The 70361-nt window shown below is 38.0% G+C and overlaps 9 protein-coding genes and 1 long non-coding RNA gene across 15 annotated transcripts; 3 read left to right on the top strand and 7 right to left on the bottom strand.

Annotated features, from left to right (window-relative positions):
* Window positions 1-1972: 1972 nt before the first annotated feature.
* Window positions 1973-3235, top strand: LOC133733172 (abscisic acid receptor PYL12-like). Its single transcript, XM_062160796.1, has one exon. The coding sequence runs from the start codon at window positions 2297-2299 to the stop codon at window positions 2789-2791; it is 495 nt and encodes a 164-aa protein (XP_062016780.1). The 5' UTR covers window positions 1973-2296; the 3' UTR covers window positions 2792-3235.
* A 1160-nt stretch (window positions 3236-4395) lies between these two features.
* On the bottom strand, window positions 4396-5239 carry LOC133733171 (abscisic acid receptor PYL12-like). The gene has a single exon (XM_062160794.1). The coding sequence runs from the start codon at window positions 5142-5144 to the stop codon at window positions 4626-4628; it is 519 nt and encodes a 172-aa protein (XP_062016778.1). The 5' UTR covers window positions 5145-5239; the 3' UTR covers window positions 4396-4625.
* Window positions 5240-8401: 3162 nt separating this feature from the next.
* LOC133729458 (low-temperature-induced cysteine proteinase-like) lies at window positions 8402-11385 on the top strand. The gene is made up of 5 exons (XM_062156994.1): window positions 8402-8961; window positions 9688-9920; window positions 10009-10146; window positions 10247-10762; window positions 10897-11385. Exons 1-5 carry the CDS (start codon window positions 8457-8459, stop codon window positions 11035-11037), a joined length of 1533 nt encoding a protein of 510 aa, XP_062012978.1. The 5' UTR covers window positions 8402-8456; the 3' UTR covers window positions 11038-11385.
* Window positions 11386-25900: 14515 nt separating this feature from the next.
* On the bottom strand, window positions 25901-29877 carry LOC133731325 (LRR receptor-like serine/threonine-protein kinase FLS2). Its single transcript, XM_062158725.1, has 8 exons — window positions 29865-29877; window positions 29600-29671; window positions 29091-29450; window positions 28934-29005; window positions 28762-28833; window positions 26853-28417; window positions 26428-26644; window positions 25901-26310 (listed from the first exon to the last, which is right to left on the bottom strand). Exons 1-8 carry the CDS (start codon window positions 29875-29877, stop codon window positions 25901-25903), a joined length of 2781 nt encoding a protein of 926 aa, XP_062014709.1.
* LOC133729453 (3'-5' exonuclease-like) lies at window positions 29802-31025 on the bottom strand. The gene has a single exon (XM_062156991.1). It carries the CDS (start codon window positions 31006-31008, stop codon window positions 30028-30030), a length of 981 nt encoding a protein of 326 aa, XP_062012975.1. The 5' UTR covers window positions 31009-31025; the 3' UTR covers window positions 29802-30027.
* On the bottom strand, window positions 31022-31510 carry LOC133731324 (LRR receptor-like serine/threonine-protein kinase EFR). Its single transcript, XM_062158724.1, has one exon. The coding sequence runs from the start codon at window positions 31508-31510 to the stop codon at window positions 31022-31024; it is 489 nt and encodes a 162-aa protein (XP_062014708.1).
* Window positions 31511-43331: 11821 nt separating this feature from the next.
* Window positions 43332-44348, bottom strand: LOC133731323 (uncharacterized). Its single transcript, XM_062158722.1, has one exon. It carries the CDS (start codon window positions 44346-44348, stop codon window positions 43332-43334), a length of 1017 nt encoding a protein of 338 aa, XP_062014706.1.
* Window positions 44349-49325: 4977 nt separating this feature from the next.
* Window positions 49326-53370, top strand: LOC133729446 (uncharacterized). Of its 2 annotated transcripts, none has more exons than XM_062156976.1 (4): window positions 49326-49707; window positions 50766-51948; window positions 52042-52965; window positions 53059-53370. In XM_062156976.1, exons 2-4 carry the CDS (start codon window positions 50803-50805, stop codon window positions 53095-53097), a joined length of 2109 nt encoding a protein of 702 aa, XP_062012960.1. In that variant the 5' UTR covers window positions 49326-49707; window positions 50766-50802; the 3' UTR covers window positions 53098-53370. The 2 variants fall into 2 exon arrangements, with proteins under 2 accessions (XP_062012960.1, XP_062012961.1); XM_062156977.1 differs by having other exon boundaries at window positions 50721-51948.
* Window positions 53371-59484: 6114 nt separating this feature from the next.
* On the bottom strand, window positions 59485-67448 carry LOC133729452 (probable transcription factor KAN4). 4 transcript variants are annotated; one of them, XM_062156989.1, is made up of 9 exons: window positions 67225-67447; window positions 66940-66995; window positions 65868-66323; window positions 65701-65777; window positions 65555-65591; window positions 64205-64231; window positions 60432-60480; window positions 60007-60340; window positions 59485-59916 (listed from the first exon to the last, which is right to left on the bottom strand). In XM_062156989.1, exons 3-9 carry the CDS (start codon window positions 66247-66249, stop codon window positions 59668-59670), a joined length of 1155 nt encoding a protein of 384 aa, XP_062012973.1. In that variant the 5' UTR covers window positions 66250-66323; window positions 66940-66995; window positions 67225-67447; the 3' UTR covers window positions 59485-59667. The 4 variants fall into 4 exon arrangements, with proteins under 4 accessions (XP_062012973.1, XP_062012972.1, XP_062012974.1 ...); XM_062156988.1 differs by having other exon boundaries at window positions 66940-66992; XM_062156990.1 differs by having other exon boundaries at window positions 64205-64228; window positions 66940-67448.
* On the bottom strand, window positions 61294-64196 carry LOC133729457 (uncharacterized). Of its 2 annotated transcripts, none has more exons than XR_009856376.1 (6): window positions 63675-64196; window positions 63498-63590; window positions 62882-62979; window positions 61811-62305; window positions 61531-61658; window positions 61294-61422 (listed from the first exon to the last, which is right to left on the bottom strand). It is a non-coding gene; the product is annotated as an uncharacterized LOC133729457 (long non-coding RNA). The 2 variants fall into 2 exon arrangements; XR_009856375.1 differs by having other exon boundaries at window positions 62882-62972.
* Window positions 67449-70361: the final 2913 nt, after the last annotated feature.

The following is a 70361-nucleotide window of genomic DNA, read 5'->3' as shown; positions in this document are numbered from 1 at the left end:
TCATATGCAATTTTCGGGTCGTAGGGTTTGATTACCCCTTCCCCAATAGCTTTTATCGAAAATTCACTTGATTAGACGAAAACGAAGGTGCAAAATTGCTCCGCATGGTCACTGACTCACTGCCCATGCCCATATTACATATCCATGTAAAATTTCGGAAATATAAACGCATATTTAGCAAATAGATGTGCTGCTTGATTACATCTGCCGGGAGAAAACACACAATTCATTACATGGAAACTCTTCTATTTGATTTTTGTTTCTTGGGTTACAAGGAGCCCAAGATAAGAACAAACTAAAGAAACCTAGCCAAGAGGGCAAGCACTAATAGGCGGTGATCTTCCAGCATTAACAAATGTCATTTCACACTGCAAGCACAGACAGCCCCGAGTGGCAGCGGATTGGGGGCTGAACCACCGTTCACCGGAGTGGAAGCAAAAGAGGGAAATTGATGCCGTCAACCCTCTACTTGCTCGGATGTAGCGGCTTTTTTTTTTCGTTTTTTTTTTCTATGCTGATAAAAAACTGCAGCAGTAGAGCAAAAGAAGGCTGATGATTTGAATCCATGTCATTGTTGGATCAAAGAAAAAGGTTTGCTTTTCATTACTTGTTGTGATTTGGATCGTGAACCTCGAGATGCTGCTTCTTTTGTGCTTTACTAGGCATGACATGCAGAGAGAATCGTGCAATAGTTCATACGAGGTGAGGATTAGAATTTCGACTAAGCGAAATTAGAATTTGATGAAAGATGATGAACATTCCCATCAAGTTACTAATAAAGATGAATCAGAAACTCATTTTCTACAAAGTTGGCCTTCTTTTTTCAAACCTTCAAAATTTAGTAATTATACCTTGCACTTCTTTTAGTTGTTTAGTCCTCTCCTTTGTGTAATGCAGAGGGGATAACGTCTGAGATTTTGTTGGAAAATTAGTGTTCAATATGATCAGCTAATGTTGTTTCTCATTACTACAAATTGGGCCTTAAGGGCACCAATAATAGACACTATTTGACAATGGTTTGTTTCAGAAATAGTTTGACACCATTCAACACAAATGGTGATAACAATTGGGCTTGACACCAATGGTCAGTGGCCCATCCCTCACACCTAAATACATAATGAAAATGCTGATGTTTCTATTTTCTAACACCTGCGAGCATTTCTTTCTTGAAAGAATGGGGTCAATCAATGTCATCAAAAAAAAAAAAAAAAGGTCAATCATAGCATGAAAAAGCATGGGTCAATCAAGAGAAATACTTAGGTAGGGCACTCGCACCACGTCACATATACGACCACTCAATCAGAAACTGACACGTGTGAATTTTTTTTCCATGCCAGCATTAATGGATGGAATAGGAAAAGGCTCAAAAATTGAAAATAAAATCAATCATCCAGCCGAGAATTTTAGCTAAATTAGAATTTCTAGGTTGTTTAATGACTTTAATCTGGGAAGAGCAAACACAGTCTCTTTTCTCCTACCCAATTCATCGTCCTCCCTTTCCTTCCATTTCCAAATTCACCAAAATCAAACCTTCTCGACCCTTTTCTTTCAGTATGATAGCGCAATCTTGGAGCAAAATCAAGAAAGCTGATGAAATGGTGTTCGAACAACAAGTGTGTTTTCCATTAATTGCTGGGTTTAGGAGATTATTGTTGAATCTAGGAAGCATTGAACCTCAATGTTAGAGAAACAAAAGAAAGGTTTTGATTGAGTAAATTTAGAAGCCAAGGTGCTTTGTGTTTTAGAATGAGAGAATTGAGAGAGATTGATGAGATAATTGTGTGTTCCACTATTGATAATAGGAGCCCTATATATAGGGATTACAAAGTACATATTCTAATGATACAAGGAAAACTATTCCGAATATGACTAGAAATTCTAGAACCTTCTCTCCTATTACAATCATAAAACTAATCGTGTATCAAACTAGTTTGCTTATAATTCACGGTCCATGGCGATGGTAACATTTGAATGCATTTATTGTAAGAGTTGAGAACTTTTATTTCTTTTTTATGATATTAATGCATACAATAAGATGCTTATACTATACAGTAACAGAACTCGCAGATAAGGTTTATTTTGGCCACTAGGGAAAACCCAAGTCCCAAGCACCCCTAGCCAATCGCATTTTGTCTTTGATCAATAACAGCTGTAAAGCCTCAAAGTCTTGTTTTTTGCCTCACCAAAGTGAATTTTATGCCAATCTACAACCCCTTTATATAACCATCGTCTCCAACTATACAACAAAGAAAAGTCACACTGGTTGCATGTCACCTAAGCCTGGTACATAACCCAAATGGACAGTTACCATATCCATGCCCTCTTGCCAAATCAGTGTGGCTCAAGCCTGGTCCAGATCATAGATGCACCACTTCCTCTGGTTTGGTCAATCCTTCGCCAATTTGATAACCCTAAGGCCTACAAGTGCTTCGTAAAGAGCTGCATAATGCGCACTGGGGACGGAGGCATAGGAAGCATTCGTGAAGTGATACTTCGCTCTGGTTTACCTGGTAAAACCAGCATGGAGAGGCTTGACAAGCTTGATGAGGAGAAGCATATCATAAATATTAGCATTGTTGGTGGCGAACACAAGCTTGTCAACTACAGTTCTACTACGACGGTGCATGTAGAGGAAGAAGAGAAAGGTATGAAGACTGTTGTGATTGAATCTTACGTGGTGGATATTCCTGCTGGGAATAGTAAAGAGGATGCTTGCTTGTTTGCTAATACTATCATAGGCTGCAACCTTAGGTCACTGGCTAAACTTGCAGAAAGGATGGCTGGTAATTGATCAATTAATTAGCTTTTTCATCAAGAGTTTTATTAGAGATCGAGTTCAAAGGTTTCTAAGTCTGTTTAATTAATTTGTTTGTTGTTCCTGCTATGCTGTTGTTCTTGACTTCTTGTCGTGGTCATTATGTGATAACTATCATACCTGCTGTATGATAAGAACTTCATAAATTTCTTTTATCCAGTATTTAGTCAAATGGAAAAGAAAAGAAAGCAAAGCAGTAAAGTTGTTCCCTTAGCACTTTTGTATTTGGTTTTCTTGTTGATGGCCATGGCCCAAAAACACAGCTCTCAAATAAGTGGGAAAGGAAGCATACAATTCCGTCACCTTTTTTGGTCTTTTGTGTTAATTTGAGGTGTTCTTGCGGAGCTTTGTTGTCTTGTGTCTCTCTTGTTCTAGTTCCAGGCTGCCAGTTTAGTTAGTGAGATCTTGCATTTTTCTTTACTTTTCCAGGCGGAGGACAGGGTTTACTCTTGTTTCCTTTCACTGATCTTGTAATCCTTTGTACTTCTCCTATCTCGATCATGATAATAAAATCTATCCCATCTTTGGGTTTTCATGCATAAGGAAGAAAAAGAAGAAGCATATATATATATAACATGCAAGCAATGTCCAACAACTACCAAAGAATGCAATTGTAGTTGAGAGTTTTTTAGTTTTTCCATCGTATTCAACTGAGAGGTAAACCCAAATATCTGTTGATAAAAATAAATATGCAAATGATAGACCAAGATGAAGTTGCATATATATATTGGTCAATTTTGTCTAATGCTTTTGGAATTTATCTGATTTCCTTAGAATGACAACACAGGGGAACAATATAACAGCAAGAAAGCAAAGAAGCATAGAAAGTTAGAAACACAAGCTTTCATGCCCCAGACAAAAAATTTGCATGACAGTGATAAACTTAGGTCTATGGCAGAGAGAAAGTCATAAACTTTACATTACAGTGATAAACTTGGGGGGTCTGTTTGGATAGTGTAGTGATGTACCAACTAGATTTCTACGCAGCTTGCATATTCTATAATATGATATGTATTATAAGTTTCAGCACTGGAATTTACCGAGAGTTACAATTCAAGAAGGAGAAAGACAACTGACAGAAATTATTATGTAATTAAAAAACTTGAACACTCCCTGTAATAATTTTGCTGGTCCACGTATTTGATACCAAGTTATACTAACAAAGATGAATTAGAAACTCTTATTCTACTTTGTTCTGGTTTGAGTTAGTAAGAAGGTACATTGAGGCGTAAAACTTTGACCTCAAGCTCCAAATCGTAGAAATTATACCTTGCATTTCTTTTATTTATTATATATTCATAGTATATATTTTGATTGTTTAGTCATCTCCTTTGTCTAATTTTGGTGGCCATAGTACGATTATCTGAGATATGGTTGGAAATTACTGTATAATATGCGCTAATGTTGTGCCTGTTTTTCTTTTTCAGTATGATAGGGCTATCTTGGAGCAAATGAAGGAGGCTGATGAAATGCTGTTAGAACAGCAGGTCTTTTTTTCCATTTAAGTCTAGGAGATTTGCTTAAATCAAACATATACATCTGTCTTACCAAAACCTCTTGATGAACTGAGTTCTCTGAAAGATAAATTAACAAACTTGGATTACAAATGAAGGATTGTCAATAGCATTAGAATCCGAAATGGACTACATGAAGTTTATTAGCATACACTACTGGAATATCACACATTTATTGGCAAGAAGTCAACAAACAGCAGCATAAGATCAAACAACATGAACAATCACAAAGCGGATTGAGTAGGTAAGAATCCTCTGAAATCTCAATAAATCCTTAGGCCTAGAAAGGTAGTAAATTAGTTACCAGCCATCTTTTCTGTGACTTTAGCCAATGATCTCAGGTTACATCCAACAATAGTATCAGCAAACAAACAAGTATCCTCCTTGCTACTTCCGGCCGGAACATCCACCACATACGACTGAGTCACCACCGTCTTTTCCGATCCACCCTTTTCTTCTTCCTCGTCCTCTTTATGCAGTGTGGTGATGGAACTATAGTTTGCAAGCTTGTGGTCACCACCAACAATGCTGAAATTCATGACATGCTTGTCGTCGTCGAGCTTGTCAAGCCTCTCCATGCTGCTACTCCCCGGCAAGCCGGAGCTGACTATAACCTCACGTATGCTCCCGGCGGTGCCGCCGTCGCCGGCGCGCATGGTGCAGCTCTTGATGAACTGCTTGTGGGCTTGAGGGTTGTCGAATTGGCGGATTATGGACCAAACTAAGGGGAGTGGTGCGTCTATGGTTTGGCTATGGCTTGAGCCACACTGGTTTGGCAAGAGGGCTTGGTTATGGTGACTATCTTGCTTATCCATCAGGAAAGTTTGATGGACGAAGATGGTCGAGCAAGGGGTTCCAGGTGATTGGCTTAACTAGGCAAAAAAAAAAAATATTGAAAAAAATTTGAGGCTTGGATAGATATTTAAATGGAAAAAGAGATTGGTTTGTTTCTTATTATATTCTTAAATATCTTTGGACTCGATGATTTTGATTCGATCCGGTGCCTGGGCGGCAAGGCTATTGTTTGTGATTGGACAATTCAGCTCTTTTCCTGACTTTCATGGACCAGCCTTACATGACCTGTCTTTATCAGTGAAATGCAAAAATAGAGGAAAATTGAAGGATCAATTATAATAATTCTCCTAAAAAAAGAATCACTATTATAATTTATGGTAATGCAAGTCTGACTAGGAATATAATATATATATACACACATAGACGTTCTATGCTAAGGAGGTCATTAACTTAGCATACGAAATGGACTTTCATATTTTGACAACTTTTCAATTGCTTATTCACATCTTAACCGTTCAGTTTTTAAGTATATATAAGTAGATCACTTATGCAAATTTTCAGCCAAATTGATGATCGTTAAGGCATCCAAAACTGCAATTTACACGAATGGTTCAGGTTGGACAGATTCGGTTCGTTCGTGTAAATTGCAGTTTTGGATGCCTTAACGATCGTCAATTTGACTGAAAATTTACAGAGATGATATACTCATATATACCTAAAAACTGAACGGTTAAGATGTGAATATGTGATCGAAAAGTTATCAAAATATGAAAATCCGTTTCTTAAGCCATTATTCATGCAGTTTCAATAGCATCAGAAAAAGGATGGACTTCTCTCTGGATTGAGTGTGATTCAGCGGTAGCAATTCACTTTCTTGCCAAGAAAAATTACTCAGTCCCTTGGCGTCTAAGTGTTGATTGAGTCAATTGTTGTATCATTCTCTCCTCTATGCAGATTCAGTTTTCACATATTTATCGAGAAGGGAATCAAGTGGCTGATTGCTTAGCTAACTATGGGGTGGATCATGAGGGGCATTATTGGTGGGACTCTTGCCCTCCTTGTGCATCAGCTGCCTTTGTTCACAATCTGCAAGGGTTACCGAATTTCCGTATTAGCTAATTCTGAAGTGCTTGATAGATTTCATGCAACGGTGGTTTCTGCTGCATGATTGCTCTATTCATTAGTTTGTAACTATTTTAGCTCAGTGCTCACTTTGAGTACTTTATTTCATTTTGTTTTCAGAGAGGTTTTGGTTCTTGTCCCCCTCTCTCTTCTTGTGTTTTCTTTTCCTTTTTTAATAAAATAAAATAGAGGGATGGGCGGTGGGTTCCCGGTTGCGATGACCCCTTTCTTTCGAGATTGTGGGTGGGTGCCAGTCACCCCAAATCGGCTGTCGCAGAGGAACTAATATCGCCTAATCCTCTATTTAATTAAAAAAAAAAAAATAAAGACCTCCTTAGCATAGAAAGTCTGTGTGTGTATATATATATTATATTCCTAGTCAGACTTGCATTACCATAAATTATAATAGTGATTCTTTTTTTAGGAGAATTAAGGACCTTCTTTAGCATAGCAAGATTTTATATATATATATATATATATATATATTAATATATTGAGAATAAGTGTGGAAGAGTGAAATTATCTTTTCGGGATTACAAAGAACAGTATGGTTCTATTATCTTGTTCAACATTCACTTGGTAGTTGACTAAAGACTAAATTAATCAAAAGTTATATAAAAAGTTTATAATTACTCATTATAATTGTGGTTGAACATAAGTTTTACAATAAAATTCTCATTTCTTAAAATTTATAATATTTTTTTTAAGTCTTGAACGCATGGTATGAGTTTCGATCTCCATTTCAAGATTGTACACAATTATCTTCTAGTTTTTTCACCAGTGTGTCCCTTTTGCTGATCCAACCTAACTTTTCTTTGCAAGTTGGTTAGCAGCCTAGGACTAGTAGATTGTAGAACTTCCAACTATCCTTATCCCCTTCCACAACTTCTACTCACCCCCCTGCAGATTCTTTGTTTTTGGTCGGTTAACCTCTTTATAGGTTTTAAATATAGAAATGAACTTTTCAACCAAGATTATTCAATTATTAGCTACACAACCCCAGAAATGGCGGTGCCCTTCTATCAATGCACTGCATTATATTTTATTCAAAAAAAAAAAAAAAATCTCCATATATGGCTGATGTATAGTGTTTGATTATATCTACATATAGATAGCATCCATTGATAAACTTTAATGCACTGCAGTAGATTGTATTAGAAAAAAAAAAACTCCATAAATGGGTGATGTATAGTGTTGATTATATCTACATATAGATGGTGGACTCTGTTATGCAGGCTGGCTCCATATCCATTGATAAACTAAAATGCGCACATGGACCACACATGACGCACCTCAATTTTGTGAGGTAAAGAACTCAAAAACAAATTGATATGATTGATGCTCAGTCTGAGAGTTGCAGCAGTAGGATGATCGTATGGTAGGAGACTTTACTTGCATTGTTTGTTCATGGCTGACCACACGTTATACACTACCAAAAAAAAAAAAAAAAAAAACAAAAAACACTAGGGGACAAGGAAGCCCTTATCATATTTATCCTCTTGAAAGATGCAAAATGTGCTCTAAATATCTGAACTCCGGCTCCACGGGTTATGAGCGGGTCTCCATGAGGTGGGTCGTTAACAAGTTTTTAACTTTTTTTCGTAGGAGTAACAAAAGAGTGCCGTGAAAACGGGTTTTAAGAAGATGGGTCGTTAATGGGTTTCCGAACTTATGCCACAGGCCTGGCAGATGGATGCGTTGCACTCGTTACGACTCGTTAAGCTAACAGGTTAAACGAGGTAGTTCGGTGTACGCTGCTTGCAGGCCCATTATTGTTTGTTTATGGGCCCATTATCGGTGTACGAGGTGAGACAAGTCCAACTTCTTTTCCCTCTCAATTTGAAGCTTGATTGAGGAGGGTTGAATGGTAGCTCACCTGCTTCTTCCAGTCTTTGACAGCCAAGTCAAAGGGTCTGAACTGCAGACGGGTACCAACACTCACCACTAGAACCACCAACAAATACTGGTACTTAACAAACAAAAAATAGCAGGCACATTTACATCGAGTTGCTTTCTAGTCCCTTTGTGGATCGAGCTCAAACAACAAGAGAGGACTAAAAGAACCAACAATGATTTTAATACCAAATTTGACTGGTAGGCTGGGCTAATTGCAAGCTGGATAGTTAGTTGTTTCACCTTATATACATTACAATGCCAGATGGATCAAATCAATCCCAACCATAGCCAGTGGAAACCCAGTTTAGGAAGTCATGGGTTGCCACAAAATTGAACTGGCTCTTGCTTTTCTCATCTGTGCTTCACTAGCTTGCTTCTCTTATGGTCTCCCTAGTGAGTACTCCATAGTGGGAGGTGAAACAGTGAACTTCCCAGCTGAGGAGAGAGTGGTGGAGCTCTTCCGGCTGTGGAGGGAGAAGCACAGAAAGGTGTATAACCATGTTGAGGAGCATGAGAGGAGGTTTGAGAATTTCAAGAGGAATCTCAGGTTTGTGTTGGAGAAACATGCACAGAAAAAGGCTGCAGCTAATAAGCATGATACTCAGAGAGTTGGGTTGAACAAGTTTGCTGATTTGAGCAATGAGGAGTTCAGGGCGATTTATATGCCGAAAAAGGTCCGAATGCCGATCAGCAAAAGGGACAGACTGGTGAGGAAAATGCAGCAGCAAAAGAAAGCAGAGCTGCCTAGGGATGCTCCTGCAAGTTTGGATTGGAGGAAGGCGGGAATTGTCACTCCTGTTAAGGACCAAGGCAGTTGTGGTATGTTTCAATCACTTATTTCAGTAGCTAGTAAATACATTTCAATTCAGTTATTTGCTAAGTTCAAGTACATAGTGAGAGACCAGAATTTATAATTTCCCGTTTAGATTGATTTGAAAGGTTTGACGACAGATGCATATGCATATTTAGATAGTTTAAGTTCAGCTGCATGTTAAGTGCTCTAAGAATAGGCCTTGTCACATAAACTTTATAATGAACAGTGAAGGTTAACAACAGAGGAATAGGAATTCTCAATCTTTCCTAAAAAGGGAGACCTTCTTCAACCAGTAGAATGAATTGGGTACTTAGAGAAAGCCAAAATTTTGATTTCTGTTCATTCTTCATTGACTTTTTTTTTTTTTTTTTTTTTTGTGGGAAGGTTTCATTGACCTTTTGGTATCTCTCACTTTCTACAATCAATTCATGATCTCAGATTCAGAATGATAAAAGATGCTTTAGATATTGTATGAGTTAGTTGAAGAAAAGAAAAATGTTAGGTAGTTATACAAGGTCATTGACAAAAGAGAATATAGCTTTCAGACCTGAAGATATTAATTATAATCTGACTGAATATGTCTTGCTGTAGTGCCGTTTCTACTGTTCTATTGAATAAATAAGTTTGTTAGGCAAGTGATGGTGTATAATGTTTTACCTCTTCTTTCAATTTTCGGAAAAACCGACAGTTGGTAGTTGTCAAATTTGCTAACTTTTTTGATCTTTTCACAGGAAGTTGTTGGGCATTTTCTTCCACTGGAGCCATCGAAGGAATAAATGCACTGGACACCGGAGACCTCATTAGTCTTTCGGAGCAAGAACTTGTGGATTGTGACACTACCGACGAAGGCTGCAGTGGAGGCTACATGGACTACGCTTTCGAATGGGTTATTAGCAATGGTGGCATTGACACAGAATCTGATTATCCTTACACAGGTGTTGATGGTACCTGCAATGTCACCAAGGTTAGCTTATTGCTTACATATTGTAGTTGTCCGAGACAATGCTTCATTTATTTTCCTCTGTTCTTATTTGGGAGTTTCCTTGTATCAGGAGGAAACCAAAGTTGTCACCATCGATGGCTATACAGATGTGGAAGAGACAGAGACCGGTGTTTTCAATGCTGTGCTTCAGCAACCCATTAGCGTTGGTATGGATGGCTCTTCTTGGGATTTTCAATTATACTCAGGAGTAAGTCTAATTGCTGTTCATTTCACTTCATTTGTTGGCCTTGATATCTGATATGTTACCAAGGACATTGTCTAAATGAAACGTAATGTGATTTAATCAGGGAATTTTTGACGGTGAGTGCTCCGACGATCCAAATGACATTGATCATGCCGTTCTAATAGTAGGATATGGTTCTGAAAACGGTGAAGATTACTGGATTGTAAAGAATTCATGGGGAACTAGTTGGGGGATAGAAGGATACTTTTACCTCAGAAGGAACACCGATTTGCCATATGGGGTTTGTGCAGTCAATGCCATGGCTTCATATCCTACCAAAGAGTCAGTTGCACCCTCTCCTTATCCATCCCCAACTCCTCCACCACCACCTCCTACACCTGTCTCTCCACCACCGCCACCAGTGACACCGCCACCACCACCCTCTCCTTCACCAAGCCAATGCGGAGACTTCTCCTATTGTCCAGCTGATGAGACATGTTGTTGCCTCTATGAATTCTTTGACTACTGCTTGATTTATGGTTGCTGTGCTTATGAGAATGCGGTTTGCTGCACTGGAACTGAATACTGCTGTCCAAGTGACTATCCCATTTGTGATGTCGAGGAAGGCCTGTGTCTTAAGGTATGGAAACACTACCAGTCTTTTGTTTCAGTCCCTCCTTGTTTGTGATACATGAAAACTAATAGTTTGCAGTTGATTATTAGAATCAGCCTCTGGCTAATTTAATAACTTGTCTCTCTCCTTTTGTTATAAAGAATGGCAGAGACTACTTGGGAGTAGCTGCAAAGAAGAGAAAGATTGCCAAGCACAAGTTCCCATGGACTAAAGTAGAGCAAACCGAGAAGACATACCACCCTCTACAGTGGAAGATGAACCGGTTTGCTGCAATGCGCTGAGACTGGGCACCGTATTTGTTTTTCAGTGAGGTTTGAAGGTTGTTGCTACTCTTCCCTATTTAAATTAATGTCAAGCAGTCATTTGTTGATACTGCTTTAGACAGTGATCTCGTGAACATTGATTCATTGAACATATGCTGTAAGCAAAAACCAGAAACGGAAACATATATCAGAGGAAAGTGAATTTCTCTAAGTGGTGCAATCGACAGAATAAATTGATTAATTACAGCAAAGTTTAGTGGATTATTTTTCCAATCTTGTACCACAAAGTTGAAGATGGTTTCAACTTTATTATTGTCCTGTCTTTGTAATATATTGGATTTTAAGTAAAATCTGTTCTAGTACTCATTTCCATTCTTCTGATGACCAAAATTCACAACGGAAATTTCGCTCAAACCAAATGCTAATAAAGCTGAAAAGAACCTGACTCTAGTCTCATTTATAACACTCTAAGAACTCCTAGGCAGATTGGGAGTTCTCACCAATTAGCTGATGGAAAGGACCTGGTAGTCAATTAAACAGATTCAAACTTCCATGTTCTTCTTGAGAAAGGTCTTAAATTGTTGGCCAGAGGGAGAACAGAAATGAGTAAGAGGAAAAGGAAGTGGAAGGAAGTCATGGAGTGGGGGTTTGGGAAAGAAGTGAACACATAAATATTTCAAAATGATCTGGAAAAATGAGTTCTTTCCCAAAGCCTCAGACCCCATAATTTTCTACTATCCATCTCCTTCCCTGTCTCTTATCTCATTTGCTATGTCAATCGAGCTACTTTCCTATTGGGAATGACTTACTATATATAAGTTTTATGTGTGGGCTCCATGGCATTGCGGATTGTCTTACTAATAATTCGTTTCAGATCCAAATCACAAAAGAGCTTAAAACGATGTAATGAATCAGATCACTTTGCTTGATATAAGTAACAATTACTTGATGGTAAAAATTCTACTTGGAAAAATATTCAGCGGCCTAGACTTGAATGCATATAGGATGTAAATGAATCAGATTACTTTGCTTGATAATAATTAATGAGAGATTATTAGTTTGAGTCCATTCCTACATGCAAGAACCAAATTATGGGATTGAAAAATGCAACAAAACTGGTGCCTCGTGAGAAATGAGAAAAATCAATATGACTGTGAAACAGGGGATTGATCAAAATGACTGAAAATGTAGATATTACTGAGAGAGCAGTTTTTGTGATTGAAACTGAAAACCAGAATGGTATAGCATATATGTTATATCTTCCTTGGCATGTATTACAGTTACAGAAAAATAAATATAAAGTGAAAATTATATAGCTATATTTTATTGAAGACTGAATCAAAGGCCAAGATCATTAGCAGAAATGAAACCCATCATAAGCAGCATCCTTGAAAAACTTGTTTTTGATTTTGTTTAGAGTGGCTAGAGCCTCTTGCATATTTATCCTCCCATCTGGTGATTCGATGGAACAAGCTAGAGCTAATCTCATAATGGATGATAAACACTCCCTTTTGTTCTCAAATTCATGATTTCCTTCTTCTGTCCCAAGTAAGTTGGCATCAACGACATCAACTAATGGTGAATTTGCAACCCATTGCTTCAAACTGATGTCCCCAAACATCTCATCTGTTGGCTTCTTTTTTGTGAATGTTTCCATCAGTACAATACCAAAACTGTAAACATCTCCTCTTCTAGTAACTATTCCTTCCATTCCATACTCTGCAACATACAAATGTGTAATTTTTTTTTTCAAATATAATAAAAATTAAACGTTAATGTTCTCATAATGAAGGACAATACATGTAAAGTTGAAGATAAACTAGCATTAGTTCTTTACCTGGGGCCATATATCCAATTGTGGCTTGAGTGATGGTTCGGGTCAACGAATCTCTTCCACACAAGAGTTTTGCAATGCCAAAGTCAGCTACATGTGCACTCATATCCTTATCCAGAAGGATATTGCTGGGCTTCAAATCACAATGAACAATAGGTGTTCCATAGCCATGATGAAGGTATTCCAATGCCGATGCAACATCTATCATAATACTTAACCTCTGCAGGATGTTTAAAGAAAATTTTAGAGAATACAACCACTTCTCAAGGCTCCCATTAGGCATGTAGTGCAGTACCACGGCTTTGAAATCAATTTGATTGCAGCAACTGATGATTTTGATCAGATTTCGATGACGAATGTTGCCTAGCATTTCACACTCAATGCATGTTGAAACTCTTAAACGCCCCTTCTAGCTGTAAATTGAAAACCTTTACGGCCACATCTATCCCATCAGAAAATGTTCCTTTATATACTGAGCCAAAACCACCACTGCCAAGTAAGTTGCTTTCATTAAATGCATTTGTTGCTCTAACAAGTTCGAGGTACGAAACTCTTCTATGTAGAAGTTGAGGTAACAATGTAATCTCTTTTGCAGCTTCCACATTCTTTCTTCTGCGTAGTATCATTATCCAAATGAAGGTAACTATGAACATTGCTGACAAGATCCTTGGTATAATGTACTTCAAATGTGCTATTATTGCATGATGGGACAAGGAATTGGGACGCACCACAGAGTTCCCCACTCGACACAAATGATTGAGCAGTGAGGTTTCGGAAAGGTCCACCCGTTCGGATTTCTCCTTGGAGTTTATTGAAAGACAAATTCAAAATTTTGAGATATTTGAGCGATTCAAGTGACTTTGGAATCAATCCAGACAGATTATTTCTGGATAAATCCAAATTTTCCAAGCTGAGCGACTTACCAAGTGAATTAGGAATAAGGCCTTCAAACTTATTATTCTCCAAGGAGAGATTGACCAAGCTTTGTAGATTCCCAATGCTGCTCGGTATGCTACCAGATAAGTGGTTGTTTGATAAATCTATCTCTATGATAGCGTTCAGATTACCAACATCTTCTGAGAGAGATCCACTTAGATTATTGGATGACAAGTTCAATTCCAAGAGATCTGAAAGTCCCCATAAGGTAGATGGTATTGTTGAATTCAACAAATTGGACCCTAAAGCTAGAGTTCATAGTGCGGTGGCTAGATGACCGAAGCAAGAAGGTATAGACTATAGAGCCAGAGAGCTGGTTACCATACAACCTTAATACAAAAAGGTTTTGTAGTTGACAAAGTTCATCAGGGATGTGTCCTTGAAAGTTGTTACCGCCCAAAGACAAACGTTGGAGATTTTTCAGAGTTCCTATTGAGGTTGGGATTGATCCATTTAATTTGTTGTTATACATGGATAAGACTATCAAGCTGCTCAAGTTGCCTATATCGTCAGGAATATTACCTCTCATGTTGCAACTGTATAGATAAACATGCTGAAGTGATGTAGAGAGATTCCTAAAAGAAATAGGGAGGTTGGCATTTAATGGGTTTGTATTGAAGGCCAAGTGCTTCAAATTTTTTAGATTTGCCAAGCAAGAGAGAACATTTACTTCCGGAGTAGTAGTATCAAGAGTTAAATTATTATCATATAAGGAAAGCCACTCAAGGTTTGTTAAGGCACACAGCGTGTTAGGAATAAAACCCGAAAGAAAGTTCTCTTCCAATTCTAGGAACGTGAGATGAGAAGCATTGGAGATGGATCTGGGGATTACTCCGCTGAGTTCATTTCCTCCTAGGCCGAAATGTTGTAGGTTTGGAAGCCCAAGACCTATGTTTGTTGGGAGGTTTCCTGAGAGCTGATTACTAACTAGGCCTATGGTAAGTATTGTGGACTTGTTGAAGATTGTGGTTGGGATGTGACCATTCAGATTATTAAGATCGAGGTTCAATAGCACTAAATTTGAAAGGCGACCAATCTCATCTGGTATAGTACCTGCCCCAATAATATAATGTGTCAGTTACAAAAATTGATACTTTCTTTTTCAATTTATTTGGATGACATGTATAACTGTGATCTCATATAGGAATGATAAAACTAAATGTTGAATTTTGTTGGTATAAAGTAGTTAAGAAATAGAGAAAATTAGGGAAAAAAAACCTAAAAAATGAAGCTCCTATTAGGAAAAACTCATTCCTATATTTTCTTTTAATCTACACCCATTCACATAATTAAACCTTCCTCAAATATAGCTGTTGACTTTTTAGTAAAATATTCATTTCACCTCATTTACCAAAAATGAAATAGAATAATCCAACACCCTTGTCATTAACTTTCACATGCTAATTTTGGTATTTCTAGATGAACCATAGGTATAACTGTATAATTTTTCCTATCGTACAAGTGTTAAATATCATGTGAGTTTTAAGTCTTTTAACATAAGCAAATGATTTAGGTACCTATCATTTAGAAGTTCACAATTTGTACCTATCAATCAGGGAATAACTGAGGTAGAATGAACCATAGGTAAAATTGCATAATTTTGTCTATCATTCAGGTGTTAAACATCGTGTGGGTTTTAACATAAGCAAATGATTTAGGTACCTATCATTTAGGGAGTTCACATTTGTACCTAAATCATTCAGAGAATGACTTAGGCACCTATAATTCCAGCTTTTGAATGTGGAGATTACATAACCTCCAATCCAGGTATTGATTTAGATTAGGCTTTTGAATGTGGAGATTACATAACCTCCAACCCAGGAATTGATTTCAATTGTTGGAATCAAGAGTTGATTAATTCTGGGCGATGTCTTTGGGCAACCGTTTCAAGACTTGCATCTGCAGAAAGTTTGGGGATGGTGGCAGCTTTAGTAATTCTTAACAACAATGAGTTTTAATATTTATCATATTTAATATATATTTTTTATAGATAAACCTAATTAATAGGTTTGGGTGTATATTAAAACAATCTTATAGATGGGTTTAATCTAAAATGTGTGTGTAGAATCAAATTCCCCTAACAAATAAATCGTGATGAAGGGTACGTGTACCTGTCAAATTGTTATCCATAAGTTCAACCCTCTTTAATTGGGCTGCGTTCCCAATATTTTTGGGTATGAGAGGTTCACGAGAGAAATTGATTGAAAGAAAAATCAAATTGTACACCTAATCAGACAGCATACCTAAGAAATTATATATTATCCTCAAGGTAGATCTCCTTCAACATTATTAAATTTCCAATTTCTCTCGGTATACTACTTGTTCACATATAAATTAACATATAACTGGGACCAATGTTAAAGTGTAATGGTCATAATGATTGACCTGATTATAATTTCAACTAAGAGCCAATCTATACAACCCCAAATGATTTGTTGGTAGGTGGTTATTTCGTACCTGATAGCTGGTTATGGCTCAAATTAATAACTTCGAGTGCTGATAAGTTGAAGATGGACGTTGGTATGGAACCTGAAAATTTATTACCGTACACATAGGCGGAGCCACGTTGGGGCATGGTGGGTCTCGTGCCCCAGTCAGATCTTCATTATATATATTTCTGGTTTCATATTTTCGTGAGAAGCTGTTGTGATGCAGTGGTAAAAGTATTTAAGTACTAGAGCCTGGTCCTAGGTTCGACTGTTGGTACTGGCCACAATATGTAAACTTTTTTTTTATTTCTTCCTTTTAATAACATTAGTACTATTCTACCTTCTCAACACAAAAAGTAGGGGTCATCATGGGCCCGGCTAGGGTCGGGCCGGGCAGGGTAGGGTCGGCCCGGGGCTTAAATATGTTAACCCTTACCCATCCGAAAAGCTCGATCCGCTAGGGCCGAAAGGGCAGCGTCGGGCCGACCTTCCAAATAGGGCCGAAATGGGCAAAAAATGGCCTTATTTTGTTTAACAAAAAAAAATATATATATTATTTTTTTTCCTCAAAATGTGACTCAATGATTATATAGGTAATACAAGACTTATTGTTTTTTGTTAATCATATTTAATACAAGACACACACACACACACACACACACACACACACACACACACACACACACACACACACATATATATATATATATATATATATATATATATATATATATATATTAACTTATAACATTTATTAATTTAGTTAAGGTAATTATATTCAATTAACTATTTCTCTAAATCTCCCAATATTAATTGTTGTGTAACAAAGGAAAAAAATTTAAAGAAAACAAAGCCTATGTAATAGAAAATAATAAAAATAATATATAAATTTTAGGGTTGGGCCGGGCCGGGCTTGGCCCTTAAGGGCTCAATAGGGCCGGGCCGTAGGGTAGGGCCGGGCTTCATTTGCATGACCCTTACCCTACCCTATTTGAGAAAGGGTAGGGCCGGCCCGCCCTAATGCAAGGGCCGGGTTGGGCTTCGGCCGGGCGGGCTTAGGGCGGGTTTAGGGCCGAAGGGCTAAATGATGAGGCCTAGTCAAAAACATTAACACTATCCTTTCATGTAGTTGAATGTTTGATTAATAAAATATGTAATTTAAAAAAAAATATTGATCTTTCTAATTTTTTCTTTTTATTAAAATTTTAATATATTCTAAGTTTCAAATTTATTTATTTTTTTTAACTTTAGAGTGCCCCAGTAGAGACCAATCTGGCTCCGCCACTGTATGTATTTGACAACCACCATCAACCATGATTAATTGCATGCCTCCATATTTGCCATTGCACATTAATTGCATGTGAATATATGAATATTTGCATGGGCCACGTGATCTCTCTCTCTTTGCACAATCTTAGTAATCAACCAAATAAACCACCATTAATTACCAAATATATGATAATTAATAGTAAATCGATGAATATCCAGTTTTGCTTCAAAGTTGCTTGGCCTTCAAGTAGGCTTTATTTAGCCACATATTTCAAACTTGTCGAAAATAAATAGGTTGGGCCACGGATATTGGCCCGGTTTCTCTCGAGTCCCCTTTGTCGGGAAAAAATATTAATTTTGGGTTCAAACACACTAAAACACTCAAGTTCTCAATATCACCTTATGTACGTATTTGATGGAGTGAATCAGCGAAACATTCTAAATAATTTCATGTCTTGGTACAAATTCAAACTTTCAAAATACTTCTAACAGAAAACCAAAAGGTTCAGACTTCCAGATTATGAAAACTATATTAACGTACCTTATTTACAAGTGCCGTATACCCTGAATTGGTGTTAATGAATCATGCGTAATTGCCCAAATTAAAAAAGAAAAAATGAATCATGCGTACCCCATACTTGAAGATTTGGTGTGAACACCAATGTAAGATTGGCATGACAGTTTCTATCAAATATATCATACTTACTGTGGCGTCAAAACCAAACATGAAGAAAAATTCATTCAACCAGCCAGCTTGAAACACAAATAAATGAGATATTGGAAGAAACTTAAAATATTGCACATATATGAGAAAATGAATACCAATCTTCAAAGTTCTACGAGGGATCTTATACCATCTGTGCAGAGAAAATAGATCAGATTCAGCTTCCCTCCATAAAAAAAATCAATGAATGTTTCCAGCAATGCAACCAGAATTTTGCGCGAGAGTGTTTTGGACCTGCTAGGAACTATTATGAGCAGCGGATGATGAAGGTTATGCACCTGAAATCAAATTTTCTGTTGGTTGCAATTCATTGGCTTTTGTTTTCTTAACCTTGTTTTTCTGCAGCTCTTACAAAGTTCACACTCTCTATCTATGGGAGAATATCATCAGAGACTTCGATATATTTTGGTTGCTGTGTTTCTCTTGATGGTGGTGATAGTAGCAATAGCTGTACTCGACTGGAGAGAAAATCGAATTAGGTCTGCACAGTGCCTATTACCCCTGCACAGAGTTGGACCTCATCACCAAGATTAAGAAGGCAAGTATTTTAGGGGTTGATTGGCACTTAATGTAAATCTTACTCTTGCTATAATAGAAACCAAAGATCTATAACTTTCCATATACAATGTCCAATTTAAAAGTAACTTCACACACTGTAATTGATTAATCTCCATCTAACATAACACCAATCATTCATGAAGGTTTGTTCCACAAGATTACTTGGTTTGATGGACTATGACTTGTAAGTTGTTCCACTTGATGCTTGTGTGTGCGTGTTTTTCTTTCTTTCTTGATATTCAGTACGTAGCTTGTGTTTTTGGTTCATTTTCAACCAACTCCGCTGCTTTACCCTCACATGCTTCAGTAGCTTGTGTTTCTGATTCTTTCTCAACTGCTTCAATTGCTAAGTTCTCCTCTTCTTCTTTTTTCACGTGCTTCACTAGCTTGTATTTCTGGCTCATTAATTTTCGATCAGCAGCTTCAGGTGTGTTGTCTGCTTCTTTGTCAACTGCTTCAATTGCTATTTTCTCCCCTGGTCTATTCTTGGCAACTCCAATAGGTTCTATCTTCTCCAGTTCGTTCTCAACTACTGCTTCTGTACTCTGTGCCTTCTCTGCTTCTTCATTTTCAATTGCTTCAATAGCTTGCGTCTTCTCCAGCTCCTTCTCAACTACTTCAATTGCTATTTTCTCCTCATTTTTAATTGCTTCAACTGATCGTTTCCCTCGCTCTGACACATTTTCAACCGCTTCAATTGATAGTTTATCCCCCTTCAGACTTTTCTGCTTCACAAATGAATCAAAACATATTTTTCTAGTACTGATGAATGAATGAGTTAAATGCAATGAATAAAAATTTGGAGCCAAACACATTGTGAGCAATTAATTGAACCATCAAACATGTGTATATTATTACAGAATAGTGGTATTCTAATATTAATACAATGAAATTCATGTCTGTTCATGCATGGTATTGCTTCTTGAAAACTAAATTCATATACTAATTTTATGCAGGTAACAGAGCCAAGCATGTTTCGGGATTGTTGTGGTCGATAGCTTAAAGATGAGTTTGGCAATGAAGAGCATGTTTTGGAATTTCTTGATGTTCTATTGTGCATAGTGCACCTTGGTTCACTGAGGAAGATCTTGAACATATAGAAAGTTGTACAAGAAATCTGGTTTCCAAACTGCATTGCAACTTCCATATATGTCCGAAAAATGCAATTGATCTTGAAACTTTCTAGTTGAACGACTCTTGCTGTAAAGTTGTAGCACCTTGCATACTATAAACAGTTTCTGAAAGAGCTTTTTTTTTTCTTTTTTTCTTTTTGAGAATAGTTTCTGAAAGAGCTTGCACCACTTATATATCAAACATTATCACAGGAGCTTTTAGAGTACTTAAATTGCTCATACTAGACAGTTCTTGATAACAACACTAATGTGAATGATTAAAGAAAACATGCTTCTTAATTGTGCGGAGGTCTTACCAACTGCATTAGAAAGACATTATTTCTACGCAGCTTTTAAGAGATATATTTAGTTAAATATGAAATCAGTGGCATCCAAAAATCAGTCCCGTTGAACTATTTATGTTTTTATTGACAGGGCACCAAAAATCAGTCCCGTTGAACTTCTTTATCTTATGTATTGACAGGGCATTGAAAGATGACTTTGGCTTAACCGATTCTACTATTGAACTTCCAGCACTTTTTAATGTACTGAAGAATTTAATCTGAACATTCATATGTGCACTTTTTGGTTTTCTTCTACCTACAAAACAAAGTCCCGCAGGTCTGAAATTGTTCAAGGAATTTGTATGTACTTGTGAAAATCTTTTCACCAAGGTCACAGAAATATGATGCCATCTATAGATATTCTCAGCAATTTGTTCTCCACCTTCTGAGTTCAGAGGCACTGCTCCGCTTTCTGAGTGGAGAGGCAGTGCTCACCTTCTGAATCGAGAGGCATTGCTTCATCTTCTGAGCGGGCAGGCATTGGTCTGCTGAGCTAAGGAGATATCTTGCACTGGATCGCTTTCTCCCAACAGCACAAGAGAAGTAGTTGTCACCCTTGAGGTCAAGCACTGAAGAACCTTCATGCAGAGACATTTTATCACGCATTAATGTTGGCCTCCAAGCACGTACAATTCCAATATTAGCTCTCTTTACTAAAGTTGACAATGATCGTTGCTTCTTAAAGCGGGATCCCTTCGAACCACTTTTACCCGTTGAGGTCTTGGGCAAAGACGGGTTGACAGGAGTTGGTACTGATGTGGGTCGAGGAATAGTTTGCACTGGTACATCGGAAGGAAGCTCTGGTTCAAGGAATGTATAGACTATAGAGATCTTCGTCCTACAGCAATCAGTCCATGGCATTACGTCACATATCCATCATCAAACTCAAGGATTAGAATATGTTGGCATGTGTATGCATTCTATAATTCTGATATTATCTTCAAGAAGGCAATTCCGATAATAATGAACTGAGCAATGTTCAACTTAGGAGTAAACATATGCAGGAAGTCTTCCTTATATCATAGCTTTTGGAGCAAAGATACAAATAGCGTAACGAACAAACTCGCAGCCTTCAATTATGGCGTAATATGTGCTCAAAGAGTGTTAACAAGGTACCCTATAACTTTGGCAGTATGAAGATGCATATGGAAAATATTATGCAAAATTCCTTCCAATCAATATGCTCACTGTTGAAAACTTATCTCCAAGGTCCGTACATATCAGATTAGTTGAAGATGAAGACCATGACTGGCAAAGCCCAATCAGTTCTTCACGACCAAACCACCAAGTCAATACTTGGGCCGATCAGGGGCCCTAGCTAGGCATGGAGCCAACAGCCTGCTAGGCCTACAGCCTTGGGATCCACAAAATAGTTCCACTATTGCTCCGACGATCCCAATAACATTGATCATGCCGTTCTAATAGTAGGATATGGTTCTGAAAGCGGTGAAGATTACTGGATTGTAAAGAATTCATGGGGAACTAGTTGGGGAATAGAAGAATACTTTTACCTCAGAAGGAACACCGATTTGCCATATGGGGTGTGTGCAGTCAATGCCATGCTTCATATCCTACCAAAGAGTCACCTGCACCCTCTCCTTATTCATCCCCAACTCCTCCACCACCACCTCCTACACCCGTGTCTCCACCACCGCCACCGCTGACACCAGTGACACCGCCGCCACCACCCTCTCCTTCACCAAGCCAATGCAGGAGACTTCTCCTATTGTCCAGCTGATGAGACATGTTGGTGCCTCTATGAATTCTTTGACTACTGCTTGATTTATGGTTGCTGTGCATATGAGAATGCGGTTTGCTGCACTGGAACTGAATACTGCTGTCCATTTGCGATGTCGAGGAAGGCCTCTGTCTTAAGGTGTGGAAACACTACCAGTCTTTTGTTTCAGTCCCTCCTTGTTTGTGAATTGTGACACATGAAAACTAATAGTTTGCACTACAACTACAAAGTAGTTGATTATTAGAATCAGCCTCTGGCTAATTTAATAAATTGTGTCTCTCCTTTTGTTATAAGAGTCGCAGAGACTACTTGGGAGTAGCTGCAAAGAAGAGAAAGATTACCAAGCACAAGTTCCCATGGACTAAAGTAGAGCAAACCGAGAAGACATACCATCCTCTACAGTGGAAGATGAACCGGTTTGCTGCAATGCGCTGAGAGTGGACACCATATTTGTTTTTCGGTGAGGTTTGAAGGTTGTTGCTACTCTTCTATATTTAAATTAATGTCAAGCAGTCATTTGTTGATACTACTTTAGACAGTGTTCTCGTGGACATTGATTCATTGAACATATGCTGTAAGCAAAAACCAGAAACGGAAACATATATCAGAGGAACGTGAATTTCTCTAAGTGGTGCAATCGACAGAATAATTTGATTGATTACAGCAAAGTTTAGTGGATTCTTTTTCCAATCTTGTACCACAAAGTTGAAGATGGTTTCAAATTTTATTATTGTCCTGTCTTTGTAATATATTGGATTTTAAGTAAAATCTGTTCTAGTACTCATTTCCATTCTTATGACAACCAAAATTCACAACGGAAATTTAGCTCAAACAAAATGATAATAAAGATGAAAAGAACCTGGTTCAAGTGCTTATAGTTACAGAAAACTCATTTATAAGACTTTAAGAACTCCTAGGCAGATTGGGAGTTCTCACCAATTAGCTGCTGGAAAGGACCTGGTGGTCAATTAAACAGATTCAAACAATTCCATGTTCTTCTTGAGAAAGGTCTTAAATTGTTGGTCAGGGGGAGAACATAATTGAGTAAAGAGGGAATGGGAGTGGAAGGAAGTTATGGAGTGGGGGTTTGGGAAAGAAGTGAACTGGAAAAATGAGTTCTTTCCCAAAGCCTCAGACCCCATAATTTTCTACTATTCATCTCTTTCCGTGTCTCCTATCATATTTGCTATGTCAATCGAGCTACTTTCCTATTAGGAATGTAGTCATTTACCATAGGATTAAATTATGTTTAGTCTCTGTACTATGACCCTTTTTTCGTTTCAGTCCCTGACATTCTCAATTAATTTGAAAAGTCCCTAACGTCAAAATTTCCGTCTGATTGGTCCCTCCCGCGTTAAATTAGGAGTTGGCCTTAGGTGAAATGTCCAATATACCCCTCTGTTATTTCTTTTTCCTTTTTAATTTCTTTTTTTCTTTTTTCTTTTTAATTTCTTTTTTTCTTTTTCTTCTTTTTTTCTTGTTCCTTTTAAAAAAAAATTCCTTTTTTTTTTCTTTTTCTTTTTTGCTTTTTCTTCTTTTTTTTCTTGTTCCTTTTTAATTTCTTTTTTTCCTTTTTTTTTCTTTTCGTTTTGCCTATTTTCTCATTCCTCAACCCACCAATCCCATTCCGATCAAACTCCACAATCCATCTGTTTCTCTCCCCAAATTGAAACCAAACCCAGCAAAGACCTAGCGGCGGTGCAGAGATGGACATCGAGCAAAAGCAAGAGGCTAGGAGCTGATCGATCACTTCTTCACCTTCTCTGAAGCCATCTCCCTCTTTTAGGATCCGTCCTCGCCTCCATCGTCGCCGACGCCGTCTCCCAAACACAAGCAGATCTCAATCAACTCGGAAATTCACCGCTAAACCACTCCCCTCTTATTTTCACAGCCTACTTCTCTCTCTCCCACTCAAATCTCACTTTCTCTCTCCACATCAAGCCTCAATTTGGAAACTTTTCACTGAAAACTACCATTTTTTCAGACCCTGAGGTTTTTGGGTCTTGCTCAAAATGGTGATTTGGATTTTGGGTCTGGTTGAAATGATGGTTTTTGATGGCCAAGTTGACCAAAACCAGAAGTGAAGAACAATGATGGAAAAGAAAAATGGCCGCCGGCGTGGAGAACAATAATTGGGGTTTCGGGTCGATCTGGATTGGTTCGCCGACGTGGCGCTACCGATGCAGCAGGATACGATGGTCATTAAAAAGGAAAAGAAAAAAGAAAAAAGAAAAGAAAAAGGAAAAAAGAAATTAAAAAGGAAAAAGGAAAAAGAAAAAAGAAAAAAAAAGAAAAAGAGGGCCGCTGGCGTGGAGAACAAGAATTGGGGTTTCGGGTCGATCTGGATTGGTTCGCCGACGTGGCGCTACCGATGCAGCAAGATACGATGGTCATTAAAACGGAAAAAGAAAAAAGAAAAAAGAAAAAAGAAAAAAGAAAAAAGAAAAAAGAAAAAAGAAAAAAGAAAAAAAAAAAAAGAAAAAAAAAAAAAGGAAAAAAAAGAAATTAAAAAGGAAAAATGAAAAATAAAAAAGCAAAAAAGAAATTAAAAAGAAAAAAGAAAAAAAGGAAAAAAAGAAATTAAAAAGGAAAAAAAAGAAATTAAAAAGGAAAAAGAAAAAAAAAGCAGAAAAAGAAATAACAGAGGGGTATATTGAACATTTCACCTAAGGCCAACTCCTAATTTGACGCGGGAGGGACCAATCAGAAGAAAATTTTGACGTTAGGGACTTTTCAGATTAATTGAGAATGTAAGGGACTGAAACGAAAAAATGGTCATAATATAGGGACTAAACATAATTTAATCCTTTACCATATATAAAGAGATCACTTTGCTTGATATAAGTAATAATTACTTGATGGTAAATATCCTACTTGGAAAAATATTCAGCGGCCTAGACTTGAATACGTACAAGGATGTAAATGAATAAGATTACTTTGCTTGATAATAATTAATGAGAGATCATATGTTTAAGCCATTCCTACATGCAAGAACCAAATTATTGGGTTGAAAAACAAGGGCGTAGCCACTCACAGGGCTACTTGGGTTATAGACCAAGGGAGAATTTCGCCCAAAATGCGTCAAGTATGGGTATAGCCTAAATAAAAAAATAAAAAAAATACTAATGCTTCGAAGAGTTGTTGGGTTGCTGTTGTGAGTGCTGTCGGTCAGTCGGTCCCAAGACCAGTCTGTCCCGACTCTCAAACACCAACCCTGTCTCCCCGTTCAGAACTTCAGATCGGTTCCGCCTTCCACTCTTCCAGAGTTCCAGCTTCCAGGCTCCAGCCACGGAGCCACCTCCAAGGCTCCAATCGCTGCGAGCCACAGAGCCGGGAGCCACCTCAAATCTCAGAGTTTCAGTCCACTGAGCCACCTCCTACTCTCACTCTCCTCGTCTCCCAGTTCAGAACTTCAGATCAATTTTGATTCCACCTTCCAGAGTTCCAGGCTCCAGCCACCGAGTCACCCCCCCTTTTCAGAGTTTCAGTCCGCCTGAGATTCATTGATAATTGGGAATGGGTTGAATCGATTGATGAGATTCATTGATATTATGCAGGTCAAAAAAAAAAAAATTTGGGTTTCGCCCAAAAACTTGCCACAATAAATTTAGCCCACCCCATTGTCGAATCCTAGCTACGCCGTGAGAAATGAGAAAAATCATTATGAGTTTATGACTGAGAAACAGGGGATCGATCAAAGTGACTTTGAAAATGTAGATATTATTGAGAGAGCAGTTCTTGTGATTGCAGCCGAAACTAGAATGGTATAGCATATATGTTATATCTTCCTTGGCATGTATTACTGTTACAGCAGAACAAACAAAAGGGGAAAATAGCTATATTTATTCCTTGGCATGTATTACAGTTACAGCAGAACAAATACAAGGTGAAAATAGCTATATTTATTGAAGACTGAATCAAAGGCCAAGATCATATCCTACAGAAATGAAACCCATAAAAAGAGCTGCAAAAGAAGAGGATGCTTCAGCACCACAACTCCTCCTGCAGAAGCGTCCTTGAAGAACTTGATCTTTATTTTGTTTAGAGTGGCTAGAGCCTCTTGCATATTTATCCTCCCTTCTGGTGATTCGGAGGAACAAGCTAGAGCTAATCTCATAATTGATGATAAGCACTCCCTATTTTTCTCAAATTCACGATCCCCTTCTTCAATCCCAAGTAAGTTGGCATCCACAACATCAAGTAATGGTGAATTTGCAACCCATTGCTTCAAACTCATGTCCCCAAACATCACATTTGTTGGCTTCTTTCTCGTGAATGTTTCCATCAGTACAATACCAAAACTGTAAACATCCCCTCTTCTAGTAACTATTCCTTCCATTCCATACTCTGCAACATACAAATGTGTAATTTTTTTTTCAAATATAATAAAAATTAAACGTTAATGTTCTCATAATGAAGGACAATACATGTAAAGTTGAAGATAAACTAGCATTAGTTCTTTACCTGGGGCCATATATCCAATTGTGGCTTGAGTGATGGTTCGGGTCAACGAATCTCTTCCACACAAGAGTTTTGCAATGCCAAAGTCAGCTACATGTGCACTCATATCCTTATCCAGAAGGATATTGCTGGGCTTCAAATCACAATGAACAATAGGTGTTCCATAGCCATGATGAAGGTATTCCAATGCCGATGCAACATCTATCATAATACTCAACCTCTGCAGGATGTTCAAAGAAAAGTTTAGAGAATACAACCACTTCTCAAGGCTCCCATTAGGCATGTAGTTCAGTACCACGGCTTTGAAATCAATTTGACTACAACAACTGATGATTTTGATAAGATTTCGATGACGAATGTTGCCTAGCATTTCACACTCAATGCATGTCGAAACTCTTAAACGCCCCTTCTAGCTGTAAATTGAAAACCTTTACGGCCACATCTATCCCATCAGAAAATGTTCCTTTATATACTGAGCCAAAACCACCACTGCCAAGTAAGTTGCTTTCATTAAATGCATTTGTTGCTCTAACAAGTTCGAGGTACGAAACTCTTCTATGTAGAAGTTGAGGTAACAATGTAATCTCTTTTGCAGCTTCCACATTCTTTCTTCTGCGTAGTATCACTATCCAAATGAAGGTAGCTATGAACAATGCTGACAAGATCCCTGATATAATGGACTTCAAATGTGCTTCAAATGTTCTATTATTGCATGATGGGACAAGGAATCGGGATGCACCACGGAGTTCCCCGCTCGAAACAAATGATTGAGCAGAGAGGTTTTGGAAAGGTCCGCTCGTTGGAATTTCTCCTTGGAGTTTGTTGAAAGACAGATTAAAAATTTTGAGATATTTGAGCGATTCAAATGACTTTGGAATCAATCCAGACAGATTGTTTATGGATAAATCTAAAATTTCCAAGCTGAGCGACTTGCCAAGTGAATTAGGAATAAGGCCTTCGAACTTATTATTCTCCAAGGAGAGCTTGACCATGCTTTGTAGATTCCCAATGCTGCTCGGTATGCTACCGGATAAGTGGTTGTTTGATAAATCTATCTCTATAATAACTTTAAGATTACCAACATCTTCCGAGAGAGATCCACTTAGATTATTCGATGACAAGTATACATACAAGAGATCTGAAAGTCCCCACAAGTTAGTTGGTATTGTTGAATTCAACAAATTGGACCCTAAATCTAGAGCTCTTAGTGCGGTGGCTAGATGACCCAAACAAGAAGGTATAGAGCCAGAGAGCTGGTTACCATGCAAGCTTAATACAAAAAGGTTTTGTAGTTCACAAAGTTCATCCGCGATGTGTCCTTGAAAGCTGTTACCGTCCAAACTCAAAACTTGGAGATTTTTCAGTGTTCCTATTGAGGTTGGAATTGATCCACTTAATTTGTTGTCATGCATGTTTAAGATTGTCAAGCTGCTCAAGTTGCCTATATCATCAGGAATATTACCTCTCATGTTGCAGTTGTATAGATAAACATTCTGAAGTGATGAAGAGAGATTCCTAAAGGAAATAGGGAGGTTGGCATTTAATGGGTTTGTATCAAAGGCCAAGCGCTTCAAATTTTTTAGATTTGCCAAGCAAGAGAGGACATTTACTTCCGGAGTAGTAGTATCAAGAGTTAAATTATTCTCAAATAAGGAAAGCCACTCAAGGTTTGTTAAGGCACACAGCGTGTTAGGAATAAAGCCCGAGAGAAAGTTCCTTCCCAATTCTAGGAACGTGAGCTGAGAAGCATTAGAGATGGATTTGGGGATTACTCCGCTGAGTTTAATTTCTCCCAGGAAGAAATTTTGGAGGTTTGGAAGCCCAAGACCTATGTTTGTTGGGAGGTTGCCTGAGAGCTGATTACTAGTTAGATCAATGGTCACTAATGTGGACTTGTTGAAGATTGTGGTTGGGATGTGACCATTCAGATTATTAAAACCGAGGTACAATAACACTAAATTTGGAAGACGACCAATCTCATCTGATACAGTACCTGCCCCAATAATATAATGAGTCAGTTACAAAAATCGACACTTTATTTTCAAATTAATTAGATGACATATATACAACTAATCTCATATAGGAATGATAAAACTAAATGTTGATTTTTTTTTTTGTTTCATATAAAGTAGTTAAGAAATAAATCGTGATGAATGGTACATGTACCTGTCAAATTGTTATCCATAAGAATGGGAAATTGATAAAACAATAAGTATATATTAAAACACTACACGATATATATGCATATGACTAGATAGTTTTTTCGCCAACATCATGTTCACAAGGGAAATTGATTGAAAGAAAAATAAAATTGTACACCTAGTCAGGGGGGACTACCTGTGAAATTATTATCAAAAAGGTAGATCTCTTTCAACGTTGTTAAATTTCCAATTTCTCTCGGTATACTACCTGTTCACATATAAATTAACAAATAATTGGGACCAATGTTGAAGTGTAATGGTCATAATGATCGACCTTATTATAATTTCAGATAAGAGCCAGTTTGTACCTGATAGTTGGTTAGATCTCAAAGAAATTACTTGCAGTGCAGATAAGTTGAAGATGGTCGCTGGTATAGACCCTGAAAGTTATTACCGTATAAATACAACTCTTGAAGTTTGGATAAGGCCCCACCACTAATAAATCATGATGAATTGTACAAGTACCTGTCAAATTGTTTTTGGCAAGATAAACCTGCTTTAATTGGGTTGCGTTCCCAATATCTTTGGGTATGTTTCCGCTGAACTTGTTATGCTCCAAGCTTAATTCAACAAGTTGTTTGCATTGCCAAAATATGGATGGAAGTGGACCTTCAAGCTGGTTATCACCGAAATTCAAAATTTGAATATGAGGAAGATTCTGGCACATATTGTCTGGAAGTCTACCCTTCAAGTTGTTTCCAAATAGAGTCAAAGTAATCAAAGAAGACATGTTGAAAACAACCATAGGAACATTTCCTTCTAGGACATTTTCTTGCACATACAACTTCTCCAATTGATCTAAAGCGCCGATCTCATTTGGAATTTCTAAAAGAAAGATAAACTGAATATGCGTAAATATCAGAACATTGCATGATATATACGCATGTGATTAGCTAGTTTTTTCTTCAACATCGTCTTCTCAGGGATTTTGATTGAAAGAAAAATAAAAGTGTACACCTAGTCAGGGGGCATACCTATGAAATTATTATTATCAAGGTAGATCTCCTTCAATGTTGTTAAATTTCCAATTTCTCTCGGTATACTACCTATTCACATATAAATTAACAAATAACTAGGACCAATGTTAAAGTGTAATGGTCATAATGATATCGAACTGATTATAGTTCCAAATAAGAGCCAGTTTGTACCTGATAGTTGGTTTTTTTTTTTTTTTTTTTTAATTAATGTTTCTCATTTCAGAATATATTTGGAAAAAGAATAGTAAAACTATGGCTATACATGAAACTGACATAATTTGCTGAACCGGGAACAAATGTTACCACGATCAGCCCCTCTAATCCAAGAATATTAAGGACGGAGGCTAATAAGATGATAGCCCCATGGGTAACATATCATTATGCTTATCTTGTTCATTTTAATGCTGATGTTACCAATGAAAACATTACAATGATGCAGCTTCTGGTTCCTCAGTCTGAAAGTAATTACATGATACAGCTTGTCCCTCACTCTGGTTGTCTGCTGTAACTTTTTCAAGTTTTTCAGCATCAGGGAGGCTCCTTAGCACCTCATGAAGATACCATGATGCAAATGCATCAGTGGCAGCATACTGCAGCTGCTCTTTTGATAAATATTTGGTCTCCCAGTTACCCAATCGAATTTTTTTGGGCTTCAAAAGCTGTTTACAAATGAGCTTCTCAGTTAGGGATGCAAGACCCCAATTTTGTGAATCTCCAAGCTTATGATTAGCCAGATATGAAAGATCCTCCACAGCTTTAATAGATACATTATAATCCTTGAAAACCTTAACAGCATCATTAGCGATACCAGCTCCAACCTTCAAAATCGAAGAACTTTCAAGAAGTAACTGCAGACTTCGAGGAATTCCAGAATGAATGATATGCATCACATGACAACAACTTGTGTCTCCACATATCTGCAGGACTGCAACCTTCCCAGGTGGAACACCTCTTTGGAATGTGGGTTTCCACTCAATATCAAATCCAACTGCATTTTGACCCATTTCGTTTTTCTTTGCTTTCACAGTCTTTAAAATCTCCATGGCAGCTTTCTCCACTTCAACTGCAGTCCTGCTATATGTAACCTGACCTCCAAACTTCAACACAGGATATCTCATCCTTATATTGGCAGCTTGACGGCAAGGCGAGAGAGCGAAGGCGTTTGGATGCTGGAGAGCGAGAACTGAACTCGGCAGTCGGCGCCGGGCGCTCTGGGACTGGTCCGTGACTTCGTCGTCGGGATTGGAGCGTCGCTTTTTGGAGAGAGAAGAAGTCGCAGCGGCTTCGAATGCGGCTTCAATGGCTTGGAGGTCTTCCTCTGTGAAGGGCTCATCCCATTCGGATTCCGATAAGGTGGTGCTGATGGCTTTGCCTTTGTTGTCATTTTGAGATTGCGAGCGCTCCATCACGCCATTCCATTCATTTCTCTTGGTTATTGCTCAAAGAAATTACTTGCAATGCAGATAAGTTGAAGATGGCCGCTGGTATGGAACCTGAAAATTTATTACCGTACAAATACAAGTCTTGAAGCTTGGATAAGGACCCAAACCATGACGGAATGATCCCTGAAAACTGGTTAAATGTGAAACTAATCAACTTCATTATGCGCAAACGACCCAACTCTGAAGGTAAGGTACCGTGAAAACTGTTATTTGTGACTCGCAACTCAACAAGAAATGATAGGTTGCCTAGCTCCGGAGTAATGGTGCCGGTGAGACAAAAATAAGAGATATTCAAGGTTGTGACTCGATGATGGTGTTTACCACAAGCAACGCCAACCCAGTTGCAAACAAGAGTGGTGGTTGACCAGTTGGTCAAGATCAAGTTATGAGGGTCACTGGTGATACGGGCTTTGAGAGCAAGTAGAGCAGATTGGTCTGTGGTGATGTTGGTTTGTTTTGTTGCCATAGTTAAGCAGCTAGCCGCCATACAACAAGAGTAGATGAGGAAGAACCAAGTGCTCTCCATTGTATAGGTGAATATGGTTGCGGGATTTGGATGTGCAAAATGTGTGGAATATATAGTACGTTGAGACTGGAAAACCAAGAAGAGGTCGAGGTCGAAGTTACCAGAGACACCGGTGAGACTTGGTTAATGGCTTCCATTAATTTCTTGCAGCACCTGGCGGGAGTCCACCACTAAGAAAGAGTTGGGCTGGGTGCGCCTTTGTGAGTGATTAATGGATTTGGAAAAATAGATTTGGAAATCAACTATTGTATTCTATGCGTCCTCACTATTCACCAGACGACCAAAAGGAGACCAGAGCATTTTTTTTGCTTCAAGAAGCGTGAATTACACATATCTGATGAGATGAAGATGTCAGACCAACAAAAAAAAAAAAAAGATTAGATGCAAGCCCAAAGAAGCGTGAATTACACATATCTATGACAGTAGAAAACGTTTTTCTACAAAGAAGAAGAATACATCATGTCATGGGAAGACACGAACCCTTACCCCATACAAAAATAAGGGACTCCCTTCCAAGAAGAAAGAAAAGCAAATAGACTCATGAAACCTAAAATTTGGAAGACCTAAACAGTCTCTTGTACAAAAAGAACTTGCGAATGGTGGAACTAAGTCCCACCAAATCATTTCAAATAAAGAAGTGCCAAAATTAACTAAAACATCAGCAACTTAATTACCTTCTCAGTTATAATTAATTAACTAACTATCATATGTTAGTTTGTACTCATTGATAAGTTAGAAGATAAACTATTTCAATCATTAAAATTTTTGTGATCCAATGAAGGTAAACTCATTCATACGGAAGAAACGTTAAAAGTAGGATGAACAAGATATAAACAAAAGCATTAACAGGCTTTACTCCACTAACCACCATAAAATCTCCCATTGGTTATCATCATGATCATAGAGCCACTGACAGATCTACTCCACCAATCACCATAAAATCTTCAATTGGTTATCATCATGATCATGGGGAGTGCTAGATGTGTGTTAGCCACACTCAGCTATGTGGCAGTTTTTTTATCTTGGTAAGGGGCTACAGTAGTCAGAATGTTTATCTCTCCTCGTGCATATTTTCTCTCCCCATTTTAAGAGTCTAATCCGAATCAAGGCTTCAACATACTGAAACAACACAGCCAAAATCCCGAATAATCTAATACCCAACGCCAAAACTCTCTGGATCTGAAAATTCTGTTACTCCCGGATCCTCCCATAACCCAATTCCAGATCAGATTCAATCTCCGACTCGGTGGCGGCGCAATGGAAAAGGTCGAAACCAATACTGCATTATTTTCCATTTAAACCCTTCAAGCAATAATCCAGTCTTTCTGAAACCAATACTGCAGAATTAAGTGGGTACTGGTTTCATTTGGGCACATAATGTACTAATTCACTCACACTCCCAATTTATCATCTTGATACATATGAATTCGCTAACTACCATCTAAAGCTGAGTTGGGATTTAATTAGAATAGGTATAGTACATACTACCCAGAAAAGAAAAGAAAAAGAAATAACTTAATATATCAAAAATCAAATCAAAAACCAAAATTTCCCAATTAATTCCATCAATTAATCATCAATATTCAACAACTCATTGGAGGAAGATCATAGCCCTTTTCATCCCCCACCGAGTTCATCTTCTTCGTGTATTTCCTCTTCCTCTCTATCTTCTTCGGGTTCCTCTGCTTCATCATCTTCAATATCGTAGTTGGCACCGCATCTGATTCTTTCTCAATCTAGATAAACACCCAGTTCTTCGCCTTGGTGGATTACCTCTTCCTCTCTATCTCCGTCTCGACCTTGATCAGAGACGTCGTTCTTCATCAGAGCGGTGTTCGAAGTCATAGGAAAGAGGGTGCCTTTGGGCTCGCCGATTGGGACCAGTCCTAGCCCATCGAGCTTCTTGAAGTCCAAACATTTTCTGTTGAGCTTCCCACACAGAGGGTAAAATGGACAAACACAATATGCATATGAGGAGAGAGAAATACGTTGATTGCTTTAATCCCTTAACAAATAAAAAATTGCCACATGACTGAGTGTGACTAATACACACTCAACCGAGTGTGGCTGACACACACTCAACCGAGTGTGTATATAGCACTCTAGGGGCGGGCAGAAACCTAACCGAAGGGCAAAAACCGGCCGAACCGGCCCGGAAAACCGGCTCGGGGACCGAACCGGATGAAAGCAATGTGAAAAATTGACTTGACCGCACCGGACCGGATTTTTCCGGTTCGGGACCGGGTTCACCTTGTGAACCTACAGAAAAAAACCGGACCGCCCGCATATGTAATATTTATTAAAATAAATATTATTTTTAAATAGCTGTCGATTTGTTATTGGTGCAAAACAGGTTACACATACTCTCTTATGCACCGGATTGCTCTCGATCATTATCAAACCCTAGCTGACTTAGTCAGCCCCTCATTTCGAGTCTTCACTCTTCACCTCTCTACCTCATCTCTCTCGACCTTCACCTCTCTCTCTCTCTCTCTCTCTCTCTCTCTCTCTCTCTCTCTCTCTCTCTCTCTCTCTCTCTCTCTCTCTCTCTCTCTCTCTCTCTCTCTCTCTCTCTCTCTCTCTCTCTCTCTCTCTCTCTCAACAGCCGCTCTTCTTAGCTCTCACTTCTCACGCCGTCGATCTCCGACCGAGGACGTCGTCTGATCTCTTCTCTGGATGGAATCGTTAGGGAGAGTTGCTTGCTTCTTCAGTCATGATTCTCTGTTTTCTATTGAAGATTTGTTGTGTTCTTCTCCCAATTGTGTGATCTAGAGGTTTTGTTGGCCTATCTCCTTTTGCTTTTGTTTTGCCAAATTTTAAACCTTGCATTTATTTGATTCTGTTGGAATTTCCCCTGTTTTTTTTTTTCTTACAGAGTGTTTGATAATTGGTTTTCCTTGGTTTTCCTTTACAGAGTGTTTGATAATTGATTGATAATGACTGTTTCAGTGTTTTATAATGGGTGTTTGATGATTGTTAATTGATTGTTTCATTGTTTACTGTTATTGAGCTACTAGTACAGCAAATTAGTTGAGCATCGCAAAGACGCAAACTACTGCTGGAACTTGGAAGTTGGAACTTTGATTTATGTTTGTGCTGCATGTTAGCTATTTGGGTTGGAAACAGATTGTTAGACTGTTGGAACTTTGATTTAGTTTTGAAAATTGCTTTTTGGTTTGAAATGTTGAACAGTTGGATCAAATTGTTGATATTTGATAGTTGATTTGCAGGTTTGACAGATTGTTAATGTTATTTGTCTAGTTGAGAACTTGAGATGTTGATGTCATGAATAGGTTATTTGAATTGTTCATTACTTGATTTAGTGAACAGATTATGAGTGGGTTATTTTGTTGATATTTTGATAGTAATGGTTACTCATTTTAGGATAGCTAAATTTGTCGACTTTGGTTGAAAATATGTGAAAAAAAAGAAAGTCGAACACAACCGAAACCGATCCGCAAAACGGTGTAACCGAAGTAAGTGGTGTAGGTTTTTAAAATGCGGTTGCGGTTTTAAATATTGCACAACCGAATGAAGCGGTTCGGTTGCGGTTTTGGCCCAACATCGATCCGCACCGAACCGCGCCCACCCCTATAGCACTCCCCATGATCGTATGTAATGCGGGGTAAGTTATTACTATTGTTAAGGGTCATATATTTTCCACATATTTACCCAAGCAGTCATTTTTCAATGTACTTATCAGTTACCACCAGCAAGTCTTTCTCATTTGGAACTTTTTACATTCCACTTCCACACGGGAGCGGTCAGTTTGCAAAGTCCTCAATTGAAACGCAAGTTTGTGTGCATAATTGTACTAACATTTGCCTGCCTTGACCCCAAAAGTAGTATACTTCATGGAGAAAAAAAAAATCATGTAATTGATCTCATGAAGCACTTAAGAAATATGATGCTGCTTGAAGCTGGATTTGTATTATAGAATGTTTGTAATATATACTTGAAGATTCAAACGTGTTGGAGAAGCTTATTGTAATGGTGAACAAAGTGGACATATTCGAAAAGGCTCTTTGTCCAGACTAATTTAAAGTCGTCGATGTATACGGCCATGCAATCGTATCAGATTATTTTGTTTAATGAAAGTTAATGAGATGTCTCTTTGCAAACCCATAAGTTTCTCTGAAGTTTCCAATACTCTGTTTCTAGTGCTCAGCTCTATACACTAATAGTTGTGGGTTTGTGCTGGTACAGCTGCTATAGTTAAACAACAATATAGAAGGGAGAAGCAAATCTCTCTTTTGTGTGAGAATGGCTGGAGATCAATAGGTCAATGTACGTATATCTACAAATTAAGAGAATTTTTTTTCTGTGTTCTTTGAAATTTAAAGCAATTGAGAAAATAGGAATGTACCATATATATTTCTTAACTAGTCCATAAGAAATAATTCAATAAATAGTGATGAAGGGTACATGTACTTGTCCAATTGTTTTCTTTAAGATCCACCTGTTTTAACTGGGTTGCGTTCCCAATATTTTTGGGTATCCTTCCACTGAAGTTGTTACGCCACAACGCTAAATCAACAAGTTGTTTGCATTGCCAAAATATGGATGGAAGTGGACCTTCAAGCTAGTTAATTATGACTGAAATACAACTCTTGAATATGAGAAAGATTTTGGCACATATTGTCCGAAAGTCTACCCTTCAAAGTTGTTTCCATGTAGAGTCAAAGTAATTAAAGAAGACATGTTGAACAGAACAACATTTCCTTCTAGGGCATTTTCTTGCACATACAATGTCTCCAGTATCTCTAGAGCACCAATCTCATTTGGAATTTATGAAAGAAAGAAAGTAAGTAAATATCATAACACTGCATCATATATGTGCATATGATTAGCTAGTTTTTTCGCCAACATCGTCTTCACGAGAGAAATTGATTGAAAGAAAAATAAAATTGTACACATAATCTAGGGTGCCTACCTATGAAATCATTATAACCAAGGTAGATCTCCTTCAACGTTGTTAAATTTCTAATTTCTCTTGATATACTATCTATCCACATAAAAATTAAGAAATAACTGAGATCAATGTTAAAGTGTAATGGCCATAATGATATTAACATGTTTAGAATTCCAAATAAGAGACCGTCTGTACCTAATAGTTGGTTATGCCTGAAATCAATTATTTGTAGTGCAGATAAGTTGAAAATGGTCGCTGGTATGGAACTTATAAATTTATTACCGTAGAAATACAACTCTTGAAGTTTGGATAAAGACCCAAATCATGCTGGAAAGATTCCTGTAAACTTGTTGTATCCCAAGCTAATAAGTTTCAACGGGCGCAGGCAAGCCAATTCTTGGGGCAAGAAACTAGGGCTGGGCTCGGGTCGGGCCGGGCCCGGAAATTAGTGAGACCGAGACCGAACCCGAAACTGTCGGTTCGGGTTTTTTTCTGAAATGAAAACCGACAGAAACCGAACCCATTCGGGCCGGTTCGATTTTTCAGGCTTTTCGGGCCCAAAATGCCCAGTTCATTGAGGCTTCAGCTTTGCCTGTTTTGCCAGTTTTCCAAAGACAGTTCTGGACTTGTAGCTGATTTGCCACTCATTTTGGTACCTGCATCAAATTAACACAAGAGATTGCAGAACCAACCAAACTTCAATGGAAAAAATTAATCTGCCACCAGTCGCCGACTCCAAAGTCCAAACCCGTCGTGACCGACGACTCGACGAGGTCCACCGCGTCTTCAAGAGCTTCGACTCCAACGGCGACTGCAAGATCTCAACCTCGGAGCTCGGCAACGTCCTCCCTTGGCTCCAACGTCCCTGAGGACAAGCTCCAGCGCGTGATGGTCGACCTCGGTGGTCCACTGGGATCGTCGGCGACGGCGAACTTCTGGAGGGAGATTTGAGGGAGAGTGGCGGATTTCACAGACGGAGGCTTTGAGAGTTTGAGGCTTGAGGCTTTAGTTTCGAGAGAGAGAGAGGGAGTGAGGGACTGATGGAGGCTGAGAGAATGAGAGGCTGAGAAAATGAGAGGCTGAGATCGGGTTCGAGTTACCCTAATTTTTTTTTTTAATATTTAATATATTAATATAACACCCAATCATAGATAGACAAGTGGCAACTCAGGTCTCAGGGTATATATGGGTCGGGTTCGGGCTTTCGGTCTCTTCATATTTGAAACCCGAGACCGAACCGAGATAATATTTTCGGGTCGGGCCCTAGACCGAACCGATATTTTCAAAATCAAAACCGAACCGATTCGGGCTTTTTGGGTCGGTTCGGGTCGGTTTTCGGGTTTTTCGGGTCCAGACGCCCACCCCTACAAGAAACGGTGAAAGCTATTATTTGTGATGTCGAGATCAACAAGAAATGATAGGTTGCCTAACTCCGGAGGAATGGTCCCTGCGAGACCAAAGTATGAGAGGTTCAAGGTTGTGGCTCTAAGGTGGCGTGCACCACAAGTAACGCTAACCCAATTGCAAATAGGAGTGGTGGTTGACTAATTGGTGAAGATCAAGTTACGAGGATCACTGGTGATACGGGCTTTGAGAGCAAGAAGAGCATATTGATATGTGGTGATATTGGTCTGTGGTGCTGCCATAGTTAAGCAGCTAGCCGTGTAAAATCCCAGGAATAACAACAGTAAAATAGCTGCGGAGAATGTGTTCACCGCAGTAGATGGAAACACAAATAACTCACACAAGACTAACTAACCAAGAGAGAAAACTGAGGAAGAGAACTTTATTGATATCTCAATCACTGCTACTTCCACACATCTACCTCAAAACAAACTCTCATATTTAAAGAGAGTTACTGTCTTACACAAAATACTAAGACACTACATGAAGTCTCTAGAATGGAACATTAAAACACAACTACCAACTACCTCGGAATATGAAAAGTTCACAGACTAGAAAATTCCAGAGGTAACTCAAAGATTACTAAGTAAATTGTAATGGCCTTGGTAAATGATAATGGGCTTGGTTTAATTTCCAACAGCCTCCCTTAAACCAAGCTCATTGTACTTCTTCATTCCCATCATCCTCTTCAGCTTCAGAAAGGCATCTGCTTTAAGAGACTTTGTAAAAATATCAGCAGCTTGATCTTTGGATCGACAAAAGTGAACTTCAACTTGTTTCTCATTCACCAAGTCAAGAATATAATGAAACTTCACCCAAGCATATTCATTTCTTCCATGAAACACTGGGTTCTTTGACAGTGCAATTGATGCCTTATTGTCACAAAAGATCTTTGTAGGAAATTCTTGTTCTTGCTGTAGGAAGCTAAGCATTCGACGCAGCCATACTGCTTGAGTAGCACAACTAGTTGATGCAGTGTATTCTGCTTCGGCAGTAGAAAGAGTCACCACCTGTTGCTTCTTTGATGACCAAGAGAAAACTCCATAACCAACATGAAAAGCATATCCTGAAGTGCTTTTTGCATCCTCAAAATCACCACCCCAATCACTATCTATATATCCAACAAGCTCAATTGGACAATTTGCAGAGTAAAAGATACCATCACCTTGAGTGCCTTTGATATACTTCAAGATCCTTTTTGCTGCCATCAAATGAGATTGCCGCGGTGACTCCATGAATCTGCTAATAAGCCCTACACCAAATGTAATATCTGGTCTTGTACTAGTCAGATAACGCAAACTTCCAACCAACTGCTTGTAGTGAGTAGGGTTCATGACTTGATACACATTTACGCAAGCGTACGTATCATTGTCAAGATAGGGAAGTATTATGCCCAAAGTTTATCGTACCACGGGGATTAGTGGCTAGCCCACAATCCTTTGGTAGTCGATACTAAAGTCACTAAGCAAATAAAATAAAGGAAAATAAAACAAATAAAAATGCTAATCTAAGGCACCAAGCCTTAGCAATGCTCGGCTTTGATTTTCACCAAAGCCTAATCAAAACTAAGAGCCTAGTGATGAATATTTACAATGAGTCGAAATTCAATATTTTGAGAGATGATTTTAGATTAACAAAAATATAATGAAATGTAAAGCAATTAATAAAAATGCAAATAAATTAATAAAAGTGTAACCAAATAAATGGGAATGTCGGGTGTTAGGGAGGCTCCTTCACCCAAATTCTATGTGTCGGAAGCTAATCTAATGTAGATGCAAATTCCTACTTTGGCGGTAGTCGTATCCAAGGCGGTTCAAGGCTCAAGGACTGAAATTCCCTTTCATGGTATTCCTACTCCGGTTCAAGGGCCATAGAAACTCACTTGGCATGAATTAGAGCCGGTTCAAGGGTCACTAATTCACATCAAGAGGCGTAGAGATCGAGGAATTAGACTACTAAGCGACCCGCCCGCGCAATCACGCAACGGGTGTAAATCACCATGCTTATAACCCCTCGAATACAAAATTGAAGGTTTCTAGCTTAGGAATTATAGGGGGTTAAGCCTCTAACTCCGTCCTAGACATGCTCAAAATACACACCCTAGAGTTGACTAGGCTCCTAGACATGCATTTTAACCTAACAAAAATAGATATAAGCATCCATCATATGAAAATTGCATCATTACATTAAATTAAACATCTTTTACACAAAATTTGAGTTAGGGACACAACCCTAACCCCCAACAAGGAAATTACTCACAACCCATAATCATAGACATCAAAATTACAAAATTCAAATACAAAAGAGAAGAGAAGTGTAGGAGAAAACAAGAATAGTCACAAATAGCTAAAAAGCTAGCATGACTAGTTTTGATTTACAACTCCCACAATTACCCAAGTCTTGAATCTTGTAGAGGAGAAGTCTTTGATGAATTTTTGAAGCTTTGGGTGAGTAAATCTTTCAAATCCCTAAAATAAAACTAAAGAAAATATGGAAAATGGAGGAGAAGATGATGGGAGAAGAGAATGAGAGCAGCCCAAAAGCTGCCCCCTGTTTTGGTGTAGTGCGGCGCTCTGTCTCCCCGTGCGAATAGAATGGTCTAGCAATATATATGGAGGCGCTGATGCAAAGAAGAGAGAATGATAGATAGGGTATGGTGAGGTGTCAGCGTGTGACTGGCTGGGGAGAAAAAGGAAAAGAAGAGAAAGTGGTATGGCTCTGGCACGTGGGTTTCCAACTTCCCATTCTTGCTTAATTAACCACAATGTTTAATTGAGCCCATTAGAGCAACTCCAAGAGCTTCTCTATAATTTTTGTATTATAGGGAAGCAAAAGTCAAAGCTTTAAGCAATTTTTCTTCTTCAACTCCAACAGATTCCCTAGTTTACAGCGATCTCTAAAATCTCCAAATTCTTCCTTAAAATTTTAGAGATTGCTGTAAATTTAGGGAATTTTGTTTTCTCTCTCCTTACTTTCCCTAAAATAGAGAAAGTTATAGGGAATCTGTTGGAGCAAAAGAGGCTCATTTTTCCCTAAAATAGAGAAAAACTAAAATATGGGGAAGCTGTTGGAGTTGCTCTTAACTAGGCTAAACATGCAGCACCATACTCTTTCCTAACTTGTTTAATTAAATTAAACAACCACTTTTTACTTCTTCTTCTATTACCATTTTTCTTTTCTTTTTCAAAAGCCGAAATTATTCCTTAGTTCCGTCATGATGTCGGATATCACACTTTTGTTGTCATTGACCGGCGTTGACCATTTCGTCATTTTGTCGGGACTCCAATTTCCTTCGATTTTCTCTCGTTTCCGTAATTCCGCTTATTTCCTACACAATAAATAAAAATGAATTAATTACATAATAATTAACTTGAGGATTAACTTATTTCTAGTGTTTTAGATATAATTACATGCATCGAAATGCGTGTAATCAGTTCACAAGTTCTCCAGAGCCATTCTTTTCCAACCTTAATCTTTCTTGAACTGGAGTGAGAGCTAGATTGCAAGACTCCATCTTGAACCTTCTGTGAACATCTCTTGCATACTTCCTCTATGAAATAAAGATTCCCTGCTCAGTTTGCAACACCTCAATACCAAGAAAGTAAGACATCAAACCCATGTCAGTCATCTCAAATTGAGAAGTCAAGGCCTCCCTGAATTCAGCTATCAACTTTGTGTTGCTGCCGGTAATTATGAGATCATCTACGTACAGACATACAATAACAACTTCTCCCTGCTGGGTAGTTTTGACATACAAGGTGTGCTCATAAGGACACCTGAGAAAATCATGCTCCATAAAATAAGAATCAATTCTAGTGTACCATGCCCGCGGTGCTTGCTTAAGGCCATATAAAGCCTTTTTCAACTTATAGACCATGTTAGCTTGGCCTTCCTTTACATATCCTGTAGGCTGCTCAACATACACTTCTTCTTCAAGATTTCCATTCAAAAAGGCATACTTAACATCCATTTGAAATATTTTCCAAGAATTTTGAGCAGCAAGAGCAACAATCATTCTCACAATATCAAGTCTAGCAACTGGAGCAAAAACTTCAAGATAATCAATACCTGGCTTTTGTTTGTAGCCTTTCACCACCAGCCTCGCCTTGAAACGATCTACTTCTCCATCTGGCTTGTACTTTGTCTTGTATACCCACTTTACTCCAATGGGTGTTTTTCCCTCAGGAAGAGAAGTCAGCTCCCACGTATCATTTTTCTCAATGGAATGTATTTCTTCATCCTTCGCCTTCAACCAATGTTGATGCTGGCAGGCTTCATCAAATGTGAGGGGATCACAATCAGCATAAAGAGAAAATTCACAATTTCTTCATCAGATGCTTCATTGTCATTACTGATGTGATAGTCTTGGAGACGTGCTGGCAATCGGTGGTTACGTCGAGGGCGACCAAATTCTTCTTCATGAGATGTTTGAGCTGCAGGGATTTGAAGTGAAGATTGTGCTGCAGGGATTTGAACGACAGTAACTTCTGAAGATTGAACTGTCGGGACAACTTCTTCATGTACTTGAAATTCATCATTGATTGGAATAAACGCTCCTGGTGTGCTTTCTTTTGAAGACCAATCCCACTTGTTCTGATCATCAAAGATAACATCACGGCTGACAATCACTTTCTCCGTCTTGGGATTATACAGCTTGTACCCCTTTGTAACATTGATGTAGCCAATGAAGATGCATTTTTCGGCCTTGTCATCAAGCTTCTTTCGAATATGATCAGGTACATGTGCATATGCAATGCATCCAAACGCCCTCATATGTTGAATATTTGGCCTCCTTCCACTCCATACTTCATAAGGAGTTTTTCCATCAACACTGCTGCTGGGAGATCTGTTCAAAATATATACTGCACAAGCAACGGCTTCCGCCCAAAAATACTTTGGCAAATTCTTAAGTTTCAACATACACCTTACCATATCCATGATGGTTCTGTTCTTTCTCTCTGCTACGCCATTTTGCTGCGGTGTGTACCGGGCTGTCAACTGATGCTTGATTCCATTCTTCCGCAAGAAATCATCACACACAATATATTCCTGCCCTCTATCAGTTCTCAACACCTTGATTTTCTCCCCACTCTGTTTTTCAACATAAGCTTTAAAGCTCTTGAATGTATCACAGGCCTCCGATTTATTCTTCAAGATGTACACCCCGGTCTTCCTACTCAAATCGTCAATGAAAGTGACAAAGTACTTTCCACCACCATAAGAAGGGACTTCAACACTGCACAAATCAGAATGAATAATCTCCAACGGCATTTTTGATCTATGGACCTTCCTTTTAGGAAAAGGATCTCTGTGCTTCTTCCCAATCACACAAGTCTCACATACTTGATTTGGAACAGAAATTGGAGGCAATCCAGAGACTAAATTCTTCCGAGCAAGCAAGTTTAGGCTATTGAAATTTAAATGCCCAAAACGCATATGCCATAATCAATTATCTCCAGCAGTAGAAGAGCTAAAGCAAGGTAAATTCTCACAATCAGCATATAAAGGAAACAGACGATTTGGGGTCATGTTTACCTTGGCTATTTGCCTTTGCTGCGGGTCTTCGATGGTGAAGACTCCTCTGTAGATCCTCATATCATATCCCTTCTCAGACAACTGCCCCACACTTAGTAAATTGTGGCGAAGACCAGGTACATAATACACATCAGATATGCTATTGTTTTGCCCTTCCTTCAACTTGATGGACACTTTGCCTTTTCCATTCAACGGCATCTTTGCCGCATTGCCAAATGTGATCTCTGATGTTATGGACTCGTTTAGTTCAGTGAACAAGTCCTTATGGCCACACATATGGTTGCTACATCCTGTATCCAAGAACCACTTGGTTTTTTCTCGACCATTCACAGCATTAAAAGCCAGCAGCAGATTCTCTTCATTATCAGCTTCATTCTCTGCAATCTTGACATGGAACTCTGACCTCCTTCTCTGATTGCACTCCGTTTTGTAGTGGCCATACTCCTTGCAATTAAAACATTGAACCCTGGACTTATCCCGTGGTTGGCTCCAATTGTAGCCTTTTCCTCTTCCTCTTCTTGCTCCAAATCGGTGATTTGATCTTCTCTTGTAGCTTGAATTCTGGTTTCTTGTTTCACGGCGGTAGCCTCCCTCACTGCGGTAACCTCCTTCACTGCGGTGCGTCAAATTTCTCTCCTTCTTCAAATTCAACTGAGTCTCTAATGCTTCTTCGATTGCAACCTCTGACTTCTCATTTAGCCTCTGCTCATAAGCTTGGAGAGAACCCATAAGTTCATCCACCGTCACGGCAGTGAGATCTCTTGACTCCTCTATTGCTGTGACTTTACCTTCGAACCGCTCTGTTAAAGTCCGAAGAATTTTCTCCACAACTTGCAGATCCGCTATAACCTCTCCGTTGGCTCTCATCTGATTCACAGTTGCTAAGGTGCGTGAGAAGTAATCAGAGATGCTCTCCTTTTTCTCCATCTGCAAAAGCTCAAACTGCCGCCGTAAAGTCTAGAGCCGAACCTTTTTCACCTTATCTTGTCCCACATAGCTATTAATGAGACAATCCCAAGCCTCCTTCGCGGTAGCAGCATGTGCAATCTTTTCATAAATCTCTGAATCAATGGCTCCATAGATATACATCAGGGCTCTGCTATCTTTCTTCCGATTCTTGATTAACTCCTCTCTCTGGTTCTGTGTGAGATTAGCCTGATCTCCTGGATCTCTGAATCCATCGATTACAACCTCTGTGTATTCCATCACCTTGAAGAAAAGCTCCATCTGGGCTCTCCAATGTTGAAAGTTGCCCTTCCCGTCAAATTTACCGACTGGGCACTGCGAGAACTCGACCCTGTTGGCCATCCTTGAACCACCACCAGCTCTTCACACCTCTGGGCTCTGATACCATATGTAAAATCCCAGGAATAACAGCAGTAAAATAGCTGCGGAGAATGTGTGTGCGCAGTAGATATAAACACAAATAACTCACACAAGACTAACTAACCAAGAGAGAAAACTGAGGAAGAGAACTTTATTGATATCTCAATCACTGCTACTTCCACACATCTATCTCAAAACAAACTCTCATATTTAAAGAGAGTTACTGTCTTACACAAAATACTAAGACACTACATGAAGTCTCTAGAATGGAACATTAAAACACAACTACCAACTACCTCGGAATATGAAAAGTTCACAGACTAGAAAATTCCAGAGGTAACTCAAAGATTACTAAGTAAATTGTAATGGCCTTGGTAAATGATAATGGGCTTGGTTTAATTTCCAACAAGCCGCCATACAACAAGAGTAGACAAGGAAGAACCAAGTGCTCTCCATTGTATAGATGAATATGGTTGCAGATGATTTGGATGTGCAAAATGTGTGAAATATATAGTCCGTTGAGACAGTAAAACCAAGAAGAGGTCGAGGTCGAAGAGTTACAGGAGACGCCGGTTAGTATTAATTAATTGCTTCCATTAATTTCCTGCACCACTAATAAAGAGTTAGGTTGGGTGCGTGATTAAGAAGAAAATCTATTTAATATAAGAAAAAGAGATTTGGAAATTGTCTCGCGTTCAGCAAGAGACAACCAAAGAGACTTGAGCATTTTTTTTGTTCAAGAAGCGAGTATTACGCATATGTGATTAGATGAAAGATGTCAGACCAAAAAAAGAAAAAACAACAGATGAAGATGATTTACTATATAATATCCATGACTGGCAAAGCCCAATCAACTCCTCATGACCAACCCACGGAGTCGAAAAAATTTGGGCGGATCAGGGGCGTGGAGGCAACGACCTGCTAGGCCTATAGCCAAGGTCCGACCCTAAAATCCACATAATAGTTTCACTATGAAATAAAAAATAGATCACTTTTCGAATCACCGTCACAACTGTTTAAGGAAAACTGAATTGAGAGAGAATTGAGTCGTATTTTCATTGATAATAGGAGTCTCTTTATATAGAGGATTACAAGATATAGAATCAGAGTTGTACAAGGAAAGATAATCGTAACTCTATTACAACTAGGTCAAGTAACCTAGAGTTTGGGCTAGACACATATTCTGGATTTACTTGAGTACTGCCCATTTGTGTCGCCCAAACTAGGGCTATCAATTCCGACCCGACCCAATAACACGACTCGAAACCCACACGAAATAAAGCGGGTTGAACCCACACGATTAAAAAGTGGGTCAGCCATGGGTCAACCTGCCATGACCCATTTAATAAATGGGTCGGCCACGGGTCAACCGGCCAACACGAAGTGAACCCGTATAACTCGATTATGCTATACTTCATCCTGAAATTTTAGACATTGGGAGTATTTGATCATAGGATTAGACAATTTGAAATATTTTGCTTTATAATTATTGGATTTAATTATTTATGAATTATATATAATTATTTATATTCTTCGTCTTGTAGAGTTTTTAGTGAATTTAATCAATTTATGCATTTTTTTAGTTAAATGGGTCGCATTGTTAACCCTTAAATTGGTCATTTTGTCAAACACGACACAACCTATTTATTAAATGGGTTAAGTGGGTAGGAAACGGGTAACCCGTTTAATAAATAGGTTGGGTTTGGGTTTAAATTTTTGACACGATTATTAAATGGGTTGGGTTCGGGTTTGTATCTTGCGACACGACAAATACCTTGACCCGACACGAACCCAACCCGACACGACCCATTGACAGCCCTAGCCCAAACGTGGTGTTCCTCTCGTTGCCTCATTAAAAACCTTGCAAAAACCCAGTGGGACAAAAATAACATCGGTCGAATAAGAAAAATAGCACAACACACCCTTCACGTTTTTTGAGACCATACATGTAGACATCTCCCCCTGATGACAACGGTCATGGGAGTTCAGCAAACCTTGAGAACACGAGATAAATTAATTTAAAATCGTTAGTAATCTATTATGTATGTTTTTTTTTTTTTTTTTTCAGCAAACCTTGAGAACACGAGATAAATTTATTCCAAGAAAGAAGAAGAACAAGATAAAAAAACTCGAGCCTTAAAATGATACAAATGATAATTTCATGTAACAAGGAGCATTATTACATTAGGTGCACGTACAGTTTTGTCTTCTATTTTATTCAAAAAATAAATAAAAATTTACCTTATGTTATATTTTTTCGAATAAGTTATGTCTTCTATTATTCTTATAATCGCTAAATTAACCCTGACTTTTTTTATGTATGCCAAACACATATTGTCAAACACATCCTCTCGTTTGCAACAACATTAACCCAACAAATGAAACATTTATATTTGCGTGACATGAAACATGCACGACCAATTCCGACATTGAGAATTGAGGAAGCTCAACACCAGGAATCGTCTTGTTTGATGATACGACTTTGTTGGACCCTTGATTATTCTTCCATTTCTTGGAGAAATTTATACAACATATATTAGTCCAAAATGGGGGAAAGCATTTCAATAATCCTCTAGTGTCAGAGAAGCAAAAAGCCACAGAATTTAAGCATAATCAGTCAATCATGGTAAGCCAAGACGGGACGTGATTGCTTGATTTTGCTTCCATTTAATTTCTTGCAGCGCGTGGCGGGCCCCACCACTAACCCAACAGTTTGTGCGTGATTGATGGGTGATTGACATGGGCCCCGCCGCAGCCCAAAGCAGATATAAGCAAAAGCATGATTCACATAGTTCAATCAGCTCTTCATGGCCAACCCACCAAGTCAAATAAGGGAAGTCTAAGAAAACTTGGGCCAATCAGGGGCCCTAGCCGTGGAGGCAACGACCTGCTAGGCCTATGGCCAAGGGCCGGCCCTAAACCCATGTAATTGTTTCATTATTGAAATCAAAAATGGATCATCGTCACAACATATTTTTGCGAGAAAATTGATTTAAAATTATTAGTGATTTAATTATAATTATCATACATATATATATATGTATTTTTTTTTTTTTTGACAAACCTTGATAACACAAGAAAAGTATATTCCAAGAAGAAGAAGAAACAAGATAAAATATTAGAGTCTTAAAATGATATCAATGATGATTTCATGTAACATGGAGTATCAATATTTTAGGTCCACATAAAAGTTTGCCTTCTGTTATTTTTATGGTTTCACATATTCATCGAAATTAAGTCGTGAGAAAAAGTCATGCTCTAAATTTTTATTATTTTCTTTTAATAGGCAAAAGTCATTATTGACAGAAATAGCCAAATTACACAGACTTTTTTTTTTTTTTATATATATGGCACACACATATTGTCAAACATATCCTCTCGTGTACAAGAACATTAACCCAACAAATGAACCATTTATATTTGTGTGATGTGAAACATGCACAACCAACTCCGACATTGATAAATCAGGAAGCTCAACATCGTGAATCCTCTGGTCTGAATGTCTGATGATTTGAATTTGTTGGACCCTTGATTATTCTTCCATGTCTCGGGGGAATTTATACAACATAGATAGTCCAAAATGCGGAAAGCATTTCAATAATCTAGTGTTAGAGAAACAAAAAGCCAGAATTTCAGCATAATCAGTCAATCAAGGTAATCACAATAAAATCAATATCTAAGAAAACCATTTTAAATTGTTCCACACAAAAGGAAAAACAATCAAGACTGGCTTTTAGGATCGGGTCAAGATTGAAATATGGTGATCTCCGCAATTAGAGGCACTTTATAGGAAAGCATTTGTGTTATTTTAGTTTTGTCTGACAAACTTTTTTCCCTTCAATGAAACTTACTATCTGGTAAACTCAATGTTTCAGATTCTGCCATCTGCAAAGATGAAAGACATTATATTCTAAAAAAAAAAAAAAAAAAAAAAATGAAAGACATTATTGTTTACTTGACTGTTTCGAACCACAGAAAGAAGATATTATTTTGATAATTCCAGCACTCATAATTGAGTTGAAATGGATCAAGGGAGAGTGAGTCAAATCATCATCACATGCTAATGGGGCCAAAATGCTTCACTTTCACTATCAGTTTCATGAGACTGTGCATGCTTTTCTTTCATTTTTTTCACTACTTAGCTTAGACTCTTAAGCCCACCATGGTAGAAAGCAATCCTGTCTTAACCATAAAATGATTGACAATGATTCACAAGTGGTACGTGGAATGGAATCGTGGACTCAAAGTCTTCGAGAAAATCATTCAGTGTAACCGACACGTTCTTCTAATACTGTATTATTCCACTCAAATGTCACTCCGTATTCAATTCGAAATATGATATATTTTCATTATTGCATGATTTATATGTAACGTCTGATCATGTACGAGTCAAATAATATTTTCTAAGTTCTAACAATAACAACGCGAAAGATTATCATAGATACTCGATGACTCAATATTTTTGCAAAAGTCTCAAAAACTTAATAAATTGGTTTTTGGGTCCACTAGTGACTAGTGTCCCCCACAAAATTTGGCAGATTTCAATAGTTAAGACCTTGGATCAGCAACCGTCTCTGTATCCTCAACTGTATTGTCCGTGACAGCACCTCAATGCCCTCAATAAGTAGGGCTTTCATAAATAACCCAGCAAGAATCAAAAGGAAGATAATCCATAGCAGGAAAGAGAGCTCGAAAATGGGACCACTTTGGTAGAATTAGGAAGCAAAATGATGGAGGCAGTGTACAAAATCCTCTGCTACTCTGCATGTGTTTGGTTTTGGTAGTGGACTAAAAAGTTAAAAAGCATACACTGAGCTTCTCCCCATCTCTCTCTCTCTCTCTCTCTCTTGGCTTTTCTTTGTCTGCACTCATTCCCTTACTCCACGGCTTCATTCTCGGAGCCAAGAATCATCAGCAACACCCATCTCTCTCCCTCATTCATACAGTGATAGCTTGAGAGGTATGCCTCTTATCTTCTTCTATCTTTTTCCTCCTCAGTGAGCTTTTGATTTCATTGATGGTGTTGATTGTACTTGAATTCTGAGCTTCATAAACTTTTTTCTTTGTTGGTGCTTCTGGTTTTTCTGGAATTGCATTCTGGTGTTAGTTCTTTGTTTTGAATTGGGATGGTGTTGAAATGATAGTGAGACCAATTTGGATTTCTTGTTTATCCCTCAGTTTGTTAGATTGTAATGGTGGGATTTTGTTGTGAAAAGTTTCAGTCTTTTGTTGAAAAGTTTTAATCTTCTGTTAACCTGGAGTAGTAATTCTTTGGTTTATGGCAATTTGTCATAGTTGGTGAAACTCAGCTAGCCTAGTAGATGAGATGAGAGTGAGACCAATTTTGATTCACAGTTTGTTAGATTGTATTGATGAGATTGTTATGAGAGTTTCAGCTTATTGTTGAAAAGTTTCAATCTTTCTAACCAGGACTAGTAATTCTTTGTTTATGGCAATTTGTAAGAGTTGGTAAAAGTCAGCTAACCCAGTAAATGCTTTTCTGCTAGTTATTTGGTAGTGGCAAATTCACTCTGTACTTGCTTGGTTTAAAGGAGGAAGATGGAAGAAAAGAAAGAAAATGAAAATTCTGTATTTCATTTTGGTTTTTTGTCTTCAATAGCCTCTTAAATAAGGAATTTTCGAAAGTGTTTTCCTTTCTGGTACTTGCTCAATACAGCAGCAAAGAACAATAAATGCTTATTTAAGAAATTCGGTGATCTTTCTGGTACTAATGGGTTTTCCTTTCTGGTACTAATTCCCATCAAAGTTTTGTAACGTTTACACAGCTAATTACGCATAAGCTAAACCAATAAAAAGCAGATTATATGGTAATTAGTAATTACGATCAGTTATAGAAGCTAATTACACTTGATATACTTGGATTTGTAAGCACATCAAAATTTTCAGAATTCATTCTAAACTTGGGTGTAAAGGTATTTAGTATTTACTGTGATGTTCCTACCCTGTTATCAGATATTGCATTTTGTCTCACAATTGGTGACCTTTGAATACATATAGAGAGGTCTGGAGAGTTGGCTTGAATTCGAGTTAGGACATGGAGGGGAGGAAACTGAATTTCAGTGCACCACTTCTGTCAGTAAGACGAATTTCTGCAACTCCAGTGTCCACGAATGCAGATACTGGGAAGGTAACTCCTAGGTTGGCTAATGGAAGACATACTCTTCCTCTTCCCAAATCAGATTTTTCTTTGGAGCAGGTAACAAAACCAGTTGCAGTTCCGTTTCATTGGGAGGACATCCCAGGAAGATCTAAGGAAGGTGAAGAACCGAAGATTCAGTCTCGAGAAGAGGCTTCTGTTACTCCTAGACTTCCCCCTGGAAAGATTGTAGAGGGTAAACAGAAACCTTTGGAAAAAGAGCGAGCTGATCAAAAGGCTATCACACCCTACTTGAAATCATATTCTTCGAATGAAAATGCCATGGAAGCCAAGTGCTCAAAAGAGAGAGTGATTGAGAGAAGAGCTTCAAAATTTGTGGATGAGGATGATGTTTATTCTGATGCACAAGAGCCACTGTCCCCGCCTACAGAGTCTTTCTCCATGAACTGTAGTGCAACTGGCACAAACCAATCTCATTCTGCAAATGTGCAGCCATCTATTGATCCACATACTCGAGACTTCATGATGAAGCGATTCTTACCTGCAGCCAAGGCAATGGCTTTGGAGACGCCTCATGTTGCTATAAAGAAGCAGCAATATTCAGCACCACTTGAACAATCAAGACAAGTCACAAGGGTAATTCGCCAGGATACGAGTCCCTTACCTAATCAACAACGGTCTCACATGGAACTAGTGCTGTATAGCCAGTACAAAGAGGAAGAAGAAAGTGAAGGAGAAGATGATGAGTATGATCAGCCTGGTTATATTTCACCAAAGGGTTGTGGGTTGTTTCCTCGGTTAGGCTTAAGAAATTCTTTGTGCCCTTTACCTGTTCCGGCAATGAAAGCTAGGGCCCGGGCTCTCATGTCTTGCTCCTCTAGTGTTGCAATACCAGGAAAAACTACTCGTAGTCGATCTCACAGTCAACCACTCAAGCAGGTTATCAAGACTACCAATAGACAGTCACATAGCCAACCACTCAATGAGGTTATTAAGCCTGCTAAGATCCAGTCTCATAACCAACCACTCAACAAGGTTATTAAGCCTGCTAATAGTCAGTCTCATTGCCAACCACTCAATAAGGTTATTAAGACACTTCCTTTCCAGTTTTATGTTATTCCTTTTCTGTGACTAGAAGAAATCAAATTCATTGCTGACAGTATTTTTTTTTATCAGCGTGATCAGGGTGCTGCTTATAATCTCAAAGGAGACCGTGGATTTTATTCAGGTGAATTGCCGAGATTGATGAATAATCAGGCTGCTCAATCCATTCAGTTTAGGCACTCTGGTGAGCAACCAAAAGGCAGGTCATCTCCATTCAGGCAATCAAGAAGTCCTTGCATATCCCCGTATCGAAATGAACGGCCTAAATCTCCCTTTACTGGTGCGGGGTTTCTTGGCGTTCCCAAAGAAGAAAATGTCAAAGCCAATAGTAGTAAGTTCAATATGAACGACAAAGTTGGTCACAAGTCTCAGGAGGTACTAAGCCATCAAAGAAATAAACAAGGGCCATATACTGTGATCCCTATGATTGAGAAGACACTATATGTAGATACTGTAAATACTACCAGAACATCGTGTCTAAATTCAAGCTCTTTGTATACCAAAGAACGAGTCGACTCTGCTGTTGAGGACTTAAGGACCCTATTAAAGAGAAGTGGGATGGAAGAAACGTCTGCCGGAGAGTCTTTGTTTCAAGATATCAAATGCCTGACTAATTTTGAGAGCAATGGCATCTCGGAACCTGCAGCATTGGAGTCTGTTGAAGATAGTTTATCTTCATTCTCCGACATATCCCATATCAAAGGCCAAGTAGTTGCAGTGGGACTTGATATGAGAAGTGATGACATTATGAAAGAGGATCCACGAAATGCCAACACCATCGTGGTACAGTCTTCTCTTCCCCCACCTTTACCAAAATCACCTTCCCAGTCTTGGCTCTCATCGACCCTCTCTTCAATTCCTTCTCGGAATTCAGTCTCCTCTGGTACCAAAAGGCATACTAAAAGGTCTGATTCCAAGACTTCTTCCACTGGCACCAAGTGGGAAACCATTGTAAAGACTTCCAATTTGCACCATGATCATGTGCGCTATTCCGAGGTAACCTTAACATCCTTCTTTGCCACTTTATTTCGCCTACCTTAGAAGTCATTTGTGACAAAAAGGAGCTCTAACTTTTCCTCCCCTTGACAGGAATTAATTACTCATGCTTGTCAGCAATCTAAGAGTTAAAATTTTCCAGTTCTTCAAAGTCTCTTCCACTTTCTGGATAATAGGGCCATTTTGGGGAGATTCTCGTTCCTCAATTGTTTTTGCTCATGGTATCTTTGAAGAGCAATATAATTTGGTGTTCTCAGTTTTTGCTTACAATTTGATACAGCATATAGGTAAGAAACAGATGGGCCAAATTTTTGTGTAATTGGCATGTCTCTCAATAGTCAATTCTAATTTGTTTGGCTTCCTCTGACGTTAATGAGAAGGAATCACTTGTGTTTTTCTTATTGATATGACATTGTGTGGTTTTGAAACATTTGGTAAGGTTCGGATAAATCGCACCAAAGATCCATCATATAAATCTTTGTGCATTTTGCAGTTTCAGATAAGCAACATCAGGGAAAGATTGCTACAATGCAGTCATAGCTCTTAGTTTCTTTGTTTCCACTTTGAATTTGTTCTCCATAGTACATACAGAAGAAACCTTCAGAAGGATAACTATAATTTGGGATAACTTGTCCAAGAAGTCTGACATTCCATTAGCTGCTTGCAAAATAAAGGCTTTAAAATCACCAAAATCTGCTTGGTGACTCTGCTTTCGTAATCAGGACTTGAGTTTTCCATTTGGATGTGCATACTAGGATTTTCTTAAATCAATGCTAGCCTGAATATTATCAATCCAAAGACAGCTCCCACTTAGGTTTCTAAGATTAGTAAGACATTTTCACATGATATCAAACCTGGGCAAAACCCAAGACTCATAAGACGTACATTTGGAATACATTCCAAGTTGCCAACTGCACCTTATAAAGTCTTCTCTGTTACTTACCACCACCAAACAAACTCAAAATATTAGAAGTAAACTTTTCATGAAAAATCTTAAAACCATGTGTTATTTATTATAAGAAATTTTGATATAAAATGGGTCAAATGGGTTTGTAGGACTCACAGTACTAAAGCATGGCAACATTGTTGAATCATTTTCTCGGCCTTTTGGCTATGATTACACAAAAGTTTGTATCGTTCTCATAGATGATGGATAAATGGGTCAATGATCTATACCATGCCAAAACCTATATTATGTTACAAGTAGAGTTAACAAGATATCTCACTCATACCTCCGAGTCTCCAAGTATGCTTGTTACAAGTAGAGTTAACAAGCATACTCAGAGGTTTTGGTTGCCAACTGCAGTCCAACAATTGAAGTTAAACGCAGATGGGGCCTTCCTACCTTACATGGATATTGGAAAAGTGGGGGGAGTACTACGAGATGAAGACGGTCGTTTTGTTGCTGGATTTGATAAACGCATTCCATTTGCTACATAAGCTAATCAAGTGGAGCTAATGGCCTTAAGGGAGGGAGTAGAGCTGCTGCACGCTTTGCCTGTTGATAACATTGTTGTGGAAAGTGGTTGTCTTAATGCGGTACAGGCCATAAACTCCGGTTCATCAAATCTATCCCTCTTGGGTAATGTTATAGATGATATTAAGTTGGTCCATCCAAGCAACGTGGAGCATGCCTCATTTTTTTAAAAATCCATTATACAAAAATTAAAAAGTAGAAATGACTTGAGAAAGAGAAAATGTCCAAAAACATTTTGTGTATGAAAAGAGTAATAATTGGATACTATTCAGAATGTCTCATCTTAATGTGTTGGGCCTCTTGCAAAGTTTCTATTTAATAGTTGGTGAGTATGTACGAGAGTCTCATTTTTAGTTTTTGGTTGAATTTAAGAATTAAATAATGAATTTTAGACTTTTCTAAAAAAAAAAAAAAAAAAGCTAATAAATCTTAGACCTCGAGAGATTTTTCTTTCTTTTGAAATGAGAAACAAAGGTTTTCAATGTCTTTAGTGGATCGAGCTCCTCTAAAGTTAGAGGATTGTGAATTTACGTGAAGTTTATTAAATCTTGATGCTCTAAATGATCTAATGGTCTCAAAATTCACCACATCATACTCAATTAAATTTAAAGATTTTATAGTTTAACTTCTTGTTAACTCTGTTAGAGAAAAAAAAAACTAACAATTTTCTTCTTCATGAATATGATCAGTTCTTTTCTTGGTGAATATGATCGATCTGGATCTATCCCTTTTTAAGTTTTTTTTTTCCTGTCCTCTTCTTCTTCCCCCCCCCCCTCAATTTCTCTCAAGAAAAGGGCTTTTCAGATAATAATCTAAATTGATCTTCTTTCAATTAATACTTCCTTTAATCTTTCTCTCTGCGCTTCAATGGACAAATTCCCAATTCATTCTCTGTAGATCCATTTTGTTCTATATATAGTTCAAAGTTTAAACTTAATAGGAAACAAAAGGGACTCATTCGAATATAGAAAAGAAGGTTAACCATATTGAATAAAACCATGCTTCACCTAATTAAGAAGAAAGAAAACATTAAATGTGGCCAAGTATTGACTTGACTTAAGGCTCTCCCTAAACTGCTCCCTTTTTCTCGGAGCATCCAGGCCAAAACCTTAGGTTTAGTGCAGAAGCACGGCGGTGGCTTCGAGGATCCTCCGGCTGTGAGAAGGACGCTTTGGCGTCAAGTATTCAGAGTCAGTGAGCGAAGCAGCGGCGATAGATCTTGAGCTCAGTTTTGGGCTTTATGCACAATCGGTTTGTGGGTGAGGAATCGCAGAAGACCTTGCGGAGGAAAGGCGGTTCTGATCGGCCTGTGGCGGCAGTGCTGCGATTGGAGGCGCTGCGTCGGTCTTCCGGAGGAGGCGAGTGGATCTTTCTTGACTCGGACTAGGTCATGTTTGTAGCGGCGGAATACCAGCACGTTGGTGCGTAGTATGGATGCCATGGCTGTTCGGGTAGGGCGGCCACCGGACTGACTCAGCGGCGGCTCCGGCGAACTCGCTAGGGTTCCATTTTGCTGGTCTGGGTGTTGGGGCGAGGGTATTGGGCAGTGGGTTGGGCTTTGTGTTTCAGCCCACTTTTCCCTCCTCTCTTCGGCTTGGGCTGGACCTTTAGTTGTGCTTAGTGTGGGCCGGCTTGGTACCTAGTATTTGGACTCTAGTCTTTTGCTATTTAAGTTTAGCTTCTCTAGTTGTACACCAATTGAGGTCTCTAGGCAATTAGAGTTGCTCTAGCAAGGATTTAGGTAGTGTGGATTTGTGTTCATTTGGCTAGGCACTAAAATAATTGTGCGTATTTGTTTACAATGAGGGTTACCTGTCATTTGTTTAGCGGCTTGTGTCATATAGAACTGTTGGTATGAGCCAACTTTTGATGTACGTGCCTTCTGGCCATGGATAAGTAATTAAATTATCTATTTCTCAAAAAGAAGAAAGAAAACATTATTCCTATTCTACAGTACTTAGGCCTGTTTTCAAAGATGAAAATTTGACAAAACATATGTCGTTGTTTATGTAGAGCAAATTGAGTTTATCCAAAGAGAAAATCAAATTGAACTTACCTAATAGTTATATAGAGCAAAACTTCTTTGGATGTTCAAGTATGAAATTCAATGTCATTTCATGAGAGAAATTGAGGAAGAAAAGAAGAGAACAAAGTGAGAGAGCTTAGAAGGCATAGAACCCAGATCATGTTCATGAATAAGAAAATTGTTAATATTTTTTTTCCTAACTGAGGTAACAACATTTTAAGCTACAAAATCTTTAAATTTAATTAGTTGAACATGATTGTTGGATCATAATTCATATATATATTTGTACCCTAAAACATGAAAATTACTTGTTCTAAAATTCCAATTTAGTGTTGACTAATCGAATTCCATGTTTTGTAGAAAATCTTGGCAAGAGGAGAAAAAATGAAATTCCCGCGAATTTTACATGCACCACTACTATTGGCGGCATAAGTAATTCGTAAAGCAATCCCAGAAAAATAGGAGTTTAAATGGGGCAATGAAGTCATGGAACATGAAGTACTAATGCAAAGGACTAAGTTTGATCACTTCTTTGGCCGGAAATTACAAGGGAAGTCCATGGAAATAGTTATGCAAAACAGTTGCTGCAAAGCAGGACACCACAGTTTCAGAATCAGCTTTTTGGGAACAGTTTTGGAGAGAATTTCTTGCATACTTCCAACTGCACCTTCACAGAAAGGGCCAGTATTATTTAAATATATGATGTTGTACTTCAACATGAGTTAAAAACCTAGTCAGAATCATCAACGGGGTAGCAGGAAATCAAGTGCAAATTAGGGTTCGCGATAAGGCAGAAACTGTCAGCTTTTCACAAAGCTTTTTGGAAGATCTTTTCCAGCGACTTACTTGGAGTTTTTCTAGAATTTTATGGATCATTCTTGAAGATATGATGTCATAAATCATGTATAAGTCAAGAACCATCCAGAATCACGGCAATATCAAGTCAATCCTTGTCCAAGAAGTAAGCTTCAGAGAAAGAAAACGTATCCTAGTCAAAATAGGGCAGTTTGGCCTAGAACCTTCTTTGGGCGGATTTCTTGTACATTTTTTGGAAGGTCTATGATGCTGCAATTATCAAGGAGAGTCCTAGAAAAATCCTACAAGATTATGGCAAGATTAATCCATCATATTATCCTTTAGATAATAGGCATCCCTATGCACATTCTCTCCTTTGGTGACCCAAAATCACCCCAACACTCTTCATTTTCATGTTTTCCATGCACAATAAAGATAGCTAATTGTTCATCTCTTCTCCTAAGTCATCATTTTTTTGGGATCTATTACTATTCCAACACTCTTCCTTTTTGCTCCATTCATGAAGCTAGCTGCTCCTTTTGCCTTTCTTCATCATTTTACACATCTCTCTCTTCCCTATATAAGCATCCCTTCATTACACTCTTCAAAAAGAGTTCACACCATCCCATTACATCTTCTTTCTCTCTATCTCCACCACAAAACCTCCATCTCCACCTCCCAAAATCCAAACTCATACTATCCATATTACTCTATCTCCTCCATCGATCACCACCACCATTTCTTATCCTCTACCTCCATTAACACCACCACTACTACATTATTTTTTCACTCTCTTCTTTTCTATCATCATTTTCTCCATCTACTCCACCTATTCACACAATACATAATACAAGCTTCACTATTTTTATCATCAAATCTTCAAGAGCAAGAAGGAGAGGGAATCCCCACCACCACCAAGACGTGAGCTTGGGGACCATTTGATACACCACTAGCAAACTCTATCCCTTTTACTCTATATTATATTTTGGTGTCTAATTTGATTATGAAGTTAGTATATGTAATTATGAGTGAATAGTACTTTGTTGGGGCTGGGGTTGAAAGCCCTAGCCAATCTTGTATGAATTGATGTTATAATATGATGTAATGCAATTTTGTTTAATATGCCTACATGCTAGTTCAAGAGTTGAATGCATATGCTTAGACTTTACCACTTTGAGTATGTGTGTTTGCTATGTCATGATATAATGTTTAGATATTGGTAGCCTTTGAATGTTAAAGCATGAAAACACAGTAGGTGTGCATGTAGGGGTTGTAAATTACAATCACTTAGAGATACGCTTGGTTGGTTTGCATGATTTCTTCATCTCCAAACTTTATGCACTTAGGGTAATGCACGAGATACCTAACCGGATTGCAAAATGCATGACTTAAGTAGGTAAGTACTACACCCGAGAGGGGTTGTTTGATATTATAAAAGGAGCATGTCCCTTGTTATACCCGAGAGGGATGCAAGGAGAGAAATTGGTTAATTAATTTGGCATCATTCATATTGAATTGCATCAATACTTGCATGGGAGGTTAATGGTAGACAATCTAAATCCTAACTTTCATTCATTTGATCACTAGTTTAGTTTAGAGTAATTTGTTTTACATTTGAGCATCTAGTTATTTTCAATTCAAAAACCAAAATCAAATCACTACTCCATCTTGCACATACTCACCATGAGCCTAAATTTCCTTGTGATTCTAAGTTCGTGATTGTACATTTGCATATTCTAGCTCTCCTTAAGTTCACACCCTAGCTAGTGAAAGGAATCCAATCCTCGTGGGTTCGACAACCTTTCTTAAATCCCTATACTATTACTTGTAGCTTATATTTGAGGGTGGCTATTTGGCTAACAATGATGTGGCGAACTTTGAGACCATTAGATCATTTAGAGCATCAAAATTTAATGAACTTCACGTAAATTCACAACTTTCTAACTTTAGAGGAGCCGGATCCGTCTTTAGTATAGGAACAAAATGAAGGAAAATTATTCAAAAAAAAATGAAGGAAAATTAACAGTTGAGGCCTAAGTTTGAACAAAATGGAAAGTGAGTGGGACTGTCCGTTAAAATTTCGCCTTAGGCCTCACTTTCCATTGGGACGGTCCTATTCACACTCCATAATTAATCCTGGATGCACTCAATTACAATTATAACCATGTTTGCAATAAAAGTTACTTTTTGTCAAAAACAAAAATATCTCACTCGCCAAAAAGAAGAAAAAAAAATCTCACTCATACATAATAGTTATATTTTCATCATATAGTTGAGAAATTCAGGCTCAAAATGTGGCCTGGCTACAAAGGTTGTTTACATTACTGTGATTTTGTTTGGATCATTTCAGCTATTTACCATGTTGAGGATATATAGTTGACGATATGGGGTGGACTAATAATAGTTAAAGAGAAAGGGAAAGCTTGGTGCTAATAGTTTCTTGTTTGCTATTCATGTCCTCGAATTGATGATCTTTGTGACGTTGTGAAGTCTCTATAACTCCTTGCACAGTTTCATAATGTTCTTCTGCGTGACTAATCGTCTGATGATGCTGAGTCTCGTCATTGATCTCATTCCAAACTCTTTGGCTCTGCAGACCCAACTCCAAATCAGGCATCCATTCCTTGTACTTCAAAATTTTTTCCTTGTTCCACTGAGAAACATTTATCAGATCATTAATTCAAGAACAGCCAATGATATGTATATATATAAAAATACTTTTTACATGATAGAAAATACATACCTCAAACCTAAATGGCGGTTCGAATTCTTGCTTGTAGCTACTTGAATTGCTATGACCTTCAAGGTTCCAACAACGTAGATCATGATCTGTTGGTCTGTTGCTAATCATATGATGCATTATATCAGATTGGGATGAGCCGTTATGACTATTTGACCAATTGATATTGTTGGAAGCAAATCTTCTGGCCCTCCAGCTTTTGCTAATGCTTTGAAATGGAGGCCACCTCTTTTCCTCATGTAATCGGCTAGGGTTTATGGGAGTAGTGCTTGTATGATGCAAAGCTTTGTTCAAATTGTTGCATTGTACGACTTCTTTCTTTGTCAGAGAACTTGACCTGTCATATACAACAGCATTAGAGGCAACTAGGCAAGCATGTGCATACAAATAGATCAGCTAGAATTAGGAAACTGGATTAATGCATAAACCTCGAAACGAAGATAGGTATGTGATCCGTTGATTCTCTTCCATCCGTGTCACTACAAGAAAAAACATATTTAACAACATGCAATTCACGTTGTCAATAACTTTTGACAACGTTTGCCGCATGTTGTAGATGCCGGAGTCATTAAAAGTCCCCGAGTCCTTAACATCGAGCTTTGAACGTTGTCGAAAAGAGGTGAAGCATGTTGTTGTAATTATTCAACAATGAGCTATGCACGTTGTCATAAATTTTCGACAACGTTTCAAGTGCATGTTGTAAGTTTTAACCATGAGCTCTGCACGTTGTCAAAAATTTTCGACAATGTTTCAAGCGCATGTTGTAAGTTTTAACAACATTCTCAGCATGTTGTCTTTAGTTTTCGACAGCATACATGGTACGTTGTCATATTAATGGATACGTTGTTATAAAATTTCAGTACATACTATTGCACCCAATTTGCTGGGTTATGCTTTCCTGTACCTCTGTGACTCACCATTACTTAAACTCATTCACATGCCAATATTAGTACACACTAACCATGTATGAAAAATATACATTTCATTAGGAGTGCCACATTCTCTTATACATATGTTCTTTACAAAACAAGCATGACAAAGTACTGGATTCTTTGTTCATCAGCATTGACAAAACATGCATGGTACTCCCTCACCTACATAAATTCTCTAGTAAAGCAAAATGTACCTGCTACTTCAACTACTAAGGGAGCATTTTAATGGAGCTTTTGGGCCATGCAAGAGTGCTTCCTACAGCTTCACCAAGTTGTTTGGCATCCATGGTTGCTCTATACACTTCCATAGTCTGATACTCATCAAACACCACATCAACCCAAACCTTCCAACAATCTCATTTGTTGAAGAGATCTTCCCTTCAGCCACCACTTCATCTTCTTCATAATTGTTCCAATTCAAAAGTGCACATCTTCTATTTTCAAGATCATTGCTTGGAGCATTGATTGGTCGACTTGATTGTTGTGACTACAAATATAAGAAATTAAGAGAGAGAAATATTGGTTTAAACATCTAACTAGAAGTTGTTTCACCTAAAATTCACAAGTCTTACAAATTATAGCAGACATTACATACCTGAGAAGTAGCATTTATCATTTTCTTCAACCTGAGTGGCCTTTAAAAGAGCTTCAAGCTTTGCTTCAACCTGAGCAAGCCTCTGTCACCATCAACACTTTGCTCATGTATTCTTACCTACTTTTGCACTAGGAAACAAGAACCACATGCAGGCAGCACGACATCTTTTATTGTTAGAACCATTTTGGATGTGTATATTATACTGTGTGCTTAAAACAAATGTTTATTCCTCTGGAGATACCAAACTAAAACAACACAAAAGCGACTTAGAAAGGCATACCATTCATTCGCCAAAGTTTCACTTGTCGATCATCAGCTCCAGACACAATCAGAGGGAGTGTAGGATGGAATGAGGCCCAATTAACACCCCGATCATGGCCTTCCAAGACATACTTAACAACAGCATCAACTCCACCAAAGAAATCTGCATTCATTTGACTCAGTCATAGGATGTCATCTGCAGGCGCAACCGTTTTCTTCCTGAGTGCACCAATATCCCAAACACGAACAGTTTGATCCAATGATGCTGAGACAACAAGATCCTCCTTGGGATGGAACAAGGCACACATGACGTAATGGTTGTGTCCAGTGAGCACAGAAATACAAGTCCGGGACTGCCAATTCCATATTCTGATAGTCTGGTCATCACTGGCACTCACAATCCAAGGGTACTCATGATGGAATTGAACAGTACGGATGTAATCAAGGTGTCCAAGAAGAGTAAACAGGCACCTATGCAACTTATAATTCCACACCTTGATCTTGTAATCATCCCCTGCCATTTGAACATAAACAATAAATAAAGGTCCTTCAAGGCTCTCTCCAGAATCAGAAGGCCATCACAATATAAAACAATTTTACAAACAAGTAATGCTCATTAATGTGAAAATCAAGAACAACGCATGTATGAGTTAGGTTGTGCACAACACTTCTAACAGTTTTCGAGTATAGAAACGCTTAATGAAAGTAATAGGTTATAGTTTTTATTTGCCTGGCATCAAAAGAAAAATTCTAAATTGGAGCTTTCCCTTTTGTTTTATCTTTTATTGCCTGAATACATGTGAATAAAAACCAATTAATAACTGAAATCCATTAACTATAACAAGAGGAAAATTCAAGTAGAAATAGCTATCCTTGAGTGAACAATATGTTTGGTTGGTTTCGTACATACTGTGAGAGGAAGAGAATGACAAATATGAGATAGACAATGGAAGAGGTTTTGTCATTATCCTAGAATGACAAATATGAGATAGACAAGTGAAGCAACAAATAAGAAAACTATAAAGCAACCATATGACATCTTTAGCCATATAAAGAAGAAACTTAAAATGTATAGGAGTGTATTATTCACCGCAATGCATGGAGCAAATGCATAAGGAATGCCCGTAGCTCGGACTTCAAGAGCAGTTGCAGCACCAATTCTTTTCACCAGTTCAGGATCCCTGTATACTGAAATTATTAAATATAAAGCACATTTGACTAACCACATTGTCCAAGCCCAACAAGATGATGCAGATTTTGGCTAAATAGTAGCATGATGATGCAGTATGTTCTGAAATTTTAGGCTAAGAAATTGAAAAATCTACTTGCCTGGTCGCTCCAAGCCCAACATTATGCGGCAAATTCTCACACTAAACTTAGCCTATTCCAATTTGCCTCATATATTTTCGAAACTAAACAATTTGCAGAACTATAAATGTCAAAATTCCATGCTATTCTACTCTACCTATTTTCTCAAAATGCAGAAAACTAGTCATAGATTGCAGCTAACTAAACTTTCTTAATCAATTGTAGATACAATAAGAGAAGCCCATTCAATTCCACATAGCCATATACTCAATTGCCCATTCAATTCCACATAGCCATATACTCAATTGCCCATTCAATTGAGTATATGGCTATGTGGAATTTCCGAAAATTTTCGAACCAAACACTGCCATGAACGAACAATAAGTCAAAAAAAGTACCTGTAATCAGAATCGGAGAAGCATTGCAGGAATCGAAGGGAGCTGATCTTCTTGGGAACCAAAGACAGAGAAGCCGAGCTGAGCTGAGAGACGCTGCGAGTGAGAGAGAGAGAGAGAGAGATCTGAGCTTTTGAGAGAATTTGAAATTGAAAACTGAGAATGAAGAGCGATTGGTACCTGGAGACGAGTTGATGGCGGGAGGGAAGGACTGCTTGAAGTCTGAAACGACTAGGTGGCTCCGACTCCGTCGAACATTATGAAGGTCACCGTCGACTGAGGCGAGAGCTTTTGGTGGCGGGAGACGAGCTTTTGGCTTCGACTAGGGCGTTTAGTGGCTTTGTAAAAGCTAGGTCAACCAAATTTCAAATTTCTCCTAAAATTTAGAAAAAAACGGACAGCTCCCCTCACCAATTTTTTTTTTTTTTTTTTCTCAAAGTTTTGACAGCGTTTGCAACATGTTGTCATTCTGAAATTTTCAACAACGTGCACACCTGCTTGTTGATAACTTAATTGACAACTTGCAGATAACAACACGCAAAGTAGGTTGTTGATAACCAAATTAACAACGTGCAAATGACGCGTGTGGTGTTAAATGGTTTACTACAACGCACATTATTTGCTCGTTGTCGAATACTGTAAGTAACAACGAACATTTAGAACATGTTGTTATTGTGATGTTGTGGTAGACTACTTTTCTTGTAGTGTGTAGTCGTAAGTTTTCTCATCAGATACTACTGTACATTCATAAAATAGAGTTGCATGATACTTAAAGAGAAAGCAAGTAAAGAGGCTTACTTCTTAGAATTGAAAATGAGAAAGTAAGTAAAAACAACTAAAATATGGCGTTTAAAGTTCATATAGAATCTGGAATTCAACTTTTTGATGGTATGTGTGTAATATTTTGTCCAATTTTTTTATTAATTTTGTGCTTATGTATAAAACTACGTCATTTTGAATAGAGAAAATTAGATATAAACCCAAAAATTCAACCTTCTATTAGAAAAAACCCAAATCACATTAATAAACCTTCTATATAGAGTGATTCATAAAAATAAAATAAATAACAAGAAAACCTTCCATATAAACTGTATGCCTATAACCAATATTTTTCCTTATTTTCATGTATATCTAATTTTCCCTTTTACATTCTCTCAAATAATATATGTCTAATGTACCTACTAAATATGTATATGTAGGTAGGGCTAAAATAATAGAAACATTCAAGCTTAATAGAGATCGACACACAATGATATATACCACAATCATAGGTGTAACATTTTTGTTTATACAATCATAAGTATAATATAATAGAAAACCTAACAAAGAGGTATGATACAAAAAATAATAATATTAAAATTGAGATGTTATACAAAACCTATTAACATTTAGGCTGTAATCGAATGTATAAACCAAAAACTAATTAAGCCTCATATATGTTAGATACATACCTGAAATCAAATTATCTAGAAAAAAAAAAGTATTCTAATGATTAGGTACCTTTTTAGTACATATACCTTACAAATAGAACAACTGTATAATATGTTATTAACCTATGTTTGCTTTCCATTCAAGTGTTTATAAGAAAAATATAACATACCTTTTATATAGAAAAAACAGACTACAAAATAGAGAAAATCAGATATAAACCTCAATCTAGGTATTGATTACTAGAGCTTCAATTAAGGGTCTAGTTTATCAAGTGTATTTGTTTAGAGCTAATTGTGGCATATTAAGAAATTTTTGACAAAAACATGTTTTATTTTCGATGTCACTTAATGAGAATTTATTTATGTAATCAACCTAATCAACAGATTTGGGTGTATATTAAAAAAAAATCATGAATGGATTTAATCAAATTTGGGTATAAAATGAAATGCCCCTTTTGAATATAAATAATGTGGGTCTATAAAAAAATAATTAGATATGTACTGAACTCCCTTTTTAACTCTTGAACTCCAAAATGATGTCGTTTTTGACATAAATACAAAATCAACAATAAAAAGAACAGTATAGGAGTATTTATGTAAACTCGAGGAATATGCGAGATCAAACTTTACCTTGACCATCCCTATCAAGCTTCTTACTTCGATACATCTGAAAAAGGATAATTCATGAATATTCGAAGACATTAGCAAGGAAAATGAAGGAAAAATTATCATTTTTATTATTTTGGACAAAAGGAAAAAATTATCATAAGAACCACCTGCAAGTGACTCTTTACGTGGGAAATGCTTAGTCCTCTCACATTCATTAGCTGAAGAACCAACTTGGGAGTTGCTCCTGTATATGTATAACCACCAATAAGTAGAGTAAGAGCAGAAAATCCATGCAATAAGGAAGTTACGTTATCTTTCAAATCTGCAAACTTACTCTCATGCCCTCCCAGTAATTCCAAAGCATGCAAAAATGAAAGATGGAGTTGGGGTGTCCACCGCAGACGAGGTAGTTTGGATCGTACATATGGCCTTACTTTAACCCTAGAGCTATTACTACTATTAGCTGCATTACTATTAATGTTTCCCTGGGCTAGGGCTCTTCTTTCATCATTTCTAACTGTACTAAGTTCATGATCAGCCAGGTTAACGTTGGCATTGCTAATATCATTGTCGCTGTTATCGCTAGCTTCTTCATTTAAATCAAAGCATGAGCATTTCTGGGAAGAACCCACCGATATGTTTTCTGCTTGGTCCTCACTAATATTTTTGTCAGTCTTTTCTTTCTGATCACCAATTAACTCCAGCTCATTCATCATGGCACCTGCTAGCAACTTACAATTCCCAAGATGTACGGATGAATTGTTTCTTCTTAATCAGCTGGTTACAGTTGCTGAAAATGGACAGGATTAAGTACGTTATCAGTAAATCTTATCACACAGATTACAACTCAATGCTTGTGAAATTAATGTGAATGATCTATATTCCCTACCCTACTATACCAATAATGCTTTAGCCATTGCAAACTTGGTAAGAAGAAGCCACCAGAATAAATTCAGATTTAAAAATCGAATCATTTAAGCAGCAAATACTGGACGCATGGAAATGATTAAAAAATCAAGAATGGAATTTACGATGGCAAAGAAACAAAAGTTTATTCCCCAACATATAATACAAAATTAAGAAATCGATTTCGGGTATCATCTGTCAATTTCAGGATGGAATCACTAACTTGAACTTCAACAAAACATGAAAGAAATCAAATTATTTATTTTTGTTATTATCATTACTACCATTAATCATGATTAATTCTCTTTATCATGTGAATCTGGATTCAAGGAGCTGGAGAGAGAGATCAGATAGCTAGGCTAATTAATCTGATACGATTAGAGTTTCAATAACACAGCTGGATCGAACCTCAAAGAAAATAAGAAATTAAAGCAATTAAGGGATAGTTTCTTCTACCCCCAGCTAGCTAATTAAATACAAACCAGTAGTGGTGAAAGTACCTGCGCGCCTCAATCCTTCTTGCAGTTGATCGAACAATTTGCTGGCCAACCCACTTCTTCCATGCGGTATAGAGATGAGAACAAAATCGATCAGTCAAGACGGAGATAAGGTATATATGTTTCTGAGAAGCTAGGTTTATTGTTGACAGTGGAAATTAATAAAGTCCTCCAAGTGCAGAGATACCCTATGACTTTGATGGTATAACCATGAAAAACCAAGGAATTTTGGTGCTCAAGTTCGAGCTTTAATTAAATTCCAGCATGCATACATAATAACATACTCACATTATTTTTGGTCTTTATGGGTAAAAGATCATATGCGACTGATTGCTCCCTTCGGATTGTTGGAAATCATGTGACCACACCTTAGCTTTAATTCTTCATCTTCTTCGTCTTCTCTCCTTTTCAGTTTTCACACTTGAGTTGTCCTTTTTAAAACCTGCTTTCTCCGTCTCTGTGTGTATAATGCTCGTGATTATTTTAATTGTATCGTACTTGACCTCTGCGGAGACTCATCCGCAATCTATTGGTTTATAATCGAACTCTTTTGTTTTGTTCAGTAAGTTTCTTTCATCTTGATTAGTGTGATGAATTAAAAAAAAGAGTGGGGCCTCTTCTTCTGTCTCCAGTCTCAATTTCCAATTCCTACCTAAAATCGGACTTTTTCCCATAACAACATGCACCTGCTTTTCTGTGTCCATCCCAAGTTTTTTTCAATTATAGCACAAATAATTACTTGGTGTCTCTGATGTAGCTAGGTTGATGTACGTCTACTTATATTTCAAAATTTGTATACATTATTTCTTACAAAGATATACCCAAAATGATGAAGTTCTTCACATATTCGTTTAAAATATATATGTATCGATATGAAGCAAAACAATTTTTTCTCTTCATATATTTTTGGTAAAAGATGCTTCACATAATTCACATTTTATATAAATTAGATGTACAAAGTACTAAAAAATAATTTCTTCATTTTGGTAAATTAAAGATGTTTCATAATGGAGACACTAAATTTTGTAGGGCCAATGCATGATTGCATGGTGAGTGTGAATACTTGAAAATGATTATTATTCTCGAGAAAAGAAAAATTCTTTGAAAATGATTAGTCAAATTTGGTGGGACTTCATGCATGGGGCGCCTAATTTACTATATATATAAGAAATGGGCATGGATCATTCGTTCATAATTTCATTCTCATATATTTAACATTTCCAACTGCGCGCGGGCAAATTATTGGTTTCAGACTCATCTCTCTCCAGATCGATCAATTAAACAAAACCTAGCTTTAAACAAAATGATGAATGATCTTAGAAATTGAACTATATATATAGGACACAACTTGGACACGTACTTTACGATACTATAAAAGAAAAGACAAGACAGTGTTAATCCAATATTGATCTATACATATAATCGCATTTCATGATCATCCTGTGAGTCTGATCGATATATATATATATATATATATGACACCTAGCTAGCTACCTATTTGACTAAGGGCACTTCCTTTAAAGAGAAAAATGTATACAAGAGGGGGAATGAACTAGCTAGAAGCATTATAACTACCAACTTTGTTGACTAACCAGATAGGCATTTCTTTTATGTCATCTAGCTAGTACATGTTAAAGTCAATTTTGTCACTATTTCATTACCCTAACATGCGAGGTCGACTAATATTTATAAATCAGGAGGATCAAAACTAATCACTTACATGCAGATGTATCAATTGTGTTCTTAAAATCTTTCCACCTCTTCATTGTCTAATATTGCCATGCATTTCCCCCTAGCTAGCTAGCTGCTTTACTTTTGTAGGCGTTTGGTATCCGTATCTTATGTGACAATAATAGAAGATCAAGGGTTTACTTGGCGTAACTATATTGGGGCCGGAGTGGGCCCTAAGTTGACATGAGAAAAAAAAACTAAAAGATCTAAAAGATATTTTACAATCATAGATATATTGGGGCCGAAGTGGGCCCCCAAATTGAATCCTTATTTTTTTTTAAGAAAGACGTCAAACTTTATTAGCTAACAGTAATTAGAACATACAATGTGAGGCAACAAACCCCCTGACCTCTATAGGAATAGAGCCAAACCAAGAAACATGAACTGGACTAAAAAGAGCTAGTCTAGCTAGCAAGCTTATCTGCAGCAGAATTGGACTCCCTATATACATGGGAGAATGAAGAGCCAGGTAGCTGGTTTAAATAGAACACAGAGTCATCAATTATCCGACCCCAAATAGATGTGTCCTCCTCTCTAGCCATTATAGCTTGGATGACCTGCAGACAATCCCCTTCAAAACTGATAGGAGCAAGCTAAAATTGCACAGCCAAAGCACAAGCTACTCTAGCAGCCAAGGCTTCAATTTCAACTGGTGAAGAAACAGACGCAACATGCATACATACCCCTCCAACGATGTCACCAATATAGTCTCTCACCACCACACCAATACCACCTGTTCTCGAGAGACCATTGAAAGCACCATCAACGTTTGCTTTCAACCAACCAGCTAATGGTAGCTTCCACGAAACCGGAACTCTCCCCGCCCTCGAAGATGAAGTGACCGAGCTAACAGCTTGTTGGAATAGTTGATAATTATAGAAAGCCTGGAATGCAACTTGTTGCATGCCCATAGCCTTTCCCTTCCACACCCTCCTCTTACGCTCTTTCCAGATCATCCATAAAGTGAAGAGAAGTAGAGCAAAATCACCCTTTGCTAGGATTTCAGAACATGCAAGTAGCCAATCCATGAGAGAAACAATATTAGAAGCTAGATGCAGAATGGGAGTAAAAACCTGGAAGGAGAGCAGGATCGACTGCACGAAAGGACAATCCCTTTGAGCATGTGTAATAGACTCATCATCATTATTGCAGAACATACAACCATCTTGTAGATAAACATGACGAGAAAATAGTTGAGAGACGGTTGGTAGAATTCCCGAACAAGCCTTCCAAATATGCACCTTAACTTTACCGGGAACCTTAGCAAACCAAATGTTCTTCCAAAAAGAAGTGGTGAGATCCGAAGTAGTAGCACCCAAAACGGAATCATGTACTAGCTCATAAGCTAATTTATAAGCAGTTTTGGTGGTGAACCTCCCCTTAACATCATAGTGCCAAACCAACCTATCTTGGACTTGTCTATTGCTAAGTGGAATGGAAAAGATGAGAACAGCATCATCTGGATCAAACTGAGGCGCCATAATAAGGTCACGATCCCATGTACCAGAGGGAAGAATGAGTTCATGAACCCATTCAGGAGCATCAGGACTACGGTAAAAAGGCTTAAAAGAACAAGGCCTAGGTAACCAGGGAGTGTCCCATATATGAATTGATCTACCGTTACCAACCTGCCACCGAACACCCCTTCGCAAAACCTTCAAGGCCTCAAAAATTCCTCTCCAACATGCTGAAGG

Source organism: Rosa rugosa, chromosome 2, assembly GCF_958449725.1.
Source record: "Rosa rugosa chromosome 2, drRosRugo1.1, whole genome shotgun sequence".
Taxonomy (NCBI): Eukaryota; Viridiplantae; Streptophyta; class Magnoliopsida; order Rosales; family Rosaceae; genus Rosa; species Rosa rugosa.
The sequence above is the reverse complement of the archived record's forward strand: the minus strand, read 5'-3'. Positions and strand labels throughout refer to the sequence as shown.

Coding starts and splice junctions, on each gene's coding strand:
- LOC133733172 (XM_062160796.1), top strand. CDS start 2,297: ATGGACAGTTACCATATCCATGCCCTCTTGCCAAATCAGTGTGGCTCA.
- LOC133733171 (XM_062160794.1), bottom strand. CDS start 5,144: ATGGATAAGCAAGATAGTCACCATAACCAAGCCCTCTTGCCAAACCAG.
- LOC133729458 (XM_062156994.1), top strand. CDS start 8,457: ATGGGTTGCCACAAAATTGAACTGGCTCTTGCTTTTCTCATCTGTGCT. Junction 8,962..9,687: donor TAAGGACCAAGGCAGTTGTG/GTATGTTTCAAT, acceptor ATCTTTTCACAG/GAAGTTGTTGGGCATTTTCT. Junction 10,763..10,896: donor AGGAAGGCCTGTGTCTTAAG/GTATGGAAACAC, acceptor TTTGTTATAAAG/AATGGCAGAGACTACTTGGG.
- LOC133731325 (XM_062158725.1), bottom strand. Junction 29,451..29,599: donor TGATAATAATAATTTCATAG/GTATGCCCCCTG, acceptor TCTTTCTTTTAG/AAATTCCAAATGAGATCGGC. Junction 28,834..28,933: donor GAGATCTAACCAACTATCAG/GTACAAACTGGC, acceptor ATATGTGAACAG/GTAGTATACCGAGAGAAATT.
- LOC133729453 (XM_062156991.1), bottom strand. CDS start 31,008: ATGGAGCGCTCGCAATCTCAAAATGACAACAAAGGCAAAGCCATCAGC.
- LOC133731324 (XM_062158724.1), bottom strand. CDS start 31,510: ATGGCAACAAAACAAACCAACATCACCACAGACCAATCTGCTCTACTT.
- LOC133731323 (XM_062158722.1), bottom strand. CDS start 44,348: ATGGAGAAAAAGGAGAGCATCTCTGATTACTTCTCACGCACCTTAGCA.
- LOC133729446 (XM_062156976.1), top strand. CDS start 50,803: ATGGAGGGGAGGAAACTGAATTTCAGTGCACCACTTCTGTCAGTAAGA. Junction 51,949..52,041: donor ATTGCCAACCACTCAATAAG/GTTATTAAGACA, acceptor TTTTTTTATCAG/CGTGATCAGGGTGCTGCTTA. Junction 52,966..53,058: donor ATCATGTGCGCTATTCCGAG/GTAACCTTAACA, acceptor TCCCCTTGACAG/GAATTAATTACTCATGCTTG.
- LOC133729452 (XM_062156987.1), bottom strand. CDS start 66,249: ATGATGAATGAGCTGGAGTTAATTGGTGATCAGAAAGAAAAGACTGAC. Junction 64,232..65,554: donor GCTTGATAGGGATGGTCAAG/GTAAAGTTTGAT, acceptor ATGAATGTACAG/TAGTATCTGATGAGAAAACT. Junction 60,481..64,204: donor TGATGAGAAAACTTACGACT/ACACACTACAAG, acceptor TTTCTTGTAGTG/ACACGGATGGAAGAGAATCA.